Source organism: Balaenoptera acutorostrata, chromosome 19, assembly GCF_949987535.1.
Source record: "Balaenoptera acutorostrata chromosome 19, mBalAcu1.1, whole genome shotgun sequence".
NCBI classification, from domain to species: Eukaryota; Metazoa; Chordata; class Mammalia; order Artiodactyla; family Balaenopteridae; genus Balaenoptera; species Balaenoptera acutorostrata.
Genome location: NC_080082.1, coordinates 66,104,830 through 66,176,918, shown reverse-complemented (window position 1 = coordinate 66,176,918; position 72,089 = coordinate 66,104,830). Strand labels below are relative to the sequence as shown.

The 72,089-nt window shown below is 43.0% G+C and overlaps 1 protein-coding gene and 1 pseudogene across 1 annotated transcript; both read left to right on the top strand.

Annotated features, from left to right (window-relative positions):
- Positions 1-132: 132 nt before the first annotated feature.
- LOC130705775 (zinc finger protein 154-like) lies at positions 133-961 on the top strand (annotated as a pseudogene).
- A 35,656-nt stretch (positions 962-36,617) lies between these two features.
- LOC103005707 (zinc finger protein 211-like) lies at positions 36,618-66,037 on the top strand. Its single transcript, XM_028164803.2, has 5 exons — positions 36,618-36,871; positions 53,505-53,595; positions 59,382-59,709; positions 62,038-62,164; positions 63,353-66,037. Exons 3-5 carry the CDS (start codon positions 59,677-59,679, stop codon positions 64,648-64,650), a joined length of 1,458 nt encoding a protein of 485 aa, XP_028020604.1. The 5' UTR covers positions 36,618-36,871; positions 53,505-53,595; positions 59,382-59,676; the 3' UTR covers positions 64,651-66,037.
- Positions 66,038-72,089: the final 6,052 nt, after the last annotated feature.

Below are 72,089 nucleotides of genomic sequence, written 5' to 3'. Positions count from 1 at the left end.
CGAATGTGGGAAATCTTTTTTGAAGAGTTCTTCACTCATGCAATATCACGGAATTCACACAGGGGAAAGGCCTTATGAGTGCAGTGAATGTGGGAAATCTTTTACTTTTAGATTTTACTTCATCATCTTCAGATGGTTCACACAGGAGAAAGTACTTATGACTACAGTAAATGTGGGAAATCCTTTAGGGATAATTCTCAATTAAGTCAGTACTGCAGAGTTCACACTGGAGAAAGCCGTTATGAGTGCACTGTATTTGGGAAATTATTTAGCCATAAATCTCACCTTTCTCAATACTGGAGACTTTATGCTAGAAAAAGGTCTTATGAGTGCAATGAGTGAAGGAAATCTTTTACCTGTATTTCTAGTCTTCATTATCATTAAAGAGTTCATATAGGATGAAGACCTTATGAGTGTAAGGAATGTGGGAACTCTTTTTCCCATAGGTCAGCGCTCATTTGACATGGGAGAGTTCACACAGGAGAAAGGCCTTATGAGTGCAGTGAATGTGGGAAATCTTTTATCCAAAGATGTCACCTAATACACCAGAGAGTTCACACAGGAGAAAGGCTTTATGAGTGTAGTGACTGTGAGAAATCTTTTATTACTGGGTCTGGCCTCCGTGATCATCTGAGAGTTCACACTGGAGAAAAGCCTTATGAGTGCAGTGAATGTGGGAAATCTTTTTCATCTAGGTCTGGTTTCCATTAACATCAGAGTTCACACAGGATCAAGGCCATATGAGTGTAGTGAATGTGGGAAATCTTTTATTTGTAGTTTCATTCTCCATGAACATCAGAGAATTCACACTAACAAGAGGCCTTATGAATGCACTGAAAGTGGGGAGTCCTTTAGAGCAAATTCTTATCTCATTGAACACTGTAGAATTCATACTGGAGAAAAGCCTTATAAATGCAGTGAATGTGGGAAATCTTTTTCGTCTATGTCCGGCTTCTGTTAGTTCACACAGGATCAAGGCCATATGAGGGTAGTGAATGAGGGAAATCTTTTCCCCAGAGCTCTGCAGTCCTTCACCATCAGTGTTCACAGTCCTTCACCATCAGTGTTCACAGAGGTGAAAGGCCTCAAGTGTCTGGTGAATGTGGGAAATCCTTTACCTCTAGTTCCACCCTTTATTCATATCAGAGAGTTCACAGGAAAAGCTCCATTCATGCCAGGAATTTGGGGAATTCTTTCCTAAAGAATTTTCCTCATTATACATGGTAGAGTTTACACTGGAGAAAGGCCTTGAGCATGCAAGGAAATGTGCAATTTTCTAGTTCAGGGTAACAACGTTGGAAGAAACTGAGGAGCCGCCCATCTGAATTCAATCTCATATATCCAGTTGTCCACAGGGGGAGATACCCCTTAAGTTTCAGTTGTGTGGGAAGCATGTGTGGCTATATTGCACCTTGTAATCTGTCCAGGGCTTTCCCCAGATTTATGTCACTGCCCGTTTCTGTGGCGATTTTACCTCTGTCACCTGGCAGGTCCACACAGTGTGCATCAGTCACCAGCCCAGTGTGCTCAGCGAAACTGACCTCTGTTCTTCCAAGTGTTGGAGCAAACAAGGAGTAGTAGCCCAGTCCCTTCAGGGTTGGTGTTCCCCTCTCTCTGACTAGATGTACAAAAGCCTGAAGGAATGTTGTCCCGGAGAACGTCATATGAATTCAGCTGACAATGTGCAGAGAAGGACAACCTTTTCCAGGGACATGTACTCATATGCTCAGTTTTTCTGTTTAGCAAGTCACCAACCCAAACTGTGTGCCACACATTGTTTTGGTTTGTATAATATGGATGCCTTACTGTTTAAGGCCTATTTTGTTTTGGGAGTTCTTTGTACTGCTAGAGGTTTTTTATAAGGAGATTTGGGCTCCACAGGCATGGGCCTCAGGGAGGATAGTATGATGGCAAAAAGTGGCTTGCCATTTTTGGCCAAATTTGCATTGGTGCCAGTGAAGTCGTAGGAGAGAGGGCAGGGCTTTTTGGTCCTCATTTGAAGCCTGGATGCTATGAGTTTTAGGAGACTCATACATCACCCTGAAGAGGAGTAAGATGTGACAACCTCAAGTTCTTGGAGCAGCATGAATTTTTTCTCCTGTTCACAGGGAGTATCACAAGAGATGTCAGCACTGTTGAGAAGAATCTCCTCCCTTGGTTTTGCCAAGAGCATGTGCCCTGATGTCCACAATTCCATGGGTGACAGTCACTGGCTGTAAGACTATAGGGGCCAGGGGAAACTGAAACTGCTACAGAAACTGGGTTAGTAGGGAGCAGAGGAGACAGCAGCCAGCTCATTGGAATGTGCCTCTTCTAAAAGTGCATCCACAGCTGTCTTTGTGATGATGACCGATGTGCACGATCAGTGTGTACACAAATCTCAGGACCTCCAGCCATGTTTATCTTGTGTAGCTGAGGTCATTGTCAGAGAAGATAATTGGAAAGTTTTGTGGATTTTTGTAACCTCCCTGCAATGTTCACCTCAAGGCCGTTGCTGCACAGGCAGAAAAAAGAAAGGTAGAGAAAAGTAGTCCAGGTATGTGGCTCTTGTGAGCCAGCCAACATTCCTGTTGACTGAAGTGGAAATGTCCTTTATTACTCGCCAGTGTTTGCTGCCACTGAGGCAAGACTGACCCCCAGAGGGCATGACAAAAAGATGGTGGAGTCAGTATAGGGCTGTCAAATCTATTTTCCAAAAAAGTGGGGCATACAGATTTTGTTTATCTTAAAGTGGTTTTTTTAAAGCTTTATTTAGGTGTAATTTACATGTAGTAAATTACACATATTTAAAGTGAAATATTTGGTAAATATTGACATACACATGATACCTGTGAAAACATCATCACAGTCATGGTAATGACCATATCTCTCACCATGTATTTGTCTGATGTCCTTTTTTTTTTTTTTTTTTTTAAATTAATTAATTTTATTTATTTATTTATTTATGGCTGTGTTGGGTCTTCGTTTCTGTGCGAGGGCTTCCTCTAATTGCGGCAAGTGGGGGCCACTCTTCATCGCCGTGCGCGGGCCTCTCACCATCACGGCCTCTCCTGTTGCCGAGCACAGGCTCCAGACGCGCAGGCTCAGTAGTTGTGGCTCACGGGCCTAGTTGCTCCGCGGCATGTGGGATCTTCCCAGACCAGGGCTCGAACCCGTGTCCCCTGCATTGGCAGGCGGATTCTCAACCACTGCGCCACCAGGGAAGCCCCTGTCTGATGTCCTTTTACAGTCTCTGTGTCCCTGCCCTTTACAGCCCTCCAAGCCACCATTGATTTATTTTCCATTGTAATAGATACCTTTACTTTTTCTATAATTTATATGATGGAATCCTTAAATGTTTACTCTCTTTTTTCTGGTTTCTTTTATATTTTGTAATTATTTTGTTATATGATGTTATATTTGTTATATAGATGTTATGTGAGTAGTTCATCCCTCCCTTTTATCTTCTCTTTTGGTTCAGTACTCTTATCTTTAGATATACCGCTATTTATCCATTCACTTGTTTATGTACATTTTGGGTATTTCCAGATTTTGACTGTAGAAAATAAACTGGTGCAAACATTTGTGTACAGTTCTTAATATGGATATTTGTTTCATTTATCTTTTGTTCAAAAAATTAGATTGCAGTGTCTGAATCATGATGTAGGTGACTATTTAGCTTTTGAAGAAACTAACAAATTCTGACTAAATAATTGTGTTTTTTACATTTTTACCAGCACTGTATGAGGGTTCCATTTTCTCCATGTCCTAGCGAATACTTATTTGGTCAGTCGTTTTTAATTTTAACCCTTTTAATAAGTTTGTTACTCTGTTTCACTGTTGTTTTCATTGTATTTCCATAAGAATTCATGATTAGCATTTTTTCGGATGTTTGATAGCTTTTTTCATTTGCTGTCTTTTGTAAAATATCCAATTTTTATCTTCTATGTTATGAACTTTGGCTATTTTCTTCTTTTTTTTTTTTTAAACAAGTAAGACATTGAAACAACAAAGATGTGTATTGGAGTGTCATCCATTTTCACTTGTTGAATAATGTGAGTGACTGTTTTATGGAAGAAATGCTTTCAGTACTGGAAGAACATGCCCTGAGTTTTTTCAGTTTTTTTGTTATGCACGGTGTAATGGACACATGTTACCATACCCTTTTAAGATTAATTTGCCCTGGGAATTCCCTGACGGTCTAGTGGTTAGGACTCTGCTAGGGCCTGGCTTCGATCCCTGGTCAGGAAACTAAGATCCCACAAGCCACGCAGCACGGCCAAGGGGAAAAGAAGAAAAAGATTAATCTGCCCTAATATGTTGTCCATCAGTTTCTGAAGTCCAGACAGTGAATAATAACCTTGCTTTGTAGTGTTTGTCCATTTTCCTGCTCCATTATGGGGGTTGGTGGGTTGGAACAGGACTCTTAGATAGACTAAATGACATCAGGATGAACAGTACATTCTTTGAGTCTCCAAAGCCCGGTATGGAGGGAAATAGGAGGGCAGGGATCAGAGTCTCCAAGCCTGGGTCAGGCAACCTGGGTTTGTAGCCCAGATGTTGGATTCACATCCTGGATCCCATTGCCTTGACTCACAGATAAATGAGTCACCTACCTTCTCCCCTCCCCCCACCCTCTGTAAACAGGGATAAGGAGCGTCTTGTCCCCTGGCCTTTAGAGGAGCTGCAGAGCCAAGGCGCCCATTCCCCATGAGGTAGGTACGCCTGTGGTGACACACCGAGCCCAGCCACTCTGCGCTCCTCCTGACTAGCGGTCCGAACTGATGCCATGGAGCCACCCTCAGGAGGCCAGTGCTGCAGGGCACTGAGGTCTCGAGTGGGTTTCCCACCAGAGAATCTTTAGGTGACTTGTTGGAACTCCTTTAGGTTCAGTTCCTGACAGGGATGTGCAGGCAATGATGGCATTTAACTTGTTCTTTGTGAGGATCAATAAAAGGAAGAGACTGGGACTTCCCTGGAGGTCCAGTGGTTAAGACTCCGTGCTTCCACTGTAGGGCGCACGGGTTTGATCCCTGGTCAGGGAAATAAGGTCCCACATGCAGTGCGATGCGGCCAAAAAAAAAAAAGAGACCAAACAAAGAGGCAGACCACTCGAGATTGGTAGGTGGCAGTTTTAATGGGCAAGGGAATTTATGAGGCTTGTTTTGGGTCTTGTCTTGACTGCAAGATGTGTGGCTTTCCCCATACACCCACCAAACCTTCTTTTTATTCTTCCTTTCCTTCCTTCCTCCCTCTCTTCCTTTCTTTCTTTTCTTTTCTTTCATTCATGCTGTGCCGGGTCTTAGTTGTGGCATGCGGGATCTAGTTCCCTGACCAGGGATCAAACCCAGCCCCGTGCATTGGGAGCGCAGAGTCTTAGCCACTGGACCACCAGGGAAGTCGCCACCCACCAAATCTTAAAAGTTAGTATGGACGCCCTAACTGGATTCAGCCACATACACTGTCTAGATAGTCTCAACACCACATTTCTGTCTGAAGGCTGTATCCTTGGAGCAGCTTCTGGAAGTGGAGAAGGCAAGTGAATGCACATTGCAAGGACAGCAGAGTGACTGAGGGGCCTCCAGTTGCCCAGGTCCAGCCTGGGGAATCACCCAGCAGTCACGTCTTCTCAATGACCTCCGACACTCTACCCGCCACCCTGTGACCGGCTCTGCAATCTCCCAAGCTCCCCTCTTCCACAGCTTGCCCACATCCGTTGGCCATGGCTTTCTGTCGCATGGAGGTGGCTCGTTTGGCAGATACCTGGCTGTGCTGGAAGCAACAGAAGCACAGGCAAGAAGAAACAGACTGACAGTGTTGCCAAACTCATCGTCAGTTTTTTCCATCAAGAACTCGTGAAACTTGGCCTTTGTCATCGTGTGACTTCAATATGACGTTAGCCGACTCATGGGGTATGAACACGCCACATTCTGTAGTTAATGGTGCACGCGCCTCCTTGAGTGGTAATAATAATGTCCACGGCCGTCCTACTTTGGAGGACAGCTTTTCTGTTTAGAAATATTTGAGTTTTCAATAAAGACAGGCTTTGTTGGCTGTCATTTGAGGCTGCCTGGGTGGATTTTCTAAGAGCTGCTATGTGTGCTTTAACACCCTCCAGGCCGATGGAGGGGGATCACACCAGTGGGAAACAGAATGTACCCACCTAGAATTGTGGAGAGGGAGGTTGGCAACTGTTCCTGTGGGGTGGATTCTCCCCTGTGCCCAGGGAAAACCCAGGGTACAGCAGCCTGCCACCCAGGTGGAAACCATGGCCAAAGATTAGTGCCACACAACCATCAGGTCCCATTTAGGGCCACCCAGTGAATACTTGGCCAGTGCAACAAGTCAGTGACAAACTAGTTGCTATACTTCAGTATGATGGAGTGACTGCACAGTTCCAGTGATGTCCATGCCCTATCCCTGACCTCGTTAGGTTGGTTCTGTTTAGATTTTTCTGTTCCAGCATAGGGCTGTCTGGGTGCTCAGATGTCCATAACCTGGGGTAAGTCACATAAACCCCTCCCATTCTGCACACAGCCACCCATGGCTCTAATAATATTGTTGTTGTTGTTGTTGTTTTAAATGATACTTGCAGTCATTTTGACAGGCTGCCTGTGTAGTTTGACAGAAAAAGAATACTCGTACCCATTGTTATGGGTCGTGTATGCCAAAGGCCAGGTCTCTGGATCAGTATTGATAATGTCAGATTGTTGACCTGAAACAAATAGACTGTCAGATATTTCTTCAATAAAGATGGGATTAGGGACTTCCCTGGTGGTCCATTGGTTAAGAATCCGCCTGCCAATGCAGGGGACACAGGTTCGATCCTGGTCGGGGAACTAAGATCCCACATGCCATGGGGCAACTAAGCCCATGAGCTCTGGAACCCACACGCCACAATTAGAGAAGCCCTCATGCTGCAGTGAACATCCTACATGCCACAACAAAGACCTGACGCAGCCAAATAAATTTAAAAAAATAAAGATGGGCTTATTTGGGATCAGCAGAGAGTTACAAATCAGGGTCCATGACTATGGCAAGGCACATGCTATTTCCTGCATGACAAGGGCAGGGGAACACTTTTTTTTAAAAATTATTTTATTTATTTTTCGCTGCATCGTGTCTTTGTTGCTGTGTGTGGGCTTTCTCTAGTTGTGGCGAGTGAGGGCTACTCTTCATTGCAGTGCGCGGGCTTCTCGTTGCAGTGGCTTCTCTTGTTGCAGAACACGGGCTCTAGGCACGCAGGCTTCAGTGGTTGTGGCACCCGGGCTAAGTAGTTGTGGCTCGTGGGCTCTAGAGTGCAGGCTCAGTAGTTGTGGCACACGGGTTTAGTTGCTCTGCAGCATGTGGGATCTTCCTGGACCAGGGCTCGAACCCGGGTCCCCTGCATTGGCAGGCGGATTCTTAGCCACTGAGCCACTAGGGTAGCCCCGGAACACTTTTATAGAGAGGAAAAGGGAGTTGGGAGGGCTGTAGTAAACAAAGAGTCCATGGCTTTTCATTGGCTGAGTCTTTGCCAGGAAAGGAGTCTTTCTTCTTCCTGTTGGACATTGCAGGGCATGAGATCTCCCCTTTCTGGTCTCCAAACTGTATTTAATTGAGGCTTCCGTTTATTGTTTTACATTTACCTTTCTTTTATATAAGTTAATGTTTTTATTGGAGTATAGTTGCTTTACAATGTTGTGTTCGTTTCTGCTGTACAGCAAAGTGAATCAGCCATACATATACATATAACCACTCTATTCTAGACTCCATTGCCATATAGGTCATTATAGAGCACCAAATAGAGTTCCCTGTGCTATACAGTAGGTTCTTATTAGTTATCTTTTATATATAGTAGTGTGTACATGTCAATCCCAATCTTCCAGTTTATCCTCACCCCCCAGCCCTTTCCCCTTTGGTTACCATAAGTTTTCTACATCTGTGACTCAATTTCTGTTTTGTAAATAGGTTCATTTGTACCATTTTCTTAGATCCCACATATAAGTGACATCATATGATATTTGTCTTTCTCTGTCTGACTTACTGCACTCAGTATGACAATCTCTAGGTCCATCCATGTTGCTGCAAATGGCATTTTTTCATTTTTTTATGGCTGAGTAATATTCCATGGTATATATGTAGCACATCTTCTTTATCCATTCATGTGTTGATGGACATTTAGGTTGCTTCCATGTCTTGGCTATTGTAAACAGTGCTGCTATGAACATTGGGGTGCATGTACCCTTTCGAATTACTGTTTCCTCTGGATATATGCCCAGGAGTGGGATTGCTGGATCATATGGTAGCTCTATTTTTAGTTTTTTAAGGAACCTCCATTCTATTTTCCACAGTGGCTGCACCAATTTACATTCCCACCAATAGTGTAGGAGGGGTCCCTTTTCTCCACACCCTCTCCACCATTTATTGTTTGTAGATTTTTTGATGATGGCCATTCTAACGGGTGTGAGGTGATACCTCATTTTAGTTTCGATTTACGTTTCTCTAATAATTAGTGCTGTTGAACATCTTTTCATGTACATTTACCCTTTTGAACAAGATCCTTGACGGCATCACCAAACAAAAAGCAGATTTTCTAGTTTCAGTGACTTTTTGTCCCTCAGTGTCAGGAAAGAGCTTTTTTGGCTGTAGTATCTCAAGTCATATGGAAACTGCACAGATTAAATACCTATTAAGGTCACATTTAAGTCTTAGGCACTTTTATCTAAAGTCGATATGTTATCAAGATCATAAACCTTCGAGATCTTATGAAGCATTATGCTATCACCAAAGGTTTGGTGACAAATTTCTAACAGGCTTGGTCCAGATACCTTGGGAAAGCTGTCTGATCAGATGTCCTCTGCTTCAATTCTGGGAAATCTTTTTTTTTTTTTTTTTTGGCTGTGCTGGGTCTTAGTCGCAGCATGCGGGGTCTTTAGTTGTGGCAGGTGGGATGTACAGGCACTCCCACACCCAACAGTTGAATTGATGTTTTTTGTCTGGCAAGTGAGTGGACCCACTGTATAAAGGAATTTCCACTAGGTGCTATTCCAATGACCAGATACCATGTGAGCAGCAGATGCCTCAGGTGAAAAAGGCAGATGTGTAGTAGCACCTTGCCTGGGGAGGTCTTCCTCTTCTGTAAGAATTACACTTGTGACCTGATCGATAAATGGTAACGGTGTCTGCAGCTTTAGGAATTTGACCTGGCTGTGCAAACCATACGTGTTGGCCCAGGGAGAGAGCTCTGGCAGTCATAAGGAGATGGACTGGGGGTGGATACGCCCCGCCAGGACCACTGCCTTCTTCTTTCTCTCAGCGGTGCACATTTCTTCCAGCTATGATGCATTTCCACAGGGCCAGCTTGCAGCAGGATGACCCGGTCCCAGTGGAGGCTTAGTATAGTAGCTCTCATTCACCCAGGGGTGTTAAGTAACTCACCCACCCCAGTGGGACATGCCACTGCAAATCGCAATAGATAACTCCTTTCCCAGGCGTGATGGGGAACACTGATCCGTGGTGAGAGTTGGGGACAGTGGCTGTTTCCCATTACTTCCGCTCCTTGGCAGGGACCCCCAGTCTGGCACATGGGGCAACAGGCCCTACTGGTTGACCATTCAAACGTATTAAAGCCTGGGACAGTACTTTAGTTCACCCAGCCAGGTGGTCTCACCTGTTAGTGATTTAATCTGCTGCTTTAATACTCCATTTTTCCTTCCTACCAACCCTCCTGCTTGCGGGTTACAGGGGAGATAGAACCTCCACTCAATGCCAAGTTCTTTTGCTCAGTCTTGCACGTCACGACCTTTGAGATGTGACCCCCGATCACCATCTGTTGGATGAGAGTATGCATGCATGTGACTCAGCCCCTCCAATTCCCTGCTAGTGGCCAACTGGTTTCCCTGGCACCAGGAGGCAGCTTGGGTTAAACCCGACACAGTGTCCACACAAACCAAGGCGTATTTAGAACCTTCACTCGCAGAGAGGAGACCAGTGTAATCATTTGCCAGCTACTCCCTGGTCGGCAACTCCATAGATGGCCCCAGACTCCTTTGACAATTGCCTTGGACGTTGTTTAGAACACCCTGAGAAAGCTCTTCTTTTTTCCTCTCTGTTTCCTCCTGGTTGTTGTCAAGAGAAAGCCTCTGTGTGATGCTGAGTCTCTAATGCCTACACACCCGTTACTAATTTCCTTTTTCAGCAGAGGGAGCAGGCCTAACAAGCCCCGTGAGCTCCCTGGGATGGTGGAGCATTATTTTGATTTCATGAGTGTATTTTCATGGTGAACTTCATTTGTGGGAAGTCAGGCTTGTTTTCCTAATTAGCAGAGAAGCAAACACGCTTCTTAGAATACAATCTAAAAAAAAAAAAAGAATACAATCTATTTAAGACGGTGTACATCAGTTTAAAGAGAATAAAATTAGTAACGATTATCACAGCTAAGGTCCCCTTTTCCTTACAGCTGTCATACTGTAAACAATGACCTTTCTGTGGTCTATTTAGTACCACATTAATGCTTTTTGGTGGTGATTTCACTGTTGAAAATGGCGCTTAAGTGTAGTCTTTATGTGCTGTGTGGTGTTCCTAACCTAAGCACAAGGCTGTGTGATGTGTCTTAGAGAGAAAATAGGTGTTAGATCAGCTTTGTTGAGTCATGAGTTACAGTGCTGTTGGCTGTGAGTTCAATGTTCATATGACAACAATACATAGCAAGGTGTCTTTGGATAGGAACACGCATGAAACAATGTTATATATTGATCAGTTGGCAAACAAGCTGTGACCCAAGGTTCTTGGGAACACAAATCTGTATTTCCTCTAAAAGCAATGGTTTTCGATGCAGAAATCAGTAGTGCAAACACTTAATTAGTGCAACGAAAAGACTGCTTTTGAGAACATAACTTCCATGAATAATGGTGGTTTTATAAAACATAGCTACCATGATAATGAGAAGTGACTGTACTTTTTTTTGGCCTCACCACGTGGCGTGCAGGATCTTATTAGTTCCCCGATCAGCGATCAAACCTGCGACCCCGCAGTGAAAGCGTGGAGTCCTAACCACTGGACCACCAGGGAAGTCCCTGACTGTACTTTAATACTGTTTTTTTTTTCTTGGCCACGCTGCTCAGCTGGTGGGAACCTTAGTTCCCTGACCAAGGATTGAACTTGGGGCCACAGCAGTGAAAGCGAGGAGTCCTAACCACTGGACCACCAGGGGATTCCTGCTAATACATTTATTTTTAAAGCACAGGTGATTCTCACCATTTCTCATTCCTAATCATTATATTGTGTTTTACCATTATATATGTTCCTGAGGTTGTGACTACCGAATCAGTGTGTTGGGAACAGAATACCAAGTTATATTTCTGCACATCTCTTTCCAATTCCATGTTGTGTGACGTTGTGACAGCTTGAGATGGGCCGTGGAGGGAGTATTTACATGAGGGATATTGATAAACACTACCAACCCGGGCTTGTTCTATTGATGTTTAGACATTAGAAAGTGATGAGCAATATGTTAATAAAGCAGATTACACTAAAGTGTATGGTGTCTATGGCTGTTACGTTATGAATAGCACAAAACATTGAGGATATAGTCTTCAGTTCTCAAAAACAATTGTTATTTAAAAAAAAATTGTTATAGACTTATTTGTGTCCCGTGGCCCAATTTATAGTTGAAGCTTTAACCCTAATCCAACTGTATCTGGAGTTAGGGCATTCAAAGAAGTAATTAATGTTAAACGAGATCATTAGGGTGGGGCTCTAACACAACATAATTACTGTTTTTATAATGAAAGGGAAAGACATCAGGGAGGCAGTCACACAGAGAAAAGCCACGTAAGGACACAGCAAGATGGCGGCCGTCTGCAAGCCAAGGAGAGAGCCCTCAGGAGAAACCATCCTCGATGGCCCCTTGAACTCCGTCTTCTAGCTTCCAGACCCAGATCCAGATTCCTCTGTGCGTAGATGCATAGAGAGAGCGCCCTCTGCTGTCTCTTCCTCTTCTTATAAGGACACTAGTCCTGTCAGATCAGGCCTTATTTACCCTGAACTACCTCCTTAAAGGCCCTATCTCCAAATATAGTCAAATTGGGCATTAGGCCTTCAAATAAGAATGGTGGCAGTGGGGAGAAGAGAGATAATTCGGTCTATAACACAGTACAGTACTTAGGTAAAGGCCTTTACCCCATGTGAACATTCCTGATGTCTTAGGGGGAATTCCCTGGCAGTCCGGTTGTTAGGACTCTGGGCTTTCATTTTAGGGGGCACGGGTTCAATCCCTGGTCGGGGAACTAAGATCCCGCATACCGTGTGGCATGGTTAAAAACAAAAAAAATTGATGTCTTAGGAAACTGGAGTTGGAAGCAAAGGATTTGCTACAATCTCTGCACTCATAGGGCCTTTCTCCAGTGTGAACCCTAGTGTTTAAAACAGATTTAAGCTCTGTTGGGACTTCCCTGGTGGTCCAGTGGGTAAGACTCCATGCTGCCCATGCAGGAGGCCCGGGTTCGATCCCTGGTCGGGAAACTAGATCCCACATGCATGCCACAACTATTTGGCGCAGCCAAATAAATAAATATTTTATTTTAATTTTTTAAAATAAATTTACTTATTGATTTATGGCAGCGTTGGGTCTTCATTGCTGTGCGTGGGCTTTCTCTAGTTGCGGTGAGTGGGGGCTACTTTTCATTGCGGTGTGCAGGCTTCTCATTGTGGTGGCTTCTCTTGTTGCAAAGCACGGGCTCTAGGCACACGGGCTTCAGTAGTTGTGACATGCGGGCTCAGTAGTTGTGGCTCGCCAGCTCTAGAGCACAGGCTCAGTAGTTGTGGCTCACGGGCTTAGTTGTTCCACGACATGTGGGATCTTCCCGGACCAGGGCTCGAGCCCATGTTCCCCGCATTGGCAGGCGGATTCCTAACCACTGTGACACCAGGGAAGTCCCTAAATAAATATTATTTTAAATAATAAAATAAAACAGATTTAGAGTGTATAGGCAAGAAGGGCGAATGCCTTTCATATGAATTTCAAACTTTCTATGCCTCAGAGGGGACAGTTTGATGGTGGAAAATAGATTCCCAGTTTTGGCCAAGAATGGGTTGCTGTCCATGGGCCTCCTGGGAAAGAGGGCTGGGCTTTGTGGTCCTCATTTGGGGCCTGGATGCCATGAGTTTTAGAAGACTCAGAGGAGGGGTCAGTATTACAATCTCAAGTGCTTCTGGGAGCAGCATGAATTTCCCCCCTTGTTCACAGGGCCTATCAGCACTGATGAGGGGAATGTCTTCTTCAGGTCTTGCCAAGAGCCGTGTCCCCTGACGTCCAGAGTTCAGCAGGTGATGTTCACTGGTTCTACGATCACAGAGTCATGGGCAACCATAATTGGTACAGCAACAGGGGAATAATAGGGAGTGAAGGAAACTGCAGCCGGTTGGATATAATGAGGAAGATGTGGGTGAAGGTTTTCAAAAGATACAAATGTCCAGTTAGAAAATAAATAATTCCTGGGCTTGTAATGTACAGCCTTGTGGCTAGAGTTAGTAACACTATATGACCCAAATGTAAGACTGGAAACCAGAAAACTCCTAGAAGAGAACATAGGTGGAACATTTTGACATAAATCATAGCAATATTTTTTTTTTGGATTTGTCTCCTAAAGCAAAGGAAATTAAAAATAAATAAATAAACAAGTGGGGCCTAATTAAACTTAAAAACTTCTGCACAGCAAGGGAAACCATTGACAAAACAAAAAGAAAACCTACTGAATGGAAGAACATATTTGCAAATGATATGACCGATAAGGGGTTAATATCTAAAATATATAAACAGCTCATACATCCATTTCAACATCAAAAAAAGCGAACAGCCCGATTAAAAAAATGGGCAGAGGACCTGAATATGCATTTTTCCAAAGAAGACATACAGATGGCCAAGAGTCACATGAGAAGATGCTCAACATCACTAATTATTAGACAAATACAAATCAAAACCACAATGAGGTATCACCTCACACAGGTCAGAATGGCCATCATCAAAAAGTCTATAAATAATAAAGGCTAGAGAGGGTGTGGAGAAAAGGGAACCCTCCTACACTGTTGGTGGGAATGCAAATTGGTGCAGTATGGAGGTTCCTTAAAAAACTAAAAATAGCACTACCAGATGACCCAGTAATTCTACCCCTGGGTATTTATCCAAAAAAAGAAGACACTCATTCAAAAAGATACATGCATCCCTTTGTTCGTTGCAGCACTATTTACAATAGCCAAGATATGGAAACAGCCTAAGTGTCCATCAACAGATGAATGGATAAAGAAGGTGTGGTGCATATATACAATGGCATACTACTCAGCCACAAAAAAGAGTGAAATAATACCATTTGCAACAATATGGATGGACTTAGAGGGTATTATGCTAAGACAAAGAAAGACAATATGTAGGATACCACTTATATGTGGAATCTAAAATATAAAACTCAGGAATTCAGTGGCAGTCCGATGGTTAGGTCTTGGTGCTTTCAATGCCAGGGGACCCTGCTTCAATCCCTGGTTGGGGACTAAGACCCCACAAGCCATGTGGTGTGGCCAATAAATAAATAAAATATAAAACTCACCCCCCTCTTGTTTTCCAGAGATAATCTCTAGTCCCCATGCAGACAACATCATTGCTCTTACATGTGAAATGATAATCACTTCCCAGCAAGGTAGTGATTGTGGAATACAAAACCTTAACCTCAGTATTCAGACGTCCACTTTCCACATCTGTACATATGCTATCACTGCAGCGACCATCCTGGCAGAAAATGTAAATTTGGGAAGTGACCACTTTTCCCAGGTAAGTATCACATTCTTGGAAGGATAGATCCTATCTCAGAAAATTAAATAATAAATGCTGTATCGAAAAACAATTCAGATATTTGGATATGGAACAGAAATACTGACAAAGAGAGGCAGAAGGGATGTCTGAGGGCCCCGGAGGCATCGCCCCACCTCATCCACTTGTTTTAGGGCTGCCTAGTATCTCTCCTCCATGTTTCCTCTCATAACCTGTCTGTACTTTTCTGCCTCTTTTCTCTGACCAAACACTGAACCTCATAACATCTATTATAATAGCTTAATTCCACGTGAAGTGAAGAGCAAGACTGTTTTACTTGTAATTTTTTGTGTACATGCAGTGTCTTTTTAGTAATAGTTGGCTGTGCATATTTTAGTCTTTTGGGTGGATGATTTTCAAATGGATCCTTAGGAGAATTTTAGTAACATGTCTGAAGAATGCAAGAGCAAAAACTTCCTGCCTCATTTTGTGAAAGGAAGAATACACTTAAACATGTGAACAAAAGAAGGTAAGTTAAAATAGTAAGGTAAGCAGGGATGTAAAGAATCTCTAAATGTTACCATGTATGAAAACATATTTTATATGTGCATAGTATCTTCATTACTATTAATATTATGCTCCCTTCTCTCTAAAAAGATTTCTGGTGACCCTGAATCAATATAGATTTTTTATGTGTCATCTAGAAATCATGAGATGGCTTATTCTAACAAACCGTATTATGATCACTCTCATTCCCTAATGGGTATCTTCCTAATCCTTCTTGTGGAAATTGAAATTTCCTAGAGTCCCTTAGAAAATAAAACACAAATGTCCTAAGGAATCTGTTGTAGCCAATAAATTAATTTATGTTTTAAGCATCTCGACTGCAATTTTTTTTATCTCCTAGGGATAATAAGGACAATATTCATTCAGATGCAACAAAATACACAAAGCAACTAATTTCAGGCCTTGAACGGTGGATAGCATAGGGCTGTAACCTTGAGGGCTGTAATGAGAGGCCAGGTGCAGAGAGCCAGTGAATCCTAGCTTTCTCCTCCAGCAGAGGTATCCTCATCACTGGCCTCAGAGGCTGAGTCTCCACACCTTCCTCCAGAGTTTGATACCCTCTGTGGCACCTGAACAGTGCCAACTCCAATGTCAGGACAACCTCAGAGACCAGTCCAGGACAGAACACAGCCAGGATGATAGGGCATTTGTTGCTGCCTCCTGGACTTCATGGTGGGCTAGAAGGCCAAATGCAGCCCCAACCTGCATGACCAGATGGATCTGGATCCCAGGTCTTGGGACAGCTTCCTTATGCCCTGGACTTAATACCAGCAATACCTTGTACTGGGATTTGGCCTGGGGGACCTGGAATGCCGAGGAACTGGCCTAGGATGATGCCAGGTGCCTCAACAGAGTTTCCCATAGCCTAGAAGAGGGACCTTGCAGGGAGCAAGGGGAGATCAGTTCTGGCCTGGCTCCCGCCCTCCTGTAGCAGCCAGCCACAGAACATGCAGACAATGAAATGCAAAATAGGCAATTTGAAGTCTACTAAGTGTGGCAACAAGGAGACATCAAGTGTGAAATGAGGAAGTAGGCTTAGGATGTCTAAGATATATTGCTAAGTGAGAAAAGGAAAGTACAGATCTGTATACAAAATACGTAGGACTTTATTTTTCCTGAGCCAACAACTTTTATAGGAAAATACCTGAACACAGACCCACATAGAATGACACACATAAATGCAGACACAATTCTAAAAGGATAATACTATAGTGCAAACCTCAGCTATTCCATTTATTTTTGCAATCCTCTTTACTCTGAATGTCCTCTTTAACTCTTCCTCCAACTGGGATTTGGTCAATGTTTTCAAGAATGAAGAAGGATCACAGTTTGGAGACAGACTCTTCAGAGTGACCATTCTTGTCGGGTACTGAGCTTAATTCCATGTCTTCTCAGACAACTGCTAAAACTTCTCGGAGATCTTAACTTTTTTCACCATTCACTTATGTTTCACCAGAACTATTTCTGCTACCATCTTTGAATCACTACTTAATTGTTTTTAATAGCTTTCTGTAATTTGCATTTTACAGCTGCTTTTCTGAGATAATTTCGATTCCACGTGGAGGTCAATCCCAGTAATGACTAGAAAAATAATCATTATTTTCCAGCAAAAAGATGAAATCATCTGTTTAAGATATTCCCAATATTTCAGTTGTTAAACAAAAGTCAGCTGAGTAAATTTGAAGATCTAATTGGCTTTATTATGTGATTCATGTATTGGGTAGCATTCTATCTAGCAACTAGAAGGATGCTCTAAGGGGCTGCACAAAATGGAAGGTTTTTATAGGCAGAAGTGGGGGGGGGGCAAGGATGTTGCCAAAAAGAAAAGGATTATTTTAAGGCTGAAACATCTTTGGTGGGGAAAGGAATGGCACAGGTTTTGTCATGCTCATTGCCTCTTCTTCCTCAGGGGGAAGATAGAGAGGGCCCACAGATTACCTCATTGGTGCTGGCCAAGAAATTCCAAACTGGTTGATTATGATTACGTTTCTCAGAAAGGTTGAAACTGCAATTAGGTTAGGTATTAAGTCTAGTTTTGGAATCATGGTCTTTAGCACAAGTGATGTCATTTTGGGCCTGTGGTTTTTCTCTTTAACAAGGTGTTGAGAGCATGTTTTGCTATATGTTCCACATTTGTTTCCTTATTCTCTGTTTGAGATTGATTTCAGATTCCTGAAGGAATTGAATATGTGTCAGGTTATGGATTAAGAGATATTCAGTAGATAAGTGTTTCATAATTGGATACAATTATTAATTATAATGGAGGAGAAATGTTTTATGCAAGAATCACTGATGGAGATCCATCTTTCCACTCCTGCTTCAGGCTGGTGAACATCCCTCTTCTATCCTCCATGTTCTGGCCCTATCTGGAGTTGTTTTTCTCTTGTCCCTGACCAAATGTACATGAACTGACAAAAAATGAATCTAAAGCTTGAGAGTGCATACCTTTGAACTACAAAACAATAATGTTTATGAGCTTCAGCTTCCAGTGGAGTCATTTTGTGTCTTAATTACTGTATGGAATGATACATGCCTTTAGATTTGTGACCACTGAGAGCATCTCAAATGATATTTTTAGACTCTGGGAACATGCTGAGCTGCTTCACTGAGTCTGAAATAATGTCTCCAAATGAAACTGAGTCCCCCTCAAATGGAGTTCCCTTACAAAGTTTATGATTAATCTCTCTATCCAAAACCTTATTCCCTTTCTTATCCCCTATAACCTCAATCCTGGGCTAACTGAACACTAATCAACCAGAATCAGACGACTAAAATTGCTGTTGTCAATAACATCACCGTAGGCACTAAAAATGCTCTTATAGATATCATTAACATACAAACTCAGGTTGTTTCTCTAGAGCAAGATTAGCTAACAGACCCCCGAGCCATGGACCACGTGGCCAGAGAATTATAAACCAGAGACATCCTGATTCCCATATCCACGATTAAGTGTCACAAGATGATTAATCCTGGCCTCTTCTTCTTCCCCTTTAAAAAATACCCCTAACTCAGGGGCTTCCCTGGTGGTCCAGTGGTAAAGACTCCGCGTTAACAATGCAGGGGGTGCAAGTTCGATCCCTGGTGGGGGAGGTAAAATCCCACATGCCGGGTGGCATGGCCAAACAAACAAACAAACAAAAACACCACCCCTAACTCAAAGACCGCATGGGAGTGGATCTGAGGCCTGTCTTCCACTCCATTCCTTGGTGCCCTGCAGTAAATGCTGTTCTTTCCTTAACCACAACCAGGTGGCAGTAGATTGGCTTTGTGAAACCAGCGGCCTAAGTTCCATTTGGTAACACAAACAGCAGCACTCCCACAGATTTTAGTATGGTCCTTTTATGAAGAACAAAATATATCCTTAGAACTGGAGTCACTGTTTTCCTGTTTTCCAGCACCGCTCATTGTGGAGTTTAGCCTTTTCTCTGAAAGTCTGGTAGGTTTGTGCATCTATGTGAACTACATTACCCAGAATGCTCAACGGAAAAGGGCAGTATGAGTAACCAACGAGTTCTCAGAAAATAGGCAGTTTCCGTTTGAGGCGCAACTTGTAGGGGCGGGGCTTCCGGCCTCCTCCTCAAGGTGACCGTTTTAACTGCTCTGGCTCAGTTCAGCTCCGGAGCTCCGTATTAGAAACGGGGTGACGGAACCGGGAAGGTCCGAGTAGAGACATAGTCCCCACTTCACAGAGGCGGGTCTGAGGCTCGGCGACGCCGCCCGTGAGCCCCGCGCCAGGCCCGCGAGAGGGGCCGCCGTGCCCTGGTCCCACTTCTCCCGCGGCTCCCGGCGCCGCTCCGCCCACAGAGTCCGATGGCGGCGGCGGCGTCGCTGAGGCACCAGCCTCAGGTAAACGGTCGTCCTTCAGGCCCTCACCCCACCAGGCACTAAAGCCCCGAATGCGGGGCACCTGCTCACGTGCCCGCAGCCCAGGCCGCGGTGTCCAGGACGGTGAGGCGGTCGTGGGGTGGGGCTCTGTTTCCGACAGTGTAATGGCGCGTGGGAGAGGGTGACAGGCGGAAGGACCCGCAGGTGCAAAGGCTTGGAGGTCGGATTGAGCCGGGAGGATTCGGGAAACCTAGGGTCCATCTGATGTCTGCAGGACACAAAGAAGGTGAAGCGGAGTCATACCTGGACTGTCAGGCTGAGGGTTGTATCTTTATTGTGAGGACCTAAGAAGGCATGGAGAATTTTGAACAAAAGGGGAACAGGATTTACATTAGCGTTTTAAATGTTTCCCAAGGCCCTTCAAAGGAAAAACAGATTTGAGGGGAGTGATGAGGACATTGAGGCACCAGGAGGTTGAATCTTTGTTCAAGGCCATGCTGCTGGTAAAGGGTGATACAGAGCACCGAGGAACAGGGGTCAGACGACCAACCTGAAGTCGTCTGGCTCCAAGGCCAGGCAAAGAAGGATACAGGGTGGCATGAGCCTCAACGTTTCTAACCCACAGTTACATTCTTCTAAGGCCTGTCTCTTCCCACAGAGTCCGAAGGCTGCAGAAGTACCTATGGAAACAAAACAGGTATGTAGTGGGTGTCCTAGTTCCTTACTGGCTCCAACTCTCACTCAGATGCTTTCTGGTTTGTGGTGTCCTGGGACTCTTATGTGCCATTTTCCCAGTCGTTGGGTCTGGGGACCCTAGAGAAACCCCAAGCTCAGAGTCCTAAGTCTATATCAAGGGTGATATGGAGGTGTTCCCATTTCTGGCGACCAGTGTAAACTAGTGTGGAAGGTTAACCCAGGAGCTGCTACCAGGATATGCAAATACTTAGTGTTAAAACTGAGCTGGGAGTGTTAAGGAACCACAGGTCTCCTTTTCTGGTATGAACAAAGAAAAGGAATATAGGATGACTGCCTGAGAAATTGGGCATCTATTTTGGAGGTATTGGGAGGTTTGGATCAGAGGAGGGAGGTGGTATTACCAAGGTCTAAAAAGGCTCCATCTGACTGTAAAGTGGAGAACAGACTGTGGGAGTGAGGGAGAAGCAAGGTGGAGACTACTGACATAGTCTAGGTGAGGGTTAATGGGCCAGGGCTGTGGTTTAGGAGATGTGGTTGGAGTCTGGATGCATGTTCTAAAAAAGGGCAACTAGGTTTTATAGTATGAATGATGAGAGAGTGAAACAGAGAACTCAGGGATAACCCCAGGGTGTTTGGTCTTGGCAGCTGTAGGGATGGAAGCTCCAACTGAGATGAGGAAGTTGGTAGTAGGAGTAATAATCACTGGGGGTATCAGGAGCTTTGTTTTGACCATGTTAAGAGTCTGAGGTATTTCAGAGACCAGTAAGTGGAGGCATCAGATTGTCAGCTGGACTCACAAGTTGGGAAATCAAAAGAGGGGTTCAAGTTGGAGACATTCAAAAAGTGGTAGCTACTATGTGGACCCAAGTAAGTGACCTGTGGTCACAGGAGGTATAATCTTCATGTTACGGTCCTAAAGCTGTTCAGGAAGCAGGAAGTGGAGGATAGAGACTGACCACTGGTTCTCTTGCTTGAGTACCTGAGTGATGGTTTTGGGTTTCTTAAATGCAATTGAGGGAGGTATGTGGCCATAAAGGTAGGGTGTATCAGACATGAGAGCCTGGCAAGTGGCCAAGGCTTCCAAGAGAAGAGTAGATATGAGATGGATGTCAAGGCATAGGAGTGTTTGAGGCAAGATGACATGCAGACCAGAGCTATTTCTTATTCACCACGCTATGGACTCACCAAGATTCTGTGAGGACTTTGCTGGGGCCTGGAATGTTTCAATTAGCCTGGTGGATATGGTCAGGGCAAGTATGGTCATTTGTGATAATTAATAGGACTGGGGTGGTTGGTAAGTGTTACTGGGCTTTGAATGAGGGTTAGATGGACAGAGAAGGCTGTCATCGCTGAGGGACAGAAAGAGCAGCACAGAAATGGAAGAGGGCCATGGGCATCCAACGTCAGCAGGTGGTTCTGTGTGGCTTAGTCTTAGGCAAGGAATAGCCATACAGGGAGGGAGGCCTTCATAGAAGGATTAGATGTTTCCACCCCTAGTGGGAGCCATGGGAGGTCTAAGCTAATATTGAATCTTGTTTGAATTTGCCAGGCAACTCTGGGTGTTTCTGCAAAGTTGTATTTTTAAGGCCTAAAATAAAGGCCCATTATCATGTGCTGCCTTGACATCTAATAAAACCTGGAGTGGCTCAAATGGCCTGAGTGTAAGTTCCCCTCTCGAATTGGTGATCTTGGATAGGGTCTCCCATTTTATCAAGGGGACTAGAGCAGTTCCTGCTCTTAACAAAAACTCAACTTACATTGGCAGAAATTCCCTGACAGTACAGTGGTTAGGACTTGGCACTCTCACTGCCGGGGCATGGGTTCGATCCTTGGCCGGGGAACTAAGATCCTGCAAGCTATGTGGCGGGCCCAAAAAAAAAAGAAAGAAAGATCAAATTAGCTTTATTCAACAATTCATGCTTTGGGTAGCATCCCATCTAGCAAATAGAAAGGAGCTCCACTGAGCTGTAGAAAAGGAAGGGTTTTTAAATGTGGAAAGGGGATGGAAAAGGGAAATTATTAGCAAAGAATGCATTGTCTCAGGCAAGGTTGCCCTCTAGTGGGGAACGAAAGGGGTCTATTGGGCGGATTATCTCACTAGTTCTGACCAGGAAATTCCAGGTTGATTAGTTAAAGGTTACTTTCCTGGAGGTTGAAACCGCAGTTAGGTTAGGTATTGAATATTAAGTCTTGGTTTGCTTATGTGGGGTTTAGCACAGTGACTCTGTTTTCACTTGCCATCTCCTTTTTAACATTGCTAATCTTTTTTGAAGTGGGTTTCAGTTCTCTACTGGCCTGCAGAGTTATTCAGACAAGCCATTTGCATCATCCTCTAGGAACCAGGTTGTACCCCGACCTTTTTTTTTTTTTTTTTCCCGACCTTTTGATCCCACAAAACTTCCACCGCACAACCCCTGGTGGTTTTTTTTCTCCAGTGTACAACATTCATGTGGCCCTGTATGGTATGTGATGTCCTCCTCTCCCAGGCTGTATCTCTAATTAATAAACTGTTGTTGATCTCATCTGTCCAGTGTCAGGTGTCGTGTGTTCTGCATCGCCATAACCCTAGGACAGGAATTCCAGTGGGGTAAAGAGGAGGTGATTAAAACAAAAATAACATATAGAGAGGCCAGGGAGATGCCTGTGCTGTGGGGCAGTGAGGCGTGGTGGCCATGGGCATGTGGCTGTGGTGTTGAGGGATGTGCAAGTCATGTGTACTTGGAGAGGGAGTGTGTCTGATGGCCCCAGGGCTCTGGTGTTGAGACTTCTGTGCCTTTGATTGTATGGGGAATAGCTTGACAGGAGTGGGTGGATGCATCTTCGCCAGGCCCACAGCTTAGACACCTGTTTCTCCACCTGCCACTTGTTGCTGATTGTTGGACTTCATGACCAGTGAGCCCATAAGGAGACAATAGCACAAGTTGCACCAGGGCCTGGTTTGTCCCCTGAGTTGGGGGGCTTGGGAGAAGGATGGGCATGGGGTAGATGTGTATGGGATGCATTGTGGGTACTCAGAGAAGAGCTGTTTATGGTTTTATCTGTTCACCACCATGACAAGGCACTGTGACCTTTGAAGGTGTGGTTGTGTACTTCTCCTGAGAGGAGTGGACTCTCCTTTATGAGGTTCAGAGACACCTGTAGCGTGATGTGATGCTTGAGAACCTTAAACTTAAAACCTCCCTGGGTAAGGTCCTCACACCCACCTCTGTACTGTGAGGTATTCCCTGCTCTCTCTCTTCTTTTCCTAGAGCCTGGTCTACCCTTCCTACATCAGAACCACAGAAACTGCTTCCTTCCCCAAGTCCTTAAGTAGGTGCTGTGGTTGGTTGGGATAAGGTGTGTGCACTGCCCTCTTCTCTCCTTGAAAAGCCGTAACACCTTCCCTGTAGCCTCACAAAGAATGATTCAGGGTCAGGCATCTACTGGTCACTATAATTGATCCTATTTTGCTTGCCCTCTCCCTGGCCTGGTAACTGTCCAGATCTAAGGCACCCCAGTACCCCAGATCCTATTTCTTTCCTCTAGCTGACATTTCCTCATGCCTGCTTATGCCAGGAATTGCCATCACTGACGTGGTTACTAATTACGTGGACCATGGTCTTTTCTTGCAAGACTCTCCAAAGTTTTCTGTAATAGTTTCTTTCCTGTGGCCTATTGTGTGCTGAGTTGTTCTGGCCTAGTACTGGCTGCACTTCTGTAATGTCTTTAAGTACTTGCATCACGTGGTTGCCATGTATATTTGCTCATCTTGGGAGTAGGATAGAGAGCCCTCAGTGGTTCACAAATGGCTATTAATCCAGCCACAACAAGATGGGTCAGGAGGCTGCTGGTTTTGAGTGGCACCTTGGGGAGGGCATGACGTCAGGGCTGTGTTCAAATTATAGGAGAAACTCAACTGTGTTTGATTAGTATTTTGTGCCAGTTCTAGTGGCCACACCTCATTTCTGGTGTTCCTTCCCCTTTCTTGACACTTTGCTGACTTGTCAACTCTACTTGTCACTTCTACTTTTACATCCCATGCAGGAGTAATCCTCATCTCTCTGGACTGTTACCTGCTTTTCTTACTGCTCCGTCTGCAGTGTTCTCCAACATTGACCTTTACATATTGTGTCATAGGTGAGGTGTGCATATATCTTTAAGTAGTCCTTGAACACAGGCTACTCTATTGCATTTGGATATTCTTGGTCCTGGACTTACCCTTCTATTTAGTGGTCATGTGTCACCAGCAAATAAGAGCCTGCTGGAAGTTATTTGCAGAGAAACCAGTTGTAGGCCCTGCTGTCCTCCAGATATCCCATCCCACAGTTGTGTCCTTCACCTTGTGAGACCTTCCCCATTCTGTGCTCTTTATTCCCTAGTACAGCAAAGCAGCCTGATCCTCAACCTGCATCACCTCCCTTGTCCTGCAAACAATCCCATGGACTTGTCCTGAGTTTGTTAAACACACTCTTGTGTTCCGGTGGCCCCCTCCAACCACATACTGTGTTATCTACCATCATCTACAAGAATGCATTATAAAAATATACATAGCTCTGCAGTGTGAAGAGGCAACATGAGGTTTTCAGAAGGCAGCTGGAAAAGCAGAAGACAGAAATACAACTGCACTATAAATTTTAGGTTTCATAACTATATCAAAACACACATCCCTTCTTCTGGGTTCCACTAAATAATATGAAGTACAAAGAGAGAGAGAAAATGACATCTGGGACTTGTCTTGACTTCAGCTCAGTAACATTTCCTCTTCATTTTGCCAGGAGTAAATCCATATGGAGAAGATTCCAAGTCTGGGAAGTCACTCTAGATGGCTCATCATTCTCCTGTGTTCCCTTTTCATGGAAGTTTAGTACAAGGTCACTGCATACATTTAATAAATTATCTGTGGCCAGGTATGTTCTTGGATCAGAAAGATAGAGAACAAACACATGGGGTAAAGCCAAAGAGTAGTATAGCAAACAAAGGAGAGAAGTGGGAGAGAGAGGAAATGAGCTATGAATTATGGTAGAGATCACACATAAATGTCAGAAAGTGGCACAATTCTGAAAATGAGAGACTGTTAGAGTTATATATATGGTTTTTGAACATGGAAAGCATTAATGTATAATATTTTAAGTCAATTACTTCCTCAAGGTGTAGAGAATGAGAAGCAGTTCATTAGCAAGAATAAGGAGCAAGCTATAAAGAGCTAAACTACAATCTATACTCATGAAAATCCAGGTTCTTAGACAGATGGGACAGTATGATAAGTCTTCAACAATGAAAATTAAGAACTGACATAACTGCAAGTCAGGAACTGAAGGGAAGTACATTTTCTCACACAATTGAAGTGACATCGACTTCAAAGGAGTATAATCAAAATAGAATTCTAATAGAGGTTTATTTTGCTAAGCCAACAAACTGTCCCTGGGCCCTGATATTAGGAGAATTGATAGGAGCAGGGTTTGGAAGCAGTGTGGATTCACAAAGAGGAGAAAGTTCATTCAAAAACAGCAGCAATAGGAACGAGCTGACGCTGCTGTGCTCCATGATGGGGTGTTACTCTTCTGAATCCCAGTCCATGTGGGCTGTAAACCTGGCACTCCCCCTCCCATCAGGACATCTGAGGTTCTTTTACTGTACAGAAGAGATGGCAGGGCTATGCACTGGGGATCTGAATGTATGTGACTAGAATTCTCTTACACCTTCTTTCTAGAATCATAAGCTTATATTCTAAAACTCTTCTTAGATTCAGCATACACCTGGATGACAATATTGCACCTTCCTGTCCATGAACGTGGGATGTCTCTCCATTTATTTAGTTTTTCTTTGATATCTTTCATCAGAATTTTATAGTTTTTCCCAAATAGCTCTTGTATATGTTTTGTTAGGTTTATACCTGAGTATTTCATTTTGGAGAGGTGCCAATGTAAATAGTAATGTATTTTTAACTTCAAATTCCATTCATTCATTGCTGGTGTATAGGAGCAACCTTGCTATAATCGCTTACTGGATTGAGGATTCGTGCTGTTGTTGATTCTTTCAGATTTTATACATAGACATTCGTATCATTTGTTTACAGAGACAGTTTTATTTCTTCCTTCCCAATCTGTATACCTTTTTATTTTATTTTCTTGTCTTACTGAATTAGCTAGGTCTTCCAGGACAATGCTGAAAAACAGGGAGTAGCAGGACATCCTTGCCTTGTTCCTGATCTTAGTGGGGAAGTTTCAAACTTCTCACAAGTAATTATTATGTTAGCTGTTACATTTTTGTAGATTTTCTTCATCAAATTGAGAAAGTTCCCCTCTATTCCTAGTTTGCTGAGAATTTTTATCATAAATGATTGTTGGATTTTCTCAAATGTTTTTTCTGCATCTATTGATATGATCCTATGATTTTTCTTCTTTTAGCCTATTGATGTGATGGATTACATTAATTTGTATTTGACTGTTAAACCAGCCTTGTATACCTAGGATAATCCCACTTGGTTGTGGTGTATAATTCTTTTTACACATTGTTGGATTTGCTGCTGTGCTCATGAGAGATATTGGTCTGTAGTTTTCTTGTAATGTTATTGTCTGGTTTTGGTATTAGAGTAATGCTAGCCTCATAGAATGAGTTAGGAAGTATTTCCTCGGCACTTTTCATCTGGAAGAGATTGTAGATAATTGGTATAATATCTTCCTTAACTATTTGGTAAAATTCACCAGTGAACCCATCTGGGCCTGGTGCTTTCTGCTTTGGAAGGTTATTAATTATTGATTCAATGTCTTCAATAGAAAGTAAGAATAGACAATCTGAATAGGACTTTTATTTTATTTTTAAATTTATTTATTTTTCTCTTTTGGCTGCATCACACAGCATGTAGGATCTTAGTTCCCCGACCAGGGATTGAACCTGTGCCCCCTGCATTGGGAGCACAGAGTCTTAACCACTGGACCACCAGGGAAGTCCCCGGCCTATATTTTTTAAATAAGTTAATAAATGCCAAAAAAAGCATTTGAGAAAATCCAACACCCATGCTCTCCTGTTTTCAATTTCATTAGTTTCTACTCTAATTTTTATTATTTCTTTTTCTGCTTTGGATTTAATTTGCATTTCTTTTTAGAGTTTTCTAGGATGGAATTTTAGACTAATGATTTTGTATCTTCTTTTTATGCTGTAAATTTTCCTCTAGACACTGCTTTCACTGCAACCCACAAGTTTTGGCAAGTTGTGTTTTCATTTAGTTCCAAATAGTTTGAAATTTCTCCTTGATGCATGTGTTATTTAAAAGTATGTTTTAAAATCTGCATGTATTTTGGGATTTTCCAGCTATCTTTTTCTTTTTGATTTCTATTTGAATTCCATTGTGGTCTGAGAGCAGACATTGTATGATTTCTATTCCTTTAAATTTGTTAAGGTGTATTTTGTAGCCCAGAAAATGGCATAGTGAATGTTCCATGTGAGCTTGAGAAGAATGTGTAATCTGCTCCTTTTGGATGAAGTAGTCCATAGATGTCAATTATGTTAAATTGATTGAAGGTTCTTTGAGTTTAAATATGTCCTTAACTGATTTTCTGACTGCTGGAGCTGTCCATTTCTGGTAGAGGGGTGTTGAAGTCTCCCAAATATAATAGTGGATTCATTTATTTCTGTTCATCTGGAGCTCTAGGTCCGCTTTCACACTCACAAAGCAGAATTAATCTCCTTCTCATAGTTTCCATCTGACTTCCTCTATGTTCAAGCCACAACAGGAGATTGTCAGTTGGAGTCTTTCTTCTTACACTTCAGATCTCCCTGACTTCCACTTCTGTCTTAGCCAGAACAAGTTCTCTACTTTTAAGAGCTCATGTGATTACATTAGGCCAACCTGAATAGTCTCTATTTTAAAGTCAAACGATTAGCAACTTTAATTACATCTGTAAAGTTCGTTTACCATGTAACATAACATATTCATGGGAGTAACCCCAGGAGTCAAAGTTCACAGCCATCAAAACTCTGCCAACCACAGTCTCTTTTCCTAATTCACCGTTGGGTTTTATAGCAGATTTCATACTTTATCTTCTCAATAGTAAGTCTGAAATTATTTTATTTATATAAATCTACTCACAATTTATCCACACAACTCAGCCATGAGATAAATATCCACATATAACTGCAACCACCATTGTATGGCACAACTTGACTTAAATTCCAGGTTTTCCATGTTCAACACAATGTGATTAAGCAGCAGTTTGCTTGTAAGTACATCTGATGATCTCTGCTTTTGTTTTTTTGAAATTAAATGCATCATTTTGGGTAAGGTCTTTATTTTGCTTATTTATTTTCATTTTATAGACTAATCTTTTGCTCTTCTCATGATATTAACCTGGGGGCTCACTCTCTGGGTCTGTGAAGAATTGATACTGATGCTGCCTGTGTGTTTAGGTCTTACTCTTGCCCCTCATGACAGGGACCTCATTAGGAAGAGACCTAGCACATAAGCCTAATATCTACCAATGTTCTACACGATGAATACTTAGGCAATGATGATGATGACACAAAAAAGTCTCCTACAGTTCTTGCTATACATTTATTAGATTTTCACACAAAGACACACATACATACACAACAGCTAAGTTTATTAACTTTACAGCATGATAATTATTTACTATTCATTAAGTGGAAGTGGATTATCATAAAGGTCTTCATCCCTGATGTCTTCATGTTGAGTAGGGTGAGGAGGCGGAGGAAGAGGAGGGATCAGTCTTGCTGTCTCGGAGTCGCAGAGGTGATAGAGGTGGAGGAGGTGGAAGGGGAGGCTGGAGAAGCAGGCACACTCAGTGGAACTTCACAGAAATACATTATTTCTGTCTGACAAATATTGTATGATTTATCATTTCACTTTACATGAGGTCCTGGGAGTCATCAGAAAGTAGAATGGTGGTTGCCAACATCTAGGGATATGAGGAAATAGGAAGTTATTGTTTCATGGGTACAGAGTTTCAGTTTGGAATAATGTAAGAATTCTGGAGATGGATAGTCTTGATGGTCGCGCAGCAATGTTAATGTACTTTCTGCCACCAAATTGTATATTCAAAATCATTAAAATGGTGCATTTTTCATTATGTATATTTTACCATAATAAAAAATGTAAAAAAATAATAATAATTACTCAAAGATGACTTTCTAAAATATGTGTGTTATTTACTAATGAAGTTCAGGGATTTCCTGATAATACCATTTAGGAAATTTTCAGTGTTTTGGAGTTCTGAGTTAGGAAGTGTTGTGGAAACATAATTATAAATAAAATGTCCTGTTAACCCAGAAAACCTCTGCACATAAATAGAAGAGAAAGAAAACATTTTTTTTTCTGTTGAATAAGCATTAAAGCAGAATGTGACGTGCATTACAAGCAATCTAGTAAGGAGACTGTGAAGTAAGTAAGAAATCTCACCCTTTTATGTAGCCAGGCAATACAATCCGTTACATAGGTGTTTTTGAGATAAATGAGAACTAGTTCTCAAGTTAGAGGATTTTTGACAGTACCAGTTTTCATATAGTTAATGATAAATTTACCATGTAATTGGGGTGGCCATTGGCATCTGCTAAGTGTCTTTATCTAAAAGAAAATAAATTTCTTATACCTTTATGACAGGAGGTAGTTGTGTAAATTAGACCCAGGCACCTGCTGAAGTTAGGCTCCTACTCTTCCACAAAGACTGAAACATAAGGGTACTCTCTTCCGTGATGGTTGAATTTCAAAGAGCTGTCTCTCTCTCAGGTCCTGGAGAAAAAGATTCCCGGATTGTAAAACTGACAAAAGGCATATATAGCCTTTAAAAATATTTTCTTATATCATAATGGTCAAAGGAAGAAAAAAGTTTTTTCAAGTTAATACCCTAAGAAAAAGTGGATGCAGTGATGAAACTCTCCTTTTTAGCCTCGGCGGATTTATTTTTCTTTTATAAATTTGTATTTACCGTTACAAAACTCACTGCTAATTTGAGCTTTAAGCTGATCCCCAAAAGATTTATTTACATTTTCTTTTTTTTTTTTAATTTATTTAAAAAAAATTTTGGGTGCATTGGGTCTTTGTTGCTGCACGCGGGCTTTCTCTAGTTGCGGCGAGCAGGGGCTACTCTTCGTCACGGTGCACAGGCTTCTCATCGTGGTGGCTTCTCTTGTTGTGGAGCACCAGCTCTAGGGAGCGGGCTTCAGTAGTTGTGGCTCGCGGGCTCTAGAGCGCAGGCTCAGTAGTTGTTACACACAGGCTTAGTGGCTCCGCAGCATGTGGTATCTTCCAGGACCAGGGCTCGAACCTGTGTCCCCTGAATTGGCAGGTGGATTCTTAACCACTGCGACACCGCCACCTACGAAACCCCTATTTACATTTTCTAAGCATATTGGTTGGGTGAAGTTCCTTTCAAATGCAGAGGAAAAAGTCCTAGGGATATGCGGGCTTCTGGAGGCTTTTGAAGACTGGAAGAACTGAAGGGAGTTCAAGAATTGTGTATGTCCCCATGTAACCCATTTTCTTTATTTTTGAAACTGCTACCTGGCCAAATGCTCAGTACTGTGAACTACAGTAGTAGTTGTAGTAGGTGAAAGGTGAGAAAATTTTCAGAGGAGACATAATGGGTCACTTGAGTGTTTATTCATGTAGGAGAAATGATAAGATTCGTTAAAAAATTCAATTAAATAAATTATTTTTTAAAGATTGTATTTTTTAACCATTTAACTTTAGTTTTAAGTACTAAATGAATATTTTTAATGAAATATAAGTAATTTTTAGCAAAATTTGACAGCCATTAGCACCTAAAAGCAACTTTCAAAGACCTACATTTTCATGTAGTCTTTATTGTCCATATTTAATAATCATTTGTCTATTACGACTAAACAATAAACAATACTTGGTAATTGAAAAATAGTCTTACCTGTGGCTAAATGTGTAATTCTGCAGTTCTGTTGTGTCTGCTTTACTTCAAATTGATTGGAAAATTGTTTTAATCTTTTTATATTTAATCATGTAAAATGCTTTTTAATGTGTGCAGATATGAAGCACATAACTTGTCTAAATATTATTTCAATCCAGAATATTTAGGTAATGTGGTTGTTATTAATGATAAATTTTGCTGAAATAAGTTATATTTATTACCACTAATAAAACATCATAGTAACATTACCTCCCAGAATGAGTTTTTCTTTTCAACATTAGTTTATATTCCTGTAGTAAATTAAGACTCTGCATGGATTTTTTTTCAATATTTTAATTTGACGGTTTCCTATTATTTACAGACTCAAAGTTTTTAGTAATTGCTCAGTGACTTATTAGATGATCTCTTGAATGTGGTGCCATTACCTTGAAATGCTGAGTCTTTTTATTCTTTTCACCACCAAATGTTGACTTTGAAATCTGTCCTAATATAAGATCCTCAAAATTATCTGTTGTTCCCTTGCCACATTTTTCAAAAGCATAAATATTATGTGAACTTTTTTATGCCTATTATAGTGCAGTGATCTGTGAGGAGCCTCATCCTTTCCTGTCCCACAACTTTACATGGTATTTACAGTGAGAAACTTGTGGTCACTTAAATATATGCGAATTAGCAAATCAATGTCAAAACTCATTACTGCAGAGATTGAATATGATCTTTGGTAATGATTCATTCTTCAAAATTGTTTTATGATTCTATATCTTAATAGATGTAAAAGACATCAGAAGAAAATAAAGCAATTTCCTTCACTCTTTGATCTGAACACACTCAATACTTCAGTATAGGAATGAACACAGCTCATAGTGCTTCTAACTCTCCATTCTCTGTTCTTTGCAATCCTTGCATGTGTTTCTTCTTACACTATCTGTCAGTGGGTTCTACATTAGCAACAAAATGAAAATTAAAAAGGTTCACCTTCCGAGGATATGGCTAGCGTCCTGATCAGTGTCACTTGGGAAAGCTCTCATAACTGTAAGTCAGCTTATTATTACATAACTATAAGGAAATTGGGTTTGGAGATGTATATTTTGTGACGCGTCTGTTAGAATCCAAAACCTAACTCCAATTTGTAAAAGTGTAATAAAATCCTACACTGAGTTTTAGTTTTTGAAACCTTCAGAACCACTTTGGGTTTTTTCAAGTGTGTTGTAGGTTCTGGTTGTGATACAGTAACAGACTGACTCACACCCCTACCATAAACTACTATAAAAGTTGCAAAATACGCGGAGTTCCTGCTTTGAGGCGTGGGATGGCACACAGCACGGGACTGTGAGCTTGAGGGAAGGACGGCACAGCGGGTGAGGTCGCATCCTCCCATCCTCCTGCCAGGGCACTTTCTAAACCTGCACGGGGAAATGGAGCCCAGAAAGCAGAGGTAGAGGGACCAGAGCTCAGAGCCCAGGGCTGCAGAGGCAGCTGGAAATTCCATGGCTGCATCTTTTCAGGGGGCCCTACCCAGGCAGAGGTGTTCTGAAACCTCAGGCCGGACCTCCCAGGGGCAGAGACCCTTGCTCTTGCATCAGAGGTCAGGTGTGGACAGGTGCCACCAGTCACTGCATCCCAGCTTCCCCCTCCAGAGGCAATGTCCTCACCTCTGGCTCAAAATCTGAGGTCCCACTTCCTCCTACTCCAGAAGCTGATTCCCCACCTGTGGCACCTGAGCAATGCTGGCCCCTCTCTTGCACACGTGTCCATGCCATCTCAGGGACCTGCCCTCTGGTCAGGAGGTGGCCTCTTGGACTCCACATTTGTAACCTCAGCTGGACCTGACTCCTGGGACATGATTGTCAGCCTCTAGACCTTCAGGCCATCACTACTTGGTCTGGTTTTTCTGCCCATGGGGAACATCATTGGGATTGGACTGGCACTTGAGGACTCTGGTCACCTCTGAAGAATTTTCTTTGGCCTTGGAGAAGGGCCCATACAGGCACTGAGAAGCAATAGTAGCCATGAGCCATGAGCTCACAGCAACTGGCCAGCCATGGTACATGCAGAAGACAAAATGCAAGGCAGTCTTTAAAAGGAGGTAGCTTTAGGTCGACAAGGTTTTGAGAGAAGGAAGTATCAGGAAATATTGGGTGTAAAATGAGAAAGTAGCTTTACATTACATTAGTTCCAGATGTACAGCATAGTGATTCAGGGGGACTTCTGTTATTGCAAGAAACACAGTGACCTGGTCCACAGAAACTTCAATGGTACGATGGAATATTCTTGAAAATGTATCAGAATCACCCGGAAGATTATTAAAACACAGATTCTAGAGCCTGACCCACAAAATGTCTGCTTCACTAGGTTGGGTTTTGAAATGAAAATGAGCGTTTCATGGTGAAGGTCCAGGGATCAGACTTGAAAACCAGGGTTCGATGAAAAATTACGCTTCCTGGTTCCAGGCCTTAATCCACCAGAGTGGAAGTCTGCAGACGCCCAGAGGCGGAGCCAAGGTTTCTCACACATCCCCTGAGTGTCTTTGCAGTGAGCAAGTCCGGCTAACGGCCAACTTGGCTAAAGTCCTAGCCAGGCCCTCCACTGCCAAGGAGCCCTGTGAGGCTCCACCCACCAAAGCTATCTAGCCACGTGCTTATTCTGGCTAGAATTTATTCCCCAAATTCCCATATAGTTATTCCTCATCTCCTTCACGTTTTTGCGCAGTGATTACTCAGCTCTGTAATCTGCATACCACACTCTACTTCTAAGTACATTCACCTTATGTTCTTTCCATTATGCCTCCTACATTCAACATACTATATGACTTAGCATTTCTTCTTTCATGATTCCTCTGTCCTCCTGAATATAATATAACCCCTAGGAGGGCAGGCGTCTTTGTCGCTTTTGTGTGCCAATGTCTCCCACGCATCTACAATAAGTTCTTGAAGCCAAATATTTACTCATTGATCATTTGTCAGAACAGTGACTAAACAAGACACTTTGGCTTCAGCTTCCCTGTGTATTTTTGCAATTCCATGTACTCTCAATGTCCCCCTTAACTTTTCCTGAACGCTGATATTGCATAATGACTTCAAGCATGAAGAGGAATCACATTTTGGAGACAGTCTTCAGAGCGATTGTTCTAGTCAGATGTTCAGCTTAATTGTACCTCTTCTCAGACATCACTGCTAAAACTTCTCTAAGATTTTCACCTTTTTACCATCCACTGATACTTTCTCTGAGACATTTCTGACACAATCTCTGAATCACTACATAGTCATTAATAGCTTTCTATAATTTGAATTTTATAACTTTCCCAGACAATATCAATTCCTCATGCAGAACAGTCTCTGTAGTCACAGGGGAAATGATAACCACTTCCCAACAATGATATGAGATCATGGTTTAAGTTACCCCGTGCATTTTGGGGTTCAGAACATCTTTTTCATATATGCTCCACCTGTGAACACCACACCCATTGTCCCATATCAATACAGCAGCATATCTTTCATTGTTCTATTTTTGAGATTGATGTCAGATTCCCAAAAGGAAGTTAACTATCAAGCTATCCAAAAAGATACTAAATGGATAAAAATATTGCTTATAAATTGGGCACACTAATTTACTATGCTGTTAGAAGTATTTTCTAACGTGACTACGGAGATCCACCTGTGTACTCCTGCTTTGAGTAGCCCAGCATCCCTCTACTGTCTTTCCTGTCATGGCCCATCTGGAGTGTTTTTTCTCTTCTCCCTGGCCAGACATACAGAGACTGATAAAACTGAGTCTAGCACTTCATAGTGTATAGATTTAATTCCAACATGGTAATGTTTATTTTTCATTATTAATTTATTTTTATTGAAGTATAGTTGTTTTACAATATTAGTTAGTTCCAGGTGTACAACATAGTGATTCAATATTTTTATGGGGACTTCCCTGGGGCGCAGTGGTTAAGAATCCGCCTGCCAATGCAGGGGACGTGGGTTCAAGACCTGGTCCGGGAAGATCCCACATGCCGTGGAGCAACTAAGCCCATGCGCCACAACTACTGAGCCTGCACGCTAGAGCCCGAGAGCCACAACTACTGAGCCCACGTGCCACAACTAATGAAGCCCACGTGCCTAGAGCCCGTGCTCTGCAATAAGAGAAGCCACTGCAATGAGAAGCCTGCGCACCACAACAAAGAGTAGCCCCCACTCTCCGCAACTAGAGAAAGCCCGCACGCGGCAACGAAGACCCAACGCAGCCAAAAATAAATAATTAAAATTTTAAAAATATATTTTTATAGATTATACTCCATTTAAAGTTGTTAAAAACAGTGGCTATATTTCCCTGTGCTATACAATATATCCTTGTTGCTTATCTATTTTATACATAGTGAAACTGAGCAGGACCCTGTTGGTCCTTCCCCGGGACAGACACCCCCAATCCCCATGTCTCCTGACTTTCCCCCCCACCCCTCCCCCGGTCTTGCTGCACAGCTTGTGGGATCTTAGTTCCCCGACCAGGGATTGGACCTGGGCCCTCAGCAGTGAGAGCGTGGAGTCCTAACCCCTTGACCGCCAGGGAATTCCTGACCTGACTCTTGTTAATAGAAAAGTTTTAGCCTCCTAGGCCTTTCCCGAATTCCAAATGCAAAATCAGAGAAGTGAGAAAATGCAGAAACAAAGGAAAGCAGTCAAGCAAGACAAAATAATAATAGTTTAGCCATAAAACAAAGCCAAGGACCTTTAGTTCCTCCTCAAGGGCTATAGATAATATCTTGAGCCATATCCTGAGTTGTTTTGCAGAAACTAAAACCACCACCAGGTGGAAGAAGTTAACTGTGTGCTGACAACCAGCACATAGACCCCAGACCAGTTAGAGCCAGAAAACTGATAATTGAGATTCCGAAAATATCACCATTACCTCATCATCAACCAGAGAATTGTGCACAAGCTGATCACACATCCTGCCACCCTCCCTCCTCACACTGTCTTTAAAAACCCTTCTTTGAAAGCCATTGGGGAGTTCAGGTCTTTTGAGCATGAGCTGCCTGTTCTCCTTGCTGGTGCCTGCAATAAGCCCTGTACTTTCCTTCACCACAACTGAGTGTCAATGGATTGGCTTTGCTATGCATCAGGTAAACAGCCCAAGTTTGGTTTGGTAGCAGTAGTAGTTTGTGTCTCTTAATCCCATACCCCTATTTTGCCCCTCCCCCATGAAATGTTTATTAGCTTCTGCCACCAGTGGACACATTTTGTGTCTGAATGACTAGAAATGATATGTGCATTTGGATCTCTGTCCTCTGGGAGCTTCTGCAATGATATGTTTAGTCTCAGGGAGCATGATGAAGTTCACAGGGTCTGAACTAATACATCTCCAACCTTGGATGAACGTCTGCAGGCAACACAACATCCCCCAGAAACCCTGAGTTCTACCCCTTAAGAATGGACAAGTCCCTGGGACTTCCCTGGTGGCACGGTGGTTTAGAATCCACCTGCCAATGCAAGGGACATGGGATCGATCCCTGGTCTGGGACGATCCCACATGCTGCGGAGCAACTAAGCCCATGCGCCACAGCTATTGAGCCTGCACTCTAGAGCCCGTGCTCTGCAGCAAGAGAAACCACCGCAATGAGAAGCCTGCGCACCCCAAGCAGCCAAAAATAAAAATAAATAAATTTATTTTTTTAAAAAAAGGACAAGCGCCTTCTAAGTCCTTTGGCCCGCTGACTCCATTTCCCAGCGCCCCTCAGGGGTCTAGGATTGCCAGTAGTCCACGCGCGGGTTACCCCAAGTGTGGGAACTACATTACTCAGAATACTCTGCGTCGATCGGCAGCCTTGCTGAGCCAATGAAGGCTCAGAACAGAGGCGTTTCCGTGAGGGTTGCCTAGCGTGGGGCGGGACTTCCGGCGTCCTCCTCCGGGCGGTCATTTTGGCTGCTCGGGTGTGTTCTTACGGGCAGAAGTTCTGGAGCGTTTAGTGGGGCCGACGGGACAGGACCGAGAAAGCGACGGGGCAGTCGTTGTTCCCGCTGCACAAAGGCGAGTCTGAGGCTCGGCCGCGGCGCCGCCCGAGATGATCCGCACCAGGGCCGGTTTAAGAACCGCCGGCCCGCTCCTGGCCCCGCTCCGCCCACAGGCCTGGATGGCTGCGGCCGCTCGGAGGGACCCGCCTCAGGTAAACGCTCGTCCTCGGGCCCTCACCCCACCAGACACTAAAGCCCCAAGTGCTCTCGTCCCTGCAGCCCAGGCCCCGGTGTCCAGGACGGTGAGGCGCTAGTATATGGGCTCCTGTTTCTGACAGGGGTTAACACCTCAGCTTTCCTGTTTAATTTTACTGTCGGGGGTGTGATTAGATGTGGGAGAGGGTTACAGGCACAGGAACCGGCATGTACAAAGGCTTGGAGTTGCGACTGAGCCGTGAGGATTCGGAAAACCTGGGCTCCGTTGTGCCTAGCGAGGAACAAAGTTTGAGGTGGAGTCGCGCCTGGAATAGCAGGCTGAGGCCTCTGCCTATATTCTCAGAACTCTGAGCACTGCGGAAAATTTTAAACTAAGGGGGGACACAAGCTACATTAGGCTTTTAAAAGTTTCCCAAAGGCTGTTCAACAGAGGAACAGACTGAAGGAGGAGAATGAAGCATTTGGGCACCAGGAGGTTGGATCTTCGTTCAAGCACACAGAGCTAGTAAGGTGAGACACTGAGGCACGGAGGTTAGGCATCCAGCCCTAGTTCACCAGGCTCAAGGGCCAGGCGTGGGCACACAGGGGCCTGAACCCACTGAAACCTGACATGGTTATATTCATTCATCTGTAACCTGTCTCTTAAAACATGGCTGCAGAAGCGCTTATGGGACCTATACCGGTACGTGTAGAGTGTCCCAGCCCCTTACTGTTCCCTACCCCCACCCATATATTCTCTGTATTGTGGTGTCGTGGTATTCGTTAAGGATCCAAGCTCAGGGTCCCGAGTCTACGAAGGATTATATGGAGGTATTTCCATTTCTGGCACCGAATGTAAATGGATGTGGAAAGGTTATCCCAGTACCAGGATGTAAAAATGTTTAGAGGTAGAGCTGAGTTGGGATCATTAAGATCTCCTTTCCATCAGGTGGGAAGAAGGAGCAGGAGGACAAGATTCGGGACTGGAATGGCTGCCTAAGAAGTTGGGTATCTATTCTGGAGGTGATAGGAAGTTTGGATCAGAGGAGGGGAATGATCTTACCTAGGTCTTTTAAAATTTTTTTTAATATTTTTAAATTTTTTTTTAAATTTTTTGTCTGTGTTGGGTCGTCATTGTTGTGCGCGGGCTTTCTCTAGTTGCGGTGAGCAGGGGCTACTCTTTGTTGCAGGGCGTGGGCTTCTCATTGCAGTGGCTTCTCTTTTTGCAGAACACGGGCTGTAGGCGCACGGGCTTCAGTAGCTGTGGCACGCGGGCTCAGTAGTTGTGGCTCTTGGGCTCTAGAGTGCAGGCTCAGTAGTTGTGGCGCACGGGCTTAGTTGCTCCGTGGCATGTGGGATCTTCCTGGACCAGGGCTTGAACCCATGTCCCCTGCATTGGCAGGCAGATTCTTAACTACTGCGCCACGAGGGAAGCCCCCCCTTTTTAAAAAAATAAATTTATTCATTTATTTATTTATGGCTGCATTGGGTCTTCATTGCTGCGTGCGGGCTTTCTCTGGTTGTGGCGAGCGGGGGCTACTCTTCACTGTGGTGCGCAGGCTTCTCATTGCGGTGGCTTCTCTTTGTTGCGGAGCATGGGCTGTAGGCATGTGGGCTTCAGTAGTTGTGGCACATGGGCTCAGTAGTTGTGGCTCACGGGGTTTAGTTGCTCCGCAGCATGTGGGATCTTCCTGGACCAGGGCTCGAACCCATGTCCCCTGCATTGGCAGGCGGATTCTTAACCACTGAGCCACCAGGGAAGTCCCTTACCTAGGTCTTAACAGGCTGCATATGGGTGCATAGTGGAGAACAGATTGTGAGACTGAGGGAAGAGGAAGGAAAACCAGGGTGGAGGCTATTATAGTAGGCCACTTGAGGGTTCATGGAACAGAGTGGTAGCTTAGAAGTGGCTGGATTCTGGATGTGTTTTTATTAAGGGTTATCTAGATTTCTTAATGTGGAAGGAAAGTGTCTTGTTCTGCTTGGGTTGCTATAACAAAATACCATAAGCTAGATGACATAAACACCAAGAGTTTATTTCTCACAGTTTTGGAGGCTAGAAGTCCAAGATCAGGATGCCTGCATGGTCAGGTTCAGATGAGGGCCTGCTTCCTGGTTCATAGACACCATCTTCTTACTGTGTCCTTACATGGTGGACAACAGAGAGAGGAGCAAGCTCTCTCGTGACATTTATAAGGGTGCTAAACCCATTCACGTGGGGCCTGCCTTCATGACCTCATCTAATCCTAATTTCCTCCCAAAGGCTCCAGCTCCTAATACCATGAAATTGGGAGGTTTTGTGTCAACTATGAATTTTGGGGGGACATAAACATTCAGTTTTATAACAGTGAGAGAGTGAAACAGAGGATTCAGAGATGAATCCAGGTGGTTTTTTTCCCCTGAAGTATTATATAATTGACTTCTATTAGTTTCAGTTGTACAGCATAGCAATTAGCTATTTTTGTACGTTACAAAATGATGACCATGATAAGTCTTGTTACTGTCTGTCACCATTCAAAGTTATTACAATATTATTGACTATGTTCCCTACGTTGTACATTACATCCCTGTGACTTACTTGTTTTGTACCCGGAAGTTTGTTTTGCGGTTACCCTGAGGTTTTGATACAGCAGTCTATATATATATATCGTTTTAAGTTGCTGGTCTCTTAATGTCAAATGCATTTCCAATATCCTGCATTTGTACTCTCTGCTTCTCATGATTGCTGGTTTTGATATCATATTTGTGTGTGGATGATTTCCTACTTTGACTGTATGTTTACCTTTACCGGTGAACTTTCCCATTTGTAATTTTCTTGTTTCTAGTCCTGGCCTTTTCTTCTAGAGAAGTTCCTTTAGCATTTGTTGTAAAGCTGGTTTGGTGATGCTGAATTCTCTTAGCTTTTGCTTGTCTGTAAAGCTTTTGACTTCTCCGTTGAATCTGAATGAGAGCCTTGCTGGGTAGAGTATTCTTGGTTGTAGGTTTTTCCCTTTTCTGACCTGCAGAGTTTCTGCTGGAAAATCAGCTGATAACCTTATGGGGATTCCCTTGTATATTATTTGTTGCTTTTCCCTTGTTGCTATTTTTTTTTTGGCTGCAGCTTGCAGGATCTTAGTTCCCCGACCAGGGATTGAACCTGGGCCACAACCATGAAAGGGCTGAGTCCTAACCATTGGACCACCAGGGAATTCCCAAGTTCTGTATATTTCAGTGATGTATTTATGGTTATATATGCTCTCAAAAGATGCTGAATTGTACATTAGAAAGAGTACATTTTGCAGTATATACTACACAAAATTAAGACAAAGGTCAGAGAGCTATTATTATTATTATTATTTTAAATAGGGTTGTCATGAAAGGACTCTAATGAAGACATTAGGCCGGTAACTTGAAAGGATTGCGCAGCAAGCACTCCATGTGGCTATTTGAGAACAAAGAAATTCAGGCAGAGAGATCTGAAATTATAAAGCTCTCTGGTGTTTGCTTAGGTAACATCAAAGTAGTCCCATTTGGTTTTGTTAAAAAACAGAATTCAGCCAAGTAAATTTTAAAGATCTTATTGGCTTTATTCAGTAATTCATGAATTGGGCAGCATCCCATCTAACGAATAGAAAGGAGCTCCGAAGAGCTATGAGAAAGTTATACTATAAAAGAGCTTATTGTTTGTGGTAAGGTTACCTTTCTTTAGGCAACGGCAGGCAGGGGTTTGTCAGGCAAATTACCTCACTAGTGCTGACCAGGTTAATTCCAGATTGACTTATTTAAGATCCGGTTTCGGGCTTCCCTGGTGGCGCAGTGGTTGAGAATCTGCCTGCTAATGCAGGAGACACGGGTTCGAGCCCTGGTCTGGGAAGATCCCACATGCCACGGAGCAGCTGGGCCCGTGAGCCACAGCTGTTGAGCCTGCGCGTCTGGAGCCTGTGCCCCGCAACGGGAGGGGCCGCGATAGTGAAAGGCCCGCGCACCGCGATGAAGAGCGGTCCCCGCACCGCGATGAAGAGTGGCCCCCACTTGCCGCAACTAGAGAAAGCCCTCGCACGAACCGAAGACCCAGCACAGCCAAAAATAAATAAATAAATAAATAAATAAATAAAATTTAAAAAATAAATAAATAAAAGGCTGCTAGTAAAAAAAAATTGTTTAAAAAAAAAAAAAGATTCGGTTTCTAGGGGAGGCTGAAACTGTAATTAAGTTAGGTGTTAAGTCTTGGTTTGGTGAGTGAAGCTCAGTTCAAGTGACTCCATTTTGGGCCAGTTTTCTCTTTTTTTTAACAATTTTTAAAAATTTAATTTTTATTTTATTTTTTAATATATTATTTATTTATTTATTTATTTGGTTGTGCTGGGTCTTAGTTGTGGCAGGCAGGCTCCTTAGTTGTGGCTCACCAGCTCCTTAGTTGTGGTATGTGGGCTCCTTAGTTGTGGCAGGTGGGCTCCCTAGTTGCAGTTAAAGGGCTCCTTAGTTGCAGCACGTGGGCTTTTTAGTTGCAGCAGGCGGGCTCCTTAGTTGCGGCCATGGGCTTCTTAGTTGCAGCACATGAGCTCCTTAGTTGTGGCATGCGAACTCTTAGCTGCAGCATGCATGTGGGATCTAGTTCCCTGACCAGGGATTGAACCCAGGCCCCCCTGCATTGGGAGCATGTAGTCTTAACCACTGTGCCACCAGGGAAGTCCCTTTAATTTTTATTTTATATTGGGGTATAGTTGATTAACAATGTTGTATTAGTTTCAGGTGTACAGCAAAGTGGCTCAGTTATACATACACATGTATCCATTCTTTTTCAGATTCTTTTCCCATATAGGTTATTATAGAATATTGAGTAGAGTTCCCTGTGCTATATAGTAGGTCCTTGATGGTTATCTATTTTAAATATAGTAGTGTGTATATGTTAATCCCAAACTCCTAATTTATCCCTCCCCCCACCCCCACCTTTCCCCTTTGGTAACCATAAGTTTGTTTTCAAAGTCTGTTTCTGTTTTGTAAATAAGTTCATTTGTATCATCTTTTTAGATTCCACATTTCAGTGATATCATATGATATTTGTCTTTCTCTGTCTGACTTCACTTAGTATGATAATCTCTGGGTCCATCCATGTTGCTGTAAATGGCATTATTTTGTTTTTTTTATGGCTGAGTAATATTCCATTATATGTTTACCACATTTTCTGTATCCATTCCTCTGTCATGGACATTTAGGTTGCTTCCATGTCTTGGCTATTGTAAACAGTGCTGCAGTGAACATTGGGGTACATGGGTGCATGTATCTCTTCTTTCTTCCTTCCTTCCTTCCTTCCCCCCTCCCTCCCTCCCTCCCTTCCTTCCTTTCTTCTTTTCTTCCTTCCTTCTTCAGCTTTCATGATCTCACTTCCCCCACCAGGAATTGAACACTTGCCATGGCAGGAATCCTAACCACTAGGCACCAGGGAACTCCCCTGCATGTATCTTCTCGAATTATGGTTTTCTCCAGATAAATGTCCAGGAGTGGGTTTTTAAACAATTTTAGGGAGAATACATTTTGTGAAACAAAAGTTGTCTTCTCAAATTTACAATATTTTGATTTGACATCCGTAATGATAGGGCTTTGGGAGATCTTTTTTTTTCTTTATACACAAACCACACTTCAATTTTAGATGGATGCAGTATCGTCTCCATGGTATATCATAAGCTGTTTGCAGCAGATGTCATAATTCCTATTTATATTTCTGACTGAAACTCTCCTTATACCACAACCACCAATTAGGGGAGTGGAATTGCATCCTACCCCAGTGACTGTTGGCACAGTTTCACTTACTGCCTGGAGCGTATGCTGGCTTAAAGAGAGAAGACTTTCAGAATCACCAGCTCAGGTCTCAGATACATTCTCTGCTCTTTAGAGATGTAAAGTCCTGGGTTCGACCATCACTGTTCTAAGATTTCAGTGTTCGCATTGACTAAAAAGACTCCACATGGAGATTTCCTTTATTAGCCTTACCACCTTCACTTAGTTGGGGAACATTCGGAAAATCTAGGATATCTTCCCCTGAACTGTCTTAATAATTATAAATATTTCAGTACTTTCAGGGAAAAGAGCTCAGTCATCATAGATCTGTCATTTAAAACTTCCCAAACCCTGCTCACAAATTTCACCTGAACTCCTGTGCACGTATGTTGTCCCCTGGACCAGCAGCCTTTTTCCATCTCCTGTTATTTTCCTCTCCAGATTGCAGTTCTTGGCTCAACATGTTTATTAAACTTCTGGCAAGGCCAGTAAAATCTTAATTGTTAGTTCATTAAGTTCCCCAGTATTACTCCCCTCTATCTTGATATTCTGCCCCTGCCCCCCTCAGAAAGAACAAAGAAATCACCATTTGAAAACACTTTCTGCTTTCTAACATAAAACAAATCATTTAACTCTAATGTCAGCTAAGGACCATGCCCCCATGTCTTAACTTCTCTGTGGGCTGGTTCTTTATCAAATCTCATGACTGGTGACCTGTTTATTACTGCTCTCTCTCTGGCTCTTTTTAAACTAACATTATAAACACTTATACCTTCTAAAAATAGTTTTTTCTGGGACTTCCCTGGTGGCACAGTGGTTAAGACACTGCTCCCAGTGCAGGGAGCCCAGGTTCAATCCCTGGCCAGGGAGCTAGATCCCATAGATTTGCTCAGCTAATGCAATGCTCAAATCCTAACTTTTAAAAAAAGTTGAGTAAAAGCAGAAAATTAAATCTCAAAATAAAATTTCAAAATTAACATTGAGCAATTAATTCTTAATAATGGAAGTGAAATAATTCACCCACATGCATGCAGCAACTAAGAGTTCACATGTCACAACTGGGGAGCCTGCCTGCTGCAACTAAGACCCGGCACAACTAAATGAATGAATGAATGAATAATTTTAAAAAATAAAAATAGTTTTTTCTCTCTTAGTGATCCAGTACATTTCCTGTTCTACTGTCTCTTTCACCTTTTACAACTGAACTTGTAAAGAGCATTTTTTTTCTCTCTTCCGATTACCTCAGCTATGTAGCTCTGCTCACTCAGGTTTGGTTTATTAGCCTCACACCTCCATCGTCATTAACAAACTCCTAAGTCCAATGGTAACTTCTAAGATTTTGTTTAAATGTCCTCTCAGAAGCTTTTGCCACAATTGACATTTTTATTCTTAATTTGAATTTGTTGGGTCCTCTTTTTCTCCCATCCCTTTAATATGGGACTGCCCAAGAGCTCAGTCATGTCTAAATTCTCAATCTTCACACACATTCTATTGTGATTTCATGCAGTGTCATGACTGTAAATAGCACTATAAGCCCCAAACTTGCAAGTGTACATCTCCATAACATACCTCACTTTGAAACTCCACAGTTATCTGTATAATAGACCTTTTCTTGGAATTCTAGTAGACATCACCAACTCAACATGTTAAAAAAAATTTCTCCTGAGCTTCTTTCCAATCCTTCCTGGTCATAGCTTTCCCTGTCTCAGTTGGTGCCAATTCTATTCTTCCATTTGCTGAGACATGCCAAAAATCTAGATATCCTTGATGCATTCTTTTTCTTACACCTCATATGCAGTCATAAGAAATCCTATTGGTTCTGCTCTCAAAATTTATCCAGAGTTCGACCACTTTCCATAACCACTTCTGCTGCCAGCCTGGTCAGAGCCAACATCCTTTCTTACCTGGATTTCTTCAACAGTAGTCTCTATGCTCCCACCCTTATTCTTCTGCAGTCTTTTCTCAGCTTACCAGACAACACGGCCTTTCAGCAGGTGAGATAGAAAATGTCAGTCTTTTGGTCAAAATTCTGTAATGACTACCATTTTCCTAAGAGAAAATTCAAAATCCTTACCAGGACCCTACGGAGCTTCGTGTTCCTTTCTGACCTCTCTCTCTGTTTTGTTTGTTTATTTATTTGTTTTTGTTGTTCTTGTTGTTTTGGCTGCGCCGCACTGCTTGTGGGATCTCAGTTCCCTGACCAGGGATTGAACCCAGGCCCCCTGAAGTGGAAGCGTGGAGTCCTACCCACTGGACCACCAGGGATTTCCCACTGACCTCCTCTCTTAAACTTTCTGCCTCACTCAACTGGTTTCATGTACATGGGCACCTGAGTTTGCCTGGGACATGACATGACCCTGGCTGTTTCTTTTGCTTGGATCATATGCCCAAAATATTCACATGGATTATTCCTTCACCTCTTTTCAAGTGTTGTCTAAAATATCCAACTGTCAATGAGGTCTCCCTTTACTAACATTTAATATTGCATCCCTTCCACTAATTGAGCTCCTTTTTTCTCCTAAGGTACCTTTATCTTATTATATATTGTATATTTTATTTTATTTTTTTTATAATTTTTTTTTTTTTTTTAAACCTTTGAATTGTACTTTTATTATTTATTTATTTATTTTTGGCTGTGTTGGGTCTTCGGTTCGTGCGAGGGCTTTCTCTGGTTACGGCAAGTGGGGGCCACTCTTCATCGCGGTGCGGGGACCGCTCTTCATCGCGGTGCGCGGGCCTTTCACTATCGCGGCCCCTCCCGTTGCGGGGCACAGGCTCCAGACGCGCAGGCTCAGTAGTTGTGGCTCACGGGCCCAGCTGCTCCGTGGCATGTGGGATCTTCCCAGACCAGGGCTCGAACCCGTGTCCCCTGCATTAGCAGGCAGATTCTCAACCACTGCGCCACCAGGGAAGCCCCTATTTTTTTAAAGTACCTTTTTAAAAAAATATTTATTATTTAATTTATTTTGTGCTGGGTCTTAGTTGTGGCACACAGGATCTTTGTTGAGGCATGCGGACTTCTTAGTTGTGGCATGCAGACTCTTAGTTGCACGTGCAGGCAGGATCTAGTTCCCTGACCAGGGATCGAACCCGAGCCCCCTGCATTGGGAGCACAGAGTCTTACCCACTGCACCACCATGAAAATCCCTGTTTATTTTAATTATTATCAAATGTCCACCTTTCTTAGCTGTCTTGGTTCTCTAATTATGAGTCTCATTTCCTGACATAGCTCACCTACTGAGAATAATGTGACATACTTTAGGTGCTTAACACATATTTATTGAGGCAGTGAATATGGGTTTGACCCCCTTCTTCATGTTCATTTCTAAGAGTCTGGCAGTTTTTACTTAAATGTTTTTTTCTTTTCCTCTCCCTTCCAGGCTATAATTTTGCAAGGTTTTCCAAAATGAAAACTGAATAATATTTAGGGAAAAAGCTCCTCAGATTGGCCTTAAACAAAGCCAGACCTTTTGCACAGATTCCTTCTCTCACTACTCAGACCTCACCTGTCATTTTCACCTGATCTTTTCAGGCATGTCATATTTGGTGGTACCCAGCATTATGTCTTATTTCTGAACAATTTGCACATGCTTCTAATATTTAACCATGATAATACTTTTTGAAAACCTGTAATTTTGGAAGGAACAAAAGTTGTACATGAGGTGCCATACTGCATCTTTATCCATGAATGATATCAGATATTGAGACAGTTTTGGTATATTGGAAGTCTGCAAGCTTCTCCTAATAATAGACGTATATTTGCCTGCAAGGTGTTTTAATTGAACCTCTATTAAAAATTATTTTACCTAAGTCTGAATTTTAAAAAATTTTTTATTTTATATTAGAATATCGTTAATTAACAATGTTGTGTTAGTTTCAGGTGTACAGCAAAGGGATTCAGTTATACATATACATGTATCTATTCTTTTTCAAATTCTTTTCCCATTTAGGTTATTACAGAATATTGAGCAGAGTTCCCTGTGCTACATAGTAGATCCTTGTTGGTTATCTATTTTAAATATAGTAGTGTGTATATGTCAATCCCAAACACCCAGTTTATCACCACCACCACCCCCAACCCCACCCGGCCACCTTTCCCCTTTAGTAACCATAAGTTAGTTTTCTTAGTAGGTGAGTCTGTTTTCTATTTTGTAAATAAGTTCATTTGTATCTTTTTTTTTTTTTTTAGATTCCGCATATGAGTGATATCATATGATATTTGTCTTTCTCTGTCTGACTAACTTCACTTAGTATGGTAATCTCCAGGTCCATCTACGTTATGTAAATGGCATTGTTTCATTCTCTTTAATGGCTGAGTAGTATTCTATTGTATGTATGTACCACATCTTCTTTATCCATTCCTCTATCAATGGGCATTTAGGTTGCTTCCATGTCTTGGCTGTTGTAAACAGTAGTGCAGTGAACATTGGGGTGCATGTATCCTTTCAAACCATGGTTTTCTTCAGATATATGCCCAGGAGTGGAATTGCTGGGTCATATGATAGCTCTATTTTTAGTTTTTTAAGGAACCTCCATACTGTTCTCCATAGTGGCTGTACCATTCTATTGGGTTGGCCAAAAAGTTCGTTCCGGTTTTACAGAAAAACCCGAACGAACTTTTTGGCCAACTCAATACATTCCCACCAACAGTGTAGGAGGGTTCAATAACAGTCTGAGTTTGATGACCTGGTGGTAATAGAAGTGAAAACTTGGTGAGAACTATGAAATAACCCACAGAGTTGGGTTTTCTCTTTCCTACTTTACACCTCTGCCAGTATGGCTGACTAAGGTCAGCCTCTCCTGAGGTTGAAGGGATTCAGTATTTTTAATTTTGCTAAGGAAAAATGATGAGAAAGGATAATGTTATTAGAATCCAATGTGATATTATCTGAACGGGAGAGGTTTTGAGATATGTTACACTCCAGAATAAACGGATAACATTATAGCAAATGGAAAACAAACTCAACATGACTAATTACTAATATAAAAAAATTTTAAATAATAGTACAGAATATTAAAAAATCCTAGAAAAGTGAGGAGGGTGATAGGAAAAAACCCACAAGAACTAATCAAACAGCAACAAATGGACTGACTCACAGCTGAAATCATTTCATCTATAATCCTGCTCCATCTCCCTCCAGCAACTGCTTATGCTCAGACAAACTCCAAAAGTCGTGTCACTACATCCCTAAATACTTAAGTAAGGGAATTCCCTGGTGGTCCAATGGTTAGGACTCCACGCTTTCACTGCCGAGGGTGTGGGTTCAATCCCTGGTCAGGGAGCTAAGATCCCGCAAAACATGTGGTGTGGCCCCCCAAAAAAGAAAAACCCTTAAGTACCTGTACCTAATAGACAAGGACATTTTTTGTTTAACTTAATTGTAGTATTTTATCATATGTAACTATAAACAATAATTCCTCCATATTATCCAGTACCAAACAGTATTCAAATATTCCTGAATGTTTATATTTTGACAGGTTCATTTAAAGAATCATGAAATCATTTCTTATTTGTTATTATATTTTATAGCTCTTGATTTTATAATTGTCTATGGATAACTCCCTTTTTAAAATTATTTATTTATTTTTGGCCACGTTGCGTCTTCGTTGCTGTGCGCAGGCTTTCTTTTTAGTTGAGGTGAGCGGGGGGCTATTCTTTGTTACGGTGTGCAGGCCTCTCATTAAGGTGGCTTCTCTTTTTGCGGAGCACAGGCTCTAGGTGCATGGGCTTCAGTAGTTGTGGCTCGTGGGCTCTAGATCGCAGGCTCAGTAGTTGTGGCGCACGGGCTTAGTTGCTCCATGGCATGTGGGATCTTCCCATACCAGGGCTCGAACCCATGGCCCCTGCATTGGCAGGCGGATTCTTAACCACTGCGCCACCAGGGAAGCCCAGTAACTCCCTTTTATACATTAATTTTTTTTTGTTTGAAAGAGATCATATTCCATGTAGAATTTTCTGATACTCTGATTTGGTGTACTGCCTTCTCATGATGTCTTTTAATGTGACCTCCCATGCTTAATATTTCCTGCAAAAAGGTAGTTATTTTAGAGATGAGATCAGATTCAGAATTATTCATTTTTCTCTTTTGTAAGATTATGATCAATGTAGTCAGTGTGTCAACTGCACCTGAGTCACTCTCATCTAAGGGCTTTAGCAGCCATTGATGATTATTGCCTGTACCATCAATGTAGGTGATGGTTCTACCCTCCCTTTTCCTGTATTAGGTGGAACATGTTTTTTACAGACAAGAAAGGTATTGGAGGAGAAGTTCAGATAGAAAAAAATATGCAAAAGTATCTGGATTCTTTTTATCTCTCCTTTCTCAGTGTGATGATTTGATCCTTTGCTATTCTTCAAATAGAGGGTTTTTTTTTTTTAGTAGTAGTAGTAGTAGTAGTAAACGTAAAGGATTTTTACAAATTTATTCTTTAATCCATTGTAGATACAGTTGACCCTTAAACTGTGGGGGTTAGGGGTGCCAACCCCCTACATAGTCAAAAATTTGAGTGTAACTTTTGATTCCCCCAAAACGTAATTACTAATAGCCTACTGTTGACCAATACGTATTTTCTATGTTATATGTATTTTATACTTAAGGGTAGAGAAAAGAAAATGCTGTTGAGAAAATCATAAGGAAAAGAAAATACATTTACAGTATTGTACTGTATTTATGGATGGCCAACAGGCACATGAAAAGATGCTCAACATTGTTAATCATCAGAGAAATGCAGATCAAAACCACAGTGAGATATCACTTCACACCTGTCAGAATGGCTATCATCAAAAAGACCACAGGATTTCCCTGGTGGTGCAGTGGTTAAGAATCTGCCTGCCAGTGCAGGGGACATGGGTTCGAGCCCTGGTCCGGGAAGATCCCACATGCTGTGGAGCAGCTGAGCCATGCACCACAACTACTGAGCCTGCGCTCTAGAGCCCACGAGCCACAACTATGGAGCCCATGTGCCACAACTACTGAAGCCCGAGCGCCTAGAGCCTGTGCTACACAACAAAGAGAAGCCACCAATGAGAAGCCCACACACCGCAATGAAGAGTAGCCCCAGCTTGCTGCAATTAGAGAAAGATCATGCGCAGCAAGAAGACCCAATGCAGCCAAAAATTAAAAAAAAATAAAAAATAAGATAAGACCACAAATAACAAGGATGTGGAGAAAAGAGAACCCTCCTACGCTGTTAGCGGGAACGTAAATTGGTGCAGCCACTGTGGAAAAGAATATGGAGGTTCCTCAAAAGAACTAAAACTAGAACTACCATATGATCCAGCATTGCCACCCCTGGCTATTTATCCAAACAAACAAACAAAAACCCACTAATTTGAAAAGATACATGTACCCCAGTGTTCATAGCAGCATTATTTACAGTAGCCAAGATATAGAAGCAACCTAAGTGTCCATCAATAGATGAGTGGATAAAGAAGATGTGGGATATATATAGTTGTATATATCTTTGATATATGTATTACATATATTATGTGTATATGTTTAATAGAATAGAATACTACTCAGCCATAAAAAGAATGAAGTTTTGTCATATGCAACAACATGAATGGACTTGGAGCGTATTATGCTTAGTGAAATAATTCAAAGAGAAAGGCAAATACTGCATGATATCACTTATATGTGGAATCTAAAAAAGAAGACAAAATGGTGAAGATAACAAAAAAGAAACAGGGACTTCTCTGGTGGTCCAGTGGTTAAGAACCCGCCTTCCAATGCAGGGGACTCAGGTTTGATCCCTGGTTGGGGAACTAAGATCCCACATGCTGCGGGGCAACTAAGCCCGCTCATTGCAACTACTGAGCACTTGAGCCACAACTGGAGAGCCCGCATGCCGCAATTGCTGAGGCCTCAAGCCACAACTAGGACTCGATGCAGCCAAAAATTAAATAAATAAAAATATGTTAAAAAGACTCACAGATACAGAGTACAAACTAGTGGTTACTAGCAAGGAGAGCAAAGGGGAGGGGCAAGATAGAAGTAGGGGATTTAGACGTACAAACTACTCTGTATAAAATAAGCTACAAGGATATATTGTACATAAGGAATATAGGCAATATTTTATAACTGTAAATGGAGTATAACCTTTAAAAAGTGTGAATCACTATGTTGTACACCTGAAGCTTATTGTAAATCAGTTCTACCTTAATTAAAAAATAAGATAATGTGAAAAAAATTCATATTTACAGGTATAATAATTTGTATGTTAATAATAAAGCAGCAGTATGATTGCTTCATGATAGCCTAGCCTATACACTAATGAATGAATGATCATAAAATTTTTATGGCATACAGTATTACAATTATATTCATACGAGTTACCTGTGATGACAGGTTGATATGCAGTTTCTCCAATTAAGAGAAAAAGAGAGAGATACTATATAATAATATAATTATTTGAAAGCAAAGTTATAAAACAGTAAAAAACTAACACATTATTAATTTTATATTAAATATCACTCACCTTATTCCTATGTAAGGATGGGCTATCCACTTCAATACAAGTCTTTTTTTTTTTTTTTTTTGGCTGCCTCACGCATCATGCGGGATCTTAGTTCCCTGACCAGGGATCGAACCCATGCCCCCTGCAGTGGAAGCGTGGAGTCCTAACCACTGGACCGCCAGGGGATACCTCAATACAAATCTTGCACACAGTGTTCTACGTGATGAATACTTAGGCAATGATGATGATGATGCAAAAAAGTCTCATACAGGTCTTACCATACAGTTATTAGATTTTTACACAAAGACACACACACATACACAACAGATAAGTTTATTAACTGTAAGTCATGATGATTATTTACTGTTCACTAAGTGGAAGTGGATCATCATAAAGGTTTTCATCCTTGATGTCTTCATGTTGAGTAGGCTGAGGAGGGGGAGGAAGAGGAGGGATCGGTCTTGCCCTCTTGGGGTGGCAGAGGTGATAGAGGTGGAGGAGGTGGAAGGGGAGGCTGGAGAGGCAGGCACGCTTGGTCGAACTTCACAGAAATACATAATTTCTGTCCGACTTCTTTACTTTTTCATTTCTTTAAAACTGTTTCTGTATGGTACCAATCCTTCTTCCACTGTTTGCTTTAGTTTCAGTGCCCGTATCATACAAGGGTCCATGTCGTAAAAGAAGTCAAAAGCAGTCTTGAATAGTCAGAACTCTTCGCCAGATTGTCTAATGTCAATTTGTTTTCAGGCCCTGATGCTTCTACATCACCTTCCTCATCGTCTGGCACTGGTTTGGAAGCACTCGTGTCCATCAAGTCGTCTTCGTGAATTCCTCTGGAGTGGTGTTCAGTTAGCTCTTGAATTTCTCCAAGATCCATATCTTGAAACCCTTCACCTTCACACCTTTTTTTTTTTTTTTTGTCATATCCACAATCTCTTTCATGATTTCCTTGATTGGCTTTGTTTTATTTATTTATTTATTTTAATTTATTTTATTTTTGGCTGTGTTGAGTCTTCATTGCTGCATGCGGCCTTTCTCTAGTTGCAGCGAGTGGGGGCTACTCTTCATTGCGGTGCACAGGCTTCTCATTGCGGTGGCTTCTCTTGTTGCAGAGCACGGGCTCTAGACACACGGGCTTCAGTTGCTGCAGCACGCGGGCTCAGTAGTTGTGGCGCACGGACTTAGTTGCTCCGTGGCATGTGGGATCTTCCTGGACCAGGGCTCGAACCTGTGTCCCCTGCATTGGCAGGCGGATTCTTAACCACTGTGCCACCAGGGAAGCCCGATTGGCTTTGTTTTAAATCCTGTGAAGTCATCTGGACACAGTTTTCTCCAGTACGAATTTATTGTTTCAGGCTTTATGGCTTTCACAGCTTTTTCTATAGCAACAATAGCATCTTCAATGGTGTAATCCTTCCCAACTTCCATGATGATTTCTTTATCAGGATTCTCTTCCATAGCTTTGGTAATCTTTCCATATGAGGCTTACAGGTTGTTATGATCCCCTGATCTAGAGGCTGAATTAGAGGCATGTGTTTGGGGGCAAGTAGACCACTTTGAAGCCTTTGGTGTTGAACTCATTGGTTTCTGTGTGACCAGGGGCGTTGTCCAATTTAAAAGAACTCTGGGGCTTCCCTGATTATAGGATGCAGCATGATTTATTCAGTCTCCCATTGATAGATACTACATTGATTAATCTTTGTTATTATAAAACAATCAATACCAAATAGCTCTGTTATTACAAAAGACTTGCTCTTGTTGTTAAATTAAAACAATTTGCTACGTGAGCAAATCAATTTTCTGGTAGATTCAAATAAAATCAGTCTCTAACGTACTTTCTAAATTGATGGAGTAGTTTCTACTAACATTACTTTGCATATTATCTTCATTCAGACTGGGTTGGGATCCTTGTAAATTCCTCACTCTTTATAACTTTGTAACTCAAATTGGGGCATGGGTTGAGACCTCTGTGGGTCAGTTGGTCTTTGCTAACAAGTTGGTTCTTTCTCTAAAGGGATCATCTACCAATGGCATGTTTTGGATTGAATGATGCTGGAAGTCAACATGTCTTCTGTTTACACAGAAAGGGCATGGAGCTTTCCCCCAGCATGACTTGCTTCCTGAGTAGTTTCTAGGCCATTAACCTTTGTCCCAGTACCTCTTTGGAGATCAAATTCTTAGCTCCATCCACTGAGTACATTGGCTTCTCCTATTTCCTCGACTGTATCCTGAAACTCCTGGTATATATTAACATTCCTGTGAGAGTATCGAGGAGCAGAAACAGAAGTATGGGGGGGGGGTGGGAAACATATGCATATCTTCCTGGGATATTCCAGATAGATTGAGAGGAAATAGCGTCAGTATCTGTGATATTGATGTAATGTGTTTGAGCCTTGCGGTCTGGGCTAATGACTCTATTGTCTTTGTTCTTTACAGATACAAGCAGTAAGTCCAATACATTCTCAGCAATAGACTTTCTTCTGGACCTTCCTATGAAGCCAGAGCCACATGCACCATCCTGATCCTGGTGAGCATGTTTGGCTTTTTTACTTATTCACTTCTATTTTGTCCTTTTAGATGGCCCTAGTTGTAAACCCAAGCTCTGGGCTGATGAAAACGTTTCTTCACTTGCGTCTTTGTATTTCTCAACATTTTGTCCCTTTGTGCTGATTAGCAGTGACAACCCTGTCTCTAAGTTCTGTTTGTCTGCTGTGTAAGGCAAACATCTTTTTTCCAAATATGGCCTCTGGGCTTTAAGTTCCCTCCAGGACATTCAATCGTGTATTTAATAAATTTTTCTTTTTATGTTTATAGTCTTATAAAGTATGCCAGTTAATCTGTTGGGAATTTTGCATCCACTATTGAATAACAATTGAAATAACTCATAGTAGTTGTAGGATACAAAAGAAACTGTCGAGGAAAGGGGAACCCTTCCAAGGCCGAAGAGTGGGCTCTTGTCTTACACTAGGAAGTGAACTGTCCGAGGAGACACACGTGCTGACAAAGCAAGAGACTTTATTGGGAAGTGATGCCCGGGCAGAGAGCAGCAGGGTGAGGGATCCCAGGAAGAACTGCTCTGCCACGTGGCTCACAGTCTCATGTTTTATGGTGACAGGGTTAGCTTCCAGGTTGTCTCTGGCCAGTCATCTCGCTTGGCCCATAGTCTGACTTAGGGTCCTTCCTGGTGGCTCACACATCTCTCAGCCAAGATGGATCCAGCGAGAAGGGCTCTGGGAGGTTGGTCGTCTCCTCCCTCTTTTGGCCCCTCCCGGTTAGTTTTTGGGTTAGCTTTCTGCTCCCGCACCTTGTTCCTTATCGGAACCTCCTGTTGTGAGACAGCTCAGGCAAGCGGGCCTGGCCAAGGCAGGTGGTTTTAGTCACCAGTTCCCTAATGAAACTATTGTGTAAATAATTATTCAAAGATGTCGCTCGAAAGTAACGTGTGGCTTTTTCAGGTTTTGGGAGTTTGATGGTAGAAATCCAATGCTGATTTGAAATTTTTTTTTTAAATAACTCCAGTTCTTTAATTATTAAGGGAAGGGCTCTGAATCTGGTCCTTTATCTTTTTTTTTTAATTGGAGTATAATTATTTTACAGTGTTGTGTTTCTGCTGTACAAGGAATTGAGTCAGCTATATGTATACATATACCCCCTCCCTCCCTCCCTGCCTCCCTCCTAGGTCCCACCCATCTAGGTCATCACAGAGCACCGAGCTGAGCTCCCTGTGCTATACCGCTGGTTCCCACTAGCTATCTGTTTTACACATGGTAGTGTATTTATGTCAAACCTAATCTCCCAGTTCATCCCACCATCCCCTTCCCCTTCTGTGTTCACACATCCATTGTCTATGTCTGCATCTCTATTTGTGCCCTGGAATTAGGTTCATCTGTACCATTTTTCTAGATTGCACATACATGCATTGATATACAATATTTGTTTTTCTCTTTCTGATTTCACTCTGTATGACAGACTCTGGGTCCATCCACATCTGTACAAATGACCCACTTTCGTTCCTTGTTATGGCTGAGTAATATTCCATTATATATATATATGTACCACATCTTCTTTATCCATTCATGGATAAAGTGTCAGTGGACACTTAGATTGTTTACATGTCCTGACTATTGTAAATAGTGCTGCAATGAACATTGGGGTACATGACTCTTATTGAATTATGGTTTTCTCAGGGTATATGCCCAGTAGTGGGATTGCTGGGTCATATGGTAGTTGTAGTTTTAGTATTTTAAGGGACCTCCATACTCTTCTCCATATAGTGTAGGAGGGTTCCCTTTTCTCCACACCCTCTCCAGCATTTATTGTTTGTAGGTTTTTTGATGATGGCCATTCTGACCACTATGAGGTGATACCTCATTGTAGTTTTGATTTGCATTTCTCTAATAATTAGTGATGTTGAGCAGCTTTTCATGTGTTTGTTGGCCATCTGTATGTCTTCTTTGGAGAAATGTCTATTTAGGTCTTATGCCCATTTTTGGATTGGATTGTTTGTTTTATTGATATTGAGCTGCTTGAGCTGTTTGTATATTTGGGAGATTAATCCTTTGTCAGTTGCTTCATTTGCAAATATTTTCTCCCATTCTGAGGGTTGTCTTTTCGTCTTGCTTATGGTTTCCTTTGCTATGCAAAAGGTTTTAAGTTTTATTAGGTCCCATTTGTTTATTTTTGTTTTTATTCTCAATACTCTAGGAGGTGGGTCAAAAATTTAGGTCCTTAATCCATTTTGAATTTATTTTTGTGTATGGTGTTGGGGAGTGTTCTAATTTCATTCTTTTACATGTAGCTGTCCAGTTTTCCCAGCACCTCTTATTGAAGAGGCCGTCTTTGCTCCATTGTATATTCTGGCCTCCTTTGTCATAGATTAGGTGACCATAGGTGTGTGGGTTTATCTCTGGACTTTCTATCCTGTTCCATTGATCTATATTTCTGTTTTTGTGCCAGTACCATACTGTCTTGATTACCGTAGTAGCCCTGTAGTGTAGCCTGAGGTCAGGGAATCTGATTCATTTTTTGTTCTAATTCTGTGAAAAATGCCATTGCTAATTTGATAGGGATTGCACTGAATCTGTAGGTTGTTTTGGGTAGTATAGTCATTTTTACAATATTGATTCTTCCAATCCAAGAACATGGTATATTTCCCCATCTGTTTGTGTCATCTTTGATTTCTTTCATCAGTGTCTTATAGTTTTCTGAGTACAGGTCTTTTACCTCCTTAGGTAAGTTTATTCCTAGGTCTTTTATTCTTTTTGTTGCAATGGTAAATGGGAACGTTTCCTTTATTTCTATTTCTGTGCATTAATTTTGTATCCTGCTACTTTACCAAATGCATTGATTAGCTCTAGTAGTTTTCTGGTGGCATCTTTAGGATTCTCTATGTACAGTATCATGTCATCTGCAAACAGTGACAGTTTTACTTCTTCTTTTCCAATTTGTATTCCTTTTATTTCTTTTTCTTCTCTGATTTCTGTGGCTAGGACTTCCAAAACTCTGTTGAATAATAGTGGCAAGAGTGGACATCCTTGTCTTTTTCCTGATCTTAGAGGAAATGCTTTCAGTTTTTCACCATTGAGAATGATGTTTGCTGTGGGTTTGTCATATATGATTGTTATTATGTTGAGGTAGGTTCCCTCTATGCCCACTTTCTGGAGAGTTTTTAATCATAAATGAGTTTTGAATTTTGTCAAAAGCTTTTTTTGCATCTATTGAGATGATCATATGGTTTTTATTCTTTAATTTGTTAATTGGGTGTATCACATTGATTGGTTTGTGTATATTGAAGAATCCTTGCATCCCTGGGATAAATCCCACTTGATCATGGTGTATGATCCTTTTAATGTGTTGTTGGATTCTGTTTACTAGTATTTTGTTGAGGATTTTTGCGTCACTGTTCATCAGTGATATTGGTCTGTAATTTTCTTTTTTTGTGATACTTTTGTCTGGTTTTGGTATCAGGGTGATGGTAGCCTCGTAGAATGAGCTTGGGGAAGAGTTTGAAAAGGATAGGTGTTAGTTCTTCTCTAAATGTTTGTTGGAATTCGCCTGTGCAGCCACCTGGTCCTGGACTTTTGTTTGTTGGAAGACTTTTAATTACAGTTTCAATTTCAGTACTTGTGATTGGTCTGTTTATATTTTCTAATTCTTCGTGGTTCAGTCTTGGAAAGTTGTATGTTTCCAAGAATTTGTCCATTTCTTCCAGGTTGTCCATTTTATTGGCATAGAGTTGCTTGTAGTAGTCTCTTATGATCCTTTTTATTTCTGCGGTGTCAGTTGGAATTTCTCCTTTCCATTTCTTTTTTTAAAATATTTATTTATTTTTGGCATACGGCCTTCTCTCTAGTTGTGACATGCTGGCTTGAGTGTGTGGCTCAGTAGTTGCAGCGTGCGGGCTTAGTTGCCCCATGGCATGTGGGATCCTAGTTCCCCAACCAGGGATCGAACCAGCATCCCCTGCATTGCAAGACGGATTCTTTATTTTTAAAAAATTATTTAATTTATTTTTTCGGCTGCATTGGGTCTTTGTTGCTGTGTGCAGGCTTTTCTCTAGTTGCAGCAAGCGGGAGCTACTCTTCGTTGCAGTGCTTGGGCTCTAGGCACACAGGCTTCAGTAGTTGTGGCCCGTGGGCTTAGTTGCTCCGCGGCATGTGGGATCTTCCTGGACCAGGGATCGAATCCCTGTCACCTGCATTGGCAGGCGCATTCTTAACCACTGCACCACCAGGGAAGCCCGTTTGTTCTTTAGTTCTTCTAGGTCCTTGTTAAACATTTCTTCTATTTTCTCGACTCGCGATTTTGGATCATCTTTACTATCATTATTCTGAATTCTTTTTCACGTAGGTTGCCTATTTTGTCTTCATTTATTTGGTCTTGTGGGCTTCCCTGGTGGCACAGCGGTTGAGAATCTGCCTGCCAATGCAGGGGACGCGGGTTCGAGCCCTGGTCTGGGAGGATCCCACATGCCGTGGAGCAGCTGGGCCCGTGAGCCACAATTACTGAGCCTGCGCGTCTGGAGCCTGTGCTCCGCAACAAGAGAGGCCGTGATAGTGAGAGGCCCGCGCACCGCGATGAAGAGTGGCCCCCGCTTGCCACAACTAGAGAAAGCCCTCGCGCAGAAACGAAGACCCAACACAGCCAAAAATAAAATAAATAAATAAAATTTAAAAAAAAATAGTTTATTTGGTCTTGTACTTTTTTACCTTGCTCCTTCATCTGTAACATATATTTTTTTGTCATTTCATTTTTTTTTTTTTTTTTTTTTTGATGAGTGGGGCTGTGTTCCTGTCTTGCTGGTTGTTTGGCCTGAGGCATCCAGCACTAGAGTTTGCAGGCTGTTGAGTAGAGCCAGGTCTTGGTGAGGAGCTCAGGTCTGACTCCTCATTTCTCAAAAGTTTCTGCTTTTAATCAGATAAGGGATGTTCTGGGAAGGTTTCTTTCTGCATGTGTTGATTCTCATCTGCCTCCAGCTCAAGATAATCCCTATGCCAATGTGGCATATTTTGGTCGCCTGCCTTTATATCTGATAAATTCAGCAGAAACACTCTTTCTCATAGTAAGAGTTGCTTCTTTGCAGGAGAGTCTTATCATCTAATCAACTGAGGATCTGAATGTTTTCTCTATGGGATTTATCTAATGTATTCAGTCTTCAGAGGCTCTGTGTAAGCACTTAGTGGCTTACCTAGATGGTCCTTTGAATAGGGCTCCATTACCTGGAATATAAAACCTGTTGTTTCCCCAAGAAAATTATGAGCTTTGAAATGTTTTCTAAATCAAGATCCCAAAAGTTTTCCTTGGTGCAGTTATTGTACTTTTTCAAGAATTCACATATTTTGGAAATGTTCTTAGTGCTTATGAAGTCATGCAATGGTTTTTGCATGCACATGCACTTGTAGGGAGTGCTTGTCCCTTGTTACTTTACATGGTATTTTTAGTTAGAACTTCTTAGCGTCTTTCATACCAAATGATTTATATACATGTAGATTAGCAAATCACTGTCACTAAGTCATTCTCACAGAGAGCCGGTGTGATCTTTGGCAGCTCAATTCAAGAGTAAATACCTCAAGGGAGTTCCCTGGTGGTCCAATGGTTAGGACTCTGTGCTTTCAATGCCAAGGGTGGGGGTTCCAGCCCTGGTTGGGGAACTAAGATCCCACAAGCTGCAAGCCATGGCCAAAAAAGTAAATACCTCAAAATATCCTTAAAGATTTTATATCTTCATCTATTTAAACTCATTAAGTAGATAAAATATACAGAGGAGTTTTATCCACTGCTTTAATTCAGTGTTTTATTTACTCTTTAATTCAGTGTTTTATTCACTGCTGTGAGAACTACATTGCCCAGAGGACCCTGAGCCAGCAAATTCACGTCAGCGTGGAGCCAATGAAGGTCCAGGACAGGGGCATTTCCATGCGTGCCATTGTGTCAGGGCGGGACTACCGGCATTCTCCTAGTGGCAGTCTGTTTCCTACTCAGAGGTTCCAGAGCTCTGGGTCTGGTCTGAGGTGACCAAACTAAAGAGGAGACACGACCAAGAGGAATCGTTGTCCTTGCTGCACAGAGTCGGATCTGAAGCATTGGGTTGCTCCACCCACAGACTCCGATGGCGGCGGCGGTGCTGAGGGACCCACCTCAGGTAAATGCTCATCCTCCAGGCCCTCACCACCCTCACTCCACCAGACACTAAAGCCCTGAGTGCGGGGCACTTGTTCCCGTGCCCGCAGCCCAGGCCCCGGTGTCCAGGATGGTGAGGCGGCCATGGGTGGGGCCCTGGGGCCCTGTTTCTGACAGACAGTGTGATGGCGCGTGGGAGAGGGTCACAGGTGAAGGGACGGCAGGTGTATAGGTTTGGAGGTCGGAGGATTCGGGAAACCTGTTTCTTTAGGCAACAGAGAATTGAGATGGAGTGGCCCTGGATTGGCAGGCTCAGGGGGTTGTTTCTTCATTCTGAAGGCCCTGGGAACCGTGGGGAATTTCAACAAAGAAGACAACTGAAGTTTTCCAAGAGGCTTTTTAAAGGAAGAACAGACTAGAGAGGGTTGATGACAGTGAAGCACAGGGAGACTGAGTCCTTGTGCAGGTCACATAGCTGCTAAGAGTCAGCACTGAGGACTGAATCCCAGAGTTTAGACAGCCTGAGGTCTCTTTGCTCCAGTGGTAAGCAGAGCTATAATGGAGACCAGAGCCCACTGAGCTCCACCATGGTTGCCTGCCTCCACTGACCTCTGCCCACTGGTTCCCATAACAGTTGAAGTGCTTTTAGAATCTACACAAGTAAGGGGAGGGTGTCCTAGGGTCTCACTGATCATGACCCTATATGCATGTGGTGTCTGGGGTTGTGGTATCCTGGGACCCTTCACCTGCCATTCTCCCAGCCTTTAGTCTGGGACCCTGGAGAAACGTCAACCGAGGCTGGAAGTTATATGGAGGTGTTCCCAATTCCAGAAATTAGTAAAGTCAAGTCGTCAAGAGCATAGGTACCAGTATGTGCCAGATGCTTGAAGGTGAGGCCAAGCTGGGAATATTCAGGGAAATATAAGTCTCCTTCTGATGAGAACAGAGCAGGGAGGCAGGACTCAGGCCTGGAATGTCTCCCTGAGAAGTGGGTTTTGATTTTGGAGGTGGTAGGAGCAGTTGGGGGGGTGGGGGGTTGGGTCATAAGATGGAGGTAAACTTACACATGCCTTAACCTGTTCCATCTAGCTGCAGAGAAGAGAAGTCTAGAAATTTGAGACAGAGTTCAGCATTAGACACACATGGGTGGTGACTGCTTGGTGGATTGGGTGGGGCTTTCTGTCACATTTAGGAAGGGGAATTCTTGTCCTGGTGGTAATATTATTAACAGGTCAGGAAGAAGAGAGTAGGTGTCAATTCTGGGTCTCTTTCTTGGGCACCAGGTTGGAGGAAGTGGTCTCTCAGACATAGGTAAAAGGTTTTAAGAGAGGTAGTCATTGAGGGAGGAGAGGATAATCTAGCAGCCACGGTTTCCACGGGAAGAGTGGACATGAGGTGAATGCAGAGGCCTAGGAGTAACTGAGGCAGGATGACCCTGAGGATGGGGCTGCTGCTTATTCACCATTCTTGACTCACCAGAATTTTGTGGTGACCTTTTGTGGATCCTCTGAGGCTGGTTGATGAGCTCAGGGATGAATAGGACAGCTGTGAGTTACTCGGCCCCATGTTACGGGTGGAATTATGTCCCCCTAAGGTCTTATGTTGAAGTATTAATCCCCAGTAACTTAGCATGTGACTGTGTTTGGAAATAGGGTTTTTTATTAATATGAACCCTCATCCAACATGTCTAGTGTCCTTGTAATAATAGGAAATTTGGGCTCAGACACAGAAGGAAGACCACGTGACATCACGGGGAGATGACAGCCATCAATAAGCCAAGGATTGAGGCTGTAAACACAACCAACCCTGCCAACACTTGAACTGTCAGAAAACAAATTTTTGTTGTTTAAGCTAGCCACTATGTGGTACTTTGTTATGGTAGCCGTAGCAGGAGGTGGGGTCCTGCAGAGGTCTGTAGTAGCAGGGCACTCTTGATGCTGTATGATGAGTAACGGGGAGACAAATGGAATTCCTGTGGCTGTGGGGATGCACTTATGGGGTGCACAGAGGCAAGAGGTGCTAAGAAAGATGTGCACACGGAGAGGGAGCATGAGCTGATGATTCCACATCCTTGGTATTAGGGACTTAAGAGTGCAGGTTGAGTCTACATTTGGTTGTACCTGGGAGGTACGCTCTGGTGTATCCCAGGGATATGGCCTGGCTGGGGGCTGGTGGGGCCCTGCAGGCAGGACCATGAGGAGAGAGTGACATTAGTGGCACCAGGGCCTGGTGTCGCCTCTGAGTTGGAGAGCTTGGGAGGAGGGTAAGCATGGGATAGATGTGTGGGTGATGGGTTGTGGATCCTTGGGAGAGAGGCTTTTTGTGATTTCATTTCTCCCCATCATGGCAGGGTAGTGTGACCTTTGAAGACGTGGTTGTGTACTTCTCCTGGGAGGAGTGGGGGCTCCTTGATGAGGCTCAGAGATGCCTGTACCACGATGTCATGCTGGAGAACTTTGCACTTGTGACCTCACTGGGTAAGGCCCTCGCACCCACCCCAGTACCTTGGGCTAGACTCTGATCTTCTCACATTTGAACAGTAGGTTCTGCCTCCTTTCCCAGTTCCCTGGCTGGGTGCTGTGGTTGACAGGGCTGGGCTGAGCGACTGCCCTCTTCTTGAACCTGCAGCCACTGGTGTGCTGCCCCAGTGAGCCTGATGGATCACACCTTACTTGCCCTCTCCCTGGCTGGGTAACTGTCCAGATCCATGGCTCCTCTGCCCAGGTTTTTCTCTCTCCTTTCTGTTGACATTCTTCCTGTCTGTGCCAGCAGTTGCCATTGCTAATATGTTGACTACCTTCGGGGACGATGGGCTTTTTTTTTTTTTTTTTTTTTGGCCATGCCCCATGGCTTGTGGGATTTTAGTTCCCCAACCAGGGATTGAATTTGGGCCCTTGGCAGTGAAAGTGCAGAATCCTAATCCCTGGACGGAGGGGAATTCCCATTGGGCTATTCTTATAATATGCAGAATTTCTCTGGGCCAATGCTAGTCCATCACCTGTCCTGTCGTTGCCTTAGGACTTAGGTCCCAGGCAGTTCAGCTGGGGTCCAGAAAGAAGAGTGCTGGGATGGACATGACTCCAGCCATGGCGAGATGGGCTCAGAGCAGGTCTCTCTTTGGTGAATGGCAGCTGACGGAGGGCATGACATTGAGACTGTATTCAGATCATACAGAACCTGTCCTGTGTCCACCAGTGTGTTGATGGTGATGCCAGTGACCACACCTCATTTCTACCTTTCCTTCCTTACACTGGACACTTCTATAATTTCTGATTCTTCTCTGGGTCCCTGGCTGTCCCCGCCTTTCTACCTTCATGTGTCACCTTTTCTCTACTGTTCCCTCTACAATGTTCCCCAGGATTAGGTCCCACATAATGTGTTGCAAGGCATGCACATATCATTAAATAGACTTTGAATACCATGTAGTCAGTTGCAACCATATCTTCCTGGGCCTGGATACTTGAACGCAGCACTCAAATGTCATCAGCAGCCAAGGCCCTCCTGAAGGGCGTTGGCAGAGAAGTGAATTGGAGATGTTTCTTCCTGTGCTGCACGCCACTCTGACAGCCTCCATCTTGCAAGGGCTCCCTACTTCTTAGGGCTTTCAGAGTCCCAGTACTGCAAAGCAGCTCTTTCATATTTCACCAGCATTTCTGTGCTTTCAGGTTGTTGGTATGGAATGGAGGATGAGGAGGCATTTTCTGTGCAGAGTGTTTCTGTAGAACAAATGTCACTGCGCAAGACTCCAACTCCAGATCCATCCATTCAGAAGACTCACCCGTGTGAGAAGTGTGTCATGGCTGGGAGAGACATTTTGTATCTGCCTGAGTACCAAGGATTGCATCCTGGGCAGAAATCATACACCTGTGAGGCATGTGGAAAACAATTTTGGTTCAGTCCAAACCATCACCAGCACCAGAAGCACAATGATGAGAAGCCATTCAAAAGGGACATAGATAGGGCCTCATTTGTGACGACCTACAGGTTCCATGTTTCAGGGAAGCCCTTCACCTGCGAGGAAATCGGGAAGGATTTCCTGGCTATGTTGAATCTTCTCCAGCATCAGGCCACTCTCAAAGGGGCAAAGCCACACAGCAGCTCCAGGTGTGTGGAGTCCTTTCATAGTGGAAAAAGTCATTACAAGTACAGTGAGTATGAGAAATTGTTCAGCTATGAATACACACTTTTTCAGGATGAGCAACTTCACACTAGAGAAAGTTACTATGACTGTGAGAAACCCTTTAACCAAAGCTCCATCCTTATTAATTGCCAGAGACCTGACACAGGAGCAAGGTCTTATGAGTGCAGTGAATGTGGGAAATCCTTTAGCCAAAGCTACAGACTCATTCAACACCACAGAAGTCACACTGCAGCAAGGCCTTATAAGTGCAATGAATGTGGGAAAGCCTTCAGCTACAAATTAAGACTTGTGCAGCACCTACAAATTCACACTAAAGTGAGACCTTATGAGTGTGGCGAATGTGGGAAGTCCTTTAGCTACAGCTCCACTCTCATTAAACATCAGAGAGTTCACACTGGAGCAAGGCCTTATAAGTGTGGTGAGTGTGGGAATTCCTTTAGCCAAAGCTCCAACCTCATTCAGCACCAGAAGATTCACAGTGGAGCGAGGCCTTATAAATGTAGTGAATGTGGAAAATCCTTCAGCTACAAATGCAAACTTGTGCAGCATCTGCGAATTCACACTGGAGAAAGGCCTTATGAGTGTGGGGAATGTGGGAAATCCTTTAGCCACAGTTCCACTCTTAATCAACACCAGAGAATTCACACTGGAGCCAGACCATATAAGTGTGACGAGTGTGAGAAATCCTTTAGCCAAAAGTCCAACCTCATTCAGCATCGGAGAGTACACACAGGAGAAAAGCCTTATGAGTGTGGGGAATGTGGGAAGTCCTTTAGTCAAAGCTCCCACATCATTCAACACAGAAAACTTCACACCAGATAACCTCATGAATGCAGTGACTGGGAAAAAACCAGTTACAGCCAATGGTCTGTAATTCAACAGAAGTTCACAGCCTGGATAAATTTTATTTGTGCAGCAAAGTTGGGAAAACCTTCATCTAAAGGTCTCTGAGACCTACAGGGAACATGGGTTTTCAGTGTACTAGAACTAGAGTGTCTTTGTGAGGGAGCCATCTGCTTGACGTTGAACCTCATACAGCTGAGCATCCAGAGTGGGAAGGTTCCCCATGAGTTCTAGGTTTGTGGAAAGCTTTTAGGATCCTCTTTGCATATTCTACTGCTGGCTCCGTTGCCTGAATTATGTCCCTTCCAGTTTCTGTGGCAGAAGCCTCACCTCTACCACGTAGTAGTTTCCAGGTTCCAATAGTGTGTATGTCCCTTGCAGTGATCAGGGAAGGCAGATGTCTCTGTCCCATTCTCTACAGAACAGTAGGAGGAGTAATTTTCAAGGGAGGAAGCACCTCTAGTGCCTCTGTGAGAAGTATAAATCAGTTCCCTTTTCCCAGGGATATCACATAATGCTGAGCACTACTGTGGGGAAGCTGTTCCCCAGGTACTGCAAAGGAATCACGTGCCTTCATGTCTAGAGTTGGGTTTTCTGGTGTTGGTTGTAAGACAGGGGTGAGGCTGGAACCTAAATTCACACACACTGGATGTGATTCATACGCACGGGAGGAGGCTGTGGCAGTGAGAAAGGTGTGCCTCTTCTAAAGGTGCCTCCACAAATGTTGTGACTGTGGCTACATTGTGTTGGATGAGGTGTACATGCCATAGCTGTGTTCTTCCTGTAGCTGCAGTCATTGTCAGAGCAAATAAAGCTGTGTATATTCGTGTAGCCTCAGGGCTGTTCACTCGAAGGATACTGCTGCATAGAGAAGAAAATGAGAATAGACAGAAGGGAGATCCTGGAGCCCAGAGATATATAGTTTTTGTGACCTAGCAGCTATTCCTGCCAACTCAAATGATCTTTATGAATACTTTTTCCCCTGTTGGAGGGCTGCCCTTCCCAAGCTTTCTAAACCTTTGGTTATGAAAAAAATGGGGGGGGGATTAGATTTCTATTTAAACAAATTCTTACAAAGGTTTATTGACATATAATTTAAATTGTACAGTGTGGTTAGTTTTGACATAGTGTAAAAACCATGAAACCATTAAAAATAATCCTGATGGTTATCATATCTGTAATTCATAGTTACTTCCCTTTTATTTTTGGCCACACCACACAGCTTCGGGGATCAAGCCTGGGTCGTGGCAGTAAAAGCCCAGAATCCTAACCTGTAGGCTACCAGAGAATATACCCTTTTTAAATCTCTTTCTGCCCTCACAACTACTGATTTACTCTTTCACAGTAAATTAGTTTGTTTCAGAGAATTTTAAGAATTTTATGTTTACTCTTTAAAAATTGTGTTTTCCCTCCATGCTGCATAATTATTTTCTGATTCGTAAATGTTTGCTTATGTAAATACTTCAATTCTTTTTATAGCTGAGTACTATATCCTGTTTAGATGTACCACAATTTGTTTACCCACTTTTCTGTTAATGGCCATTTGGCTTGTTTCCAATTTTCGGCTGTTACAAATAAAGCCTTATGTATATACACAATGGAAAGGAACAGGCGATGAAGTCTCCTTTATTTTTTTCATGTTAGGGGTAACTTGTTTCATCTAGCCCCACTATATTAGTGAATTATATAACACATAAACCTCTTCAGAGTTCATTTCTAAGATGTAAATCTTTCACAGCTCCAATATCAGTGTTCAGACTTCCCACCTTAAAGCTTTTGTGTTTCATAAATTTCTTAACCTAGAGGTAGGTGGATATTACCTCTCTGAAGTTCCCCAATCATTCCACTAGAGTTTGCAACATTCTAGATGTGGTTTGTTGGGTCTCTCAAACTATTTAACATGCTGACCGCCCCACCAATTGAAGAGATGAGGGCAAGTTGAAGTGTCTTGATGGTGCACATCTCTTGCATTGTTTTTACTACCACAGCTCCACACAGCCAGGAACTTTTTCAGGTACTGTATGTGCAAGAGTGTGAGGAACTCTCCTTCCTACACCCTAATTCCCAACCCTTCTGGTGTAAATTTGTGAAGGAAGGGTGAACCCGTGGAACACCCCCATCCTTCCTTGGACCCTAATAAAGGCAGAGCTTCAGGTCCGTGCTCCTTCCACCCACAACCTCACTGTGGCATGCCCCCAGGGTGCCCTCCAGAATCTGTGAGTGATGTCTTGTTCCTCAAGTTTGATAGTTTCAAAGTGCTTCCTTCCACCTCTTGCAGTTCTCTTATCATGATCCTAGGTAGGAAGCACTTCAAAAAACTAAGAGAACTGCAAGGGGTGGCCCAGCCACAGTGTTGGTTGGCCCTGGTGAAGGTATAAGTGTCTTTTCCAGGTGAGCCTTAGGCATTCCCAGCTGAGAGTTACTACTGCCACTAGGCTGGGAACCAGAATAGCCTCAAAGTGACTTGAAAGGAGTGAAAAAACCTGTCATTTCACTAAAAAGTACCCCTTCAGAGAGTACTCCACAACTATAAGCAGAAAAAAATCACAACCTGTATGTACTTTTTTGTAAAGCACAGTAAGTGCACCAAGGGAAATATTTGAGCCCTGACTTTTGCAAGACTTCTTTAACTGTACCTGGTAAAGTGGAATAGAATCCTACGTAAAAACTTAGGAAACTTCTTATGGAATATTTCTATTATCATTTTCACGTTAACAGTATTTTTTAATCACCCTAGAATGTTTTCTTCAAGAAAATTCAAATGATTAAAACACTCTTCACCGTGTAATAGGTATAAATTCACTTCACTTGGGAAACTTGGAATTTTGATAACTAAACGTTTAAGAGAAATATCCCTAAGCAAATCACAGTATCTTTGGCAGGATACATAATAGATTGATGACAAAGTTTAACTCCAATACCTTTGAATGAGGAGGAAGGGGGATTGGGAAAGTACAAGGGGAAAAAACGTACGTTTTTATATGTTTGCTTTAAAAAAGGCCCTGGGGATTTGATAGCAGCTGGATTTAGTCAGCCAGGATTAGCTAGGGGAAAACATCTAATCCTTGAAAACTACTTGGTGTCAGGGAAGAGTCAGCAAAAGATGCTGAGATCTGAGAAGTAACCCCACACATGGCTGTGTTGAATTTCCGTCAGCCCTCAAAATTTCTTAACTTTCACAGTAGAAACTTGGAAGGGAGAATAAGAAAAAAGCCAGCTTCATGAAACTGGCCCAAAATGGGGGAAATGCACATCAGAGCATTTATTTGTTGCTTTTGAACACACCTACTTAAAAATCTCTACTGTGTGTGCCACACATTATTCTAAAAAATAATTTTAATTATTTTTAATTATGAAAATTAATAAAATTGTTAATAGGATGAAAGTTTCTAAGGAGAAAGGCTGATTTATAGTAACAAGTGCAGGGGATTGGGCTCTAAATTTAACTTTGGGGAAAAGAAAAGCCTGATGGGTAGGGCTTCCCTGGTGACGCCGTGGTTGAGAATCTGCCTTCCAATGCAGGGGACACGGGTTCAATCCCTGGTCTGGGAAGATCCCACATGCCACGGAGCAACTAAGCCTGTGCACGACAACTACTGAGCCTGTGAGCCACAACTACTGCACCCACGTGGCGTGACTACTGAAACCTGTGCGCCTACAGCCCCTGCTCCACAGTGAGAGAAGCTACGGCAATGAGAAGCCTATGCACTGCAAGGAAGAGTAGCTCACGCTCGCCGCAGCTAGAGAAAGCCCACGCAAAGCAACAAAGACCCAACACACAGCCAAAAATAAATAAATTAAAAAATTTTTTAAAAAGCATCATGGGTAAAGGATGTTCCAAATCCACATTTGATGAAGGTGAGGGCACGAGATTTGGGGGGTGGGAGGAAACACCATGGTAACGAGCCTGAGGCCAGAATATACTTTCAACTGTTCAAGGAAAAGAAGGCCACTGCAGAGGTCAAGAGATGTCACTGGGCCACAGATAAGACACTTCCACTCCAAGGATTCAGACTTTGAAGAAAAGAGTTATATTTTTGGCGGGGGTCATAGTGCTTTGAGAGCACATCCTGTCAAAGGGAAGCACACAATAGGGAGCCCAGGTCACGAACCATTAAACGCAGGTAGGGGCGAATTTCCAAGGGGAAGAGAGGGATGCCCCCCTTACCCAGAGGTGGTGGAATAGGCCCTGTGACGGCACCGCCAGCCGCGCACCCGGGAGGTACGCTCCACAGAAACGGATCGTCAAGCAACGCTGAGAGGCATAGCCCCAGGAGGAAGCCGGGTCCACAAGTGAGTTCAAGCTGTGAGTGACCACCAGATCCCACAATTCACATGAATTTTCGCAGTTAGCGGCGTTATTCATAACTGCTCCAGCAGAGGGACCCCACCGCCAAGAGTCAGACAAACTTTGTTGGCGGGGAACCCCCATCCCCGCACAACCCCAGAGGGTGCAGGTCAGGAGGCGCGAGGAGACCTCTGAGGAGTCATAGGGTTTGAAGCCAGGGTGTGCAGCACGACCTTAGGAGCCAGCCGAACAGCCCACAGTCGCCCACGAGTTCCCGCCTCCCCCGCGACGCGGAGCGCACACTGCCCGCCGGCCGCAGTGTCCTGGCTGCGGGAGGGAGAGGTGGGGCAGAGTCCACCTACCGGAACCTCACGCGAGCCCACTGCCCAGACCGTGGGGCCCTCCATGGGCCTCCCCGCACAGCCTGTTCTGGCCTAGTTCCCACCTCCGGACCCGGGAGACCCGCTCCAGCTCCCCTCGGCAGCCGGAGGAGCCCCGGCGGAGGCTGGTCGTTCTGGCCGGGCGGCCGCAGTCTCTTCCCCATGAGTCTGCAGGTACAACCTCCGGAGAAAGCACGAGGCGCGCCCGCCCGGCACGACCGGGACGATCCCGCCAGTCCCGCCGGCCTCCCGGAACTCTGCTTCGGGCACCGCGGCCGAATCCCATCCCCTGAAGACGTTGCCTGAACTCCGGAAGAGGGAAGGGACAATATAAACGTGGCTGCCAAATGGCGCCCGACAACCGGCGCCAACGTCAGCGGGACGGATTCGCATCCCGGACCGACGAGGGCGCACCGCCGGCCCCCCGGGGTGCTGGACCTAGTCCCGGCCTACCTCGGAGCGCGTCTCTCAGCCCGGGACCGTCACTCGGGCTGCCCAGAATGGCACCAGCGAGTTCCCGGGAGGACTTAGAAAAATTCTGCAGCAGGCAGTGTACACCTAAAACCGTACAAAGATTTATGGAGAACAACGGGTGAAATTTTTTTTTTTTTTTTTTTTTTTTTTGGCTGAGTCGTGTGGCTTTGCGATCTTAGTTCCCGGATCAGGGGGATGAACCCGCGTCCTTGGCAGTAAAAGTGCCGAGTCCTAATGACTGGACGACCAGGGACTGCCCGGATATTTTAATTCTATCATTTTGAGCAGAGGTCTTTCTAAAGCAAAAAAAAAAAAAAAAAAAAAAGCCCAGAAGACATGAAGGAAATAATTTATAACTTGACCACATAGAAGTTTAAACAAAATCTGCCTCCGCATTGACCATAACAAAGTTCAAAGACAAAAAATGGATGTGGGGAACACTGGTGCACTGGTACATGGAGTGATAAGAATACTGATCTCATCATTACTTACCATAAAAAATAGGAGAGGATTGGGCTTCCCTGGTGGCGCAGTGGTTGAGAATCTGCCTGCCAATGCAGGGGACACGGGTTCGAGCCCTGGTCTGGGAAGATCCCACATGCCGCGGAGCAACTGGGCCTGTGAGCCACAACTACTGAGCCTGAGCGTCCGGAGCCTCTGCTCCGCAACAAGAGAGGCTGCGATAGTGACAGGCCCGCGCACTGCGATGAAGAGTGGCCCCCACTCTCCGCAACTGGAGAAAGCCCTCACACAGAAACGAAGACCCAACACATTCAAAAATAAACATAATAAATAAAAATTTTAAAAAAAATAGGAGAGGATTAATAGCCTTTTACTAAATAAACTTCCAGCATGTCTGTACAATGCAACAGTATGAAAGAGAGACTGTGTGTGTTTGAAGTGAGGTTAATGTTGATGGTGAATTGTTCCATGAAATTTTTTTTTAAGGTGCAGAATTTCCTTTGGTTTGGTTTTTTGTGTGTGTTTTTTTTAAAGTACATGTATTTCTATTTTAAAAGATAGATGAACAGGCAAAGGAACTAGAATCACTACAGCAATTTCAAAATCCAAGAATAAAGTTGCCCATAATTTAAGGCTTATTTATAGAGCTGATAGAAACCATGTGATGTTTGCAGTTAGACACGTTGATCAATGGAACACAACAGAGATTCAAACAAATATGCCTAAGCCCAAGTGATTTTTGGCAAATGTGCAAAAGCAATTCACTGGAGAAAAAATGGCTTCTCTATGATATGGGCAATCGGACATCCACAGCAAAACACAAAAGCAAGCAAGCGAGCAAACAAAAAAACCTTAACCTAAACACCTTAACTTCACACCTCGTACAAATTCAAAATGGATCACTCACGTTAATGTAAAATTTAACACTAGAACACACTTCAGAGGAAAAAATTCCAGGAAAAAAAATGGGGATCTAGGGTCAGGCAAAGAGATTTTAAAATCTGACACCAGAAGTGTGATCCATACAAAGAAATAGAGACATTGGAAGTTTTCAAAATTAAAAACCTAGGCTGTGAAACACCATCTGAAGAGGATGAAAGGACCAAGGACTGAAGCAGGGAAAAAACATGAGCAAACCATACATCAGATATGAATATGAAAGAACTCTCAAAACTATTATCTTAAAAAAAAATCCAAATACAAAATAGACAAAACACAGAACAGGCATTTCACCCAAGAGGAAGAGATATGATTGGACAGCAAATAAGAAGTGTTTGGACATACATAGCGAAGGAAGAATGGGCAGGACTGGGCAATGGGTTGTCTATGACATGGGGACATACAGGATGAGGAAACGCTTCTGGAGTTTGGAAAAGAGTCACTGCGTGAACAGTGGTACAATCCATTCAGACAGGGGGAAGTCTGGGGCGTGGCCAGTGTAAGGAAGCAGAATTTTTAGGATTGGACCACTTTTAATATGTCATTTCTGTGAGGCATCCAAGTCAGAAAACCAACTAGATGGTTGTATATCTAATTCTGGAAGGAGTTGAAATCTGGGGCTTATAAGCATAGAGTTCTTAATGACTTAGAAATGGACTAGACCACTCAGAGGTTATTTATTTTTTTAATCATATCGGTAATAGACTGTAGTGCCCAGCGTGGAGCAACAGATGCACTTCAAGTTTTAACACCCAGGCAGAGGAGCCTATGCTGGTGAACAGTGCTGTGGAGGAGCATCAAGAAAGGTAGTAGTGAAATGAGAAACCTCTGGTTGTCAGGAGCCAGAGAGAACAGTATTCCAAGAAACCAAGATT

Excerpts from the sequence above, each read along its gene's own strand:
- LOC103005707 (XM_028164803.2), top strand. The coding sequence starts at position 59,677 with ATGGCGGCGGCGGTGCTGAGGGACCCACCTCAG. Across the intron at positions 59,710-62,037 it reads TGCTGAGGGACCCACCTCAG|GGTAGTGTGACCTTTGAAGA; the intron begins GTAAATGCTCAT and ends CCATCATGGCAG. Across the intron at positions 62,165-63,352 it reads TGCACTTGTGACCTCACTGG|GTTGTTGGTATGGAATGGAG; the intron begins GTAAGGCCCTCG and ends CTGTGCTTTCAG.